We start from the raw sequence: 71,647 nt of genomic DNA, 5'->3' as shown, positions 1-71,647 counted from the left end.
GTTTGTAGTAGGCTTTACCACTATGGGGTAGTTTATAGTAGGCTTTACCACTATGGGGTAGTTTGTAGTAGGCTTTACCACTATGGGGTAGTTTATAGTAGGCTTTACCACTATGGGTTAGTTTATAGTAGGCTTTACCACTGTGGGGTAGTTTGTAGTAGGCTTTACCACTATGGGGTAGTTTATAGTAGGCTTTACCACTATGGGTTAGTTTATAGTAGGCTTTACCACTACGGGGTAGTTTATAGTAGGCTTTACCACTATGGGTTAGTTTATAGTAGGCGTTTACCACTATGGGGTAGTTTGTAGTAGGCAAACCACTATGGGTTAGTTTATAGTAGGCTTTACCACTATGGGGTAGTTTATAGTAGGCTTTACCACTATGGGGTAGTTTGTAGTAGGCTTTACCACTATGGGGTAGTTTGTAGTAGGCTTTACCACTATGGGTTAGTTTATAGTAGGCTTTACCACTATGGGTTAGTTTGTAGTAGGCTTTACCACTATGGGGTAGTTTGTAGTAGGCTTTACCACTATGGGGTAGTTTGTAGTAGGCTTTACCACTATGGGTTAGTTTGTAGTAGGCTTTACCACTGGGTTAGTTTGTAGTAGGCTTTACCACTATGGGGTAGTTTGTAGTAGGCTTTACCACTATGGGGTAGTTTGTAGTAGGCTTTACCAATATGGGGTAGTAGGCTTTACCAATATGGGGTAGTAGGCTTTACCACTATGGGGTAGTAGGCTTTACCACTATGGGTTAGTTTGTAGTAGGCTTTACCACTATGGGGTAGTTTATAGTAGGCTTTACCACTATGGGGTAGTTTATAGTAGGCTTTACCACTATGGGTTAGTTTATAGTAGGCTTTACCACTATGGGGTAGTTTGTAGTAGGCTTTACCACTATGGGTTAGTTTGTAGTAGGCTTTACCACTATGGGGTAGTTTATAGTAGGCTTTACCACTATGGGGTAGTTTGTAGTAGGCTTTACCACTATGGGGTAGTTTATAGTAGGCTTTACCACTATGGGTTAGTTTATAGTAGGCTTTACCACTGTGGGGTAGTTTGTAGTAGGCTTTACCACTATGGGGTAGTTTATAGTAGGCTTTACCACTATGGGTTAGTTTATAGTAGGCTTTACCACTACGGGGTAGTTTATAGTAGGCTTTACCACTATGGGTTAGTTTATAGTAGGCGTTTACCACTATGGGGTAGTTTGTAGTAGGCAAACCACTATGGGTTAGTTTATAGTAGGCTTTACCACTATGGGGTAGTTTATAGTAGGCTTTACCACTATGGGGTATTTTGTAGTAGGCTTTACCACTATGGGGTAGTTTGTAGTAGGCTTTACCACTATGGGTTAGTTTATAGTAGGCTTTACCACTATGGGTTAGTTTGTAGTAGGCTTTACCACTATGGGGTAGTTTGTAGTAGGCTTTACCACTATGGGGTAGTTTGTAGTAGGCTTTACCACTATGGGTTAGTTTGTAGTAGGCTTTACCACTGGGTTAGTTTGTAGTAGGCTTTACCACTATGGGGTAGTTTGTAGTAGGCTTTACCACTATGGGGTAGTTTGTAGTAGGCTTTACCAATATGGGGTAGTAGGCTTTACCAATATGGGGTAGTAGGCTTTACCACTATGGGGTAGTAGGCTTTACCACTATGGGTTAGTTTGTAGTAGGCTTTACCACTATGGGGTAGTAGGCTTTACCACTATGGGTTAGTTTGTAGTAGGCTTTACCACTATGGGGTAGTAGGCTTTACCACTATGGGGTAGTTTATAGTAGGCGTTTACCACTATGGGGTAGTTTGTAGTGGGCTTTACCACTATGGGGTAGTTTGTAGTGGGCTTTACCACTATGGGGTAGTTTGTAGTAGGCTTTACCACTATGGGTTAGTTTATAGTAGGCTTTACCACTATGGGTTAGTTTATAGTAGGCTTTACCACTATGGGTTAGTTTATAGTAGGCTTTACCACTATGGGTTAGTTTATAGTAGGCTTTACCACTATGGGGTAGTTTGTAGTAGGCTTTACCACTATGGGTTAGTTTATAGTAGGCTTTACCACTATGGGGTAGTTTATAGTAGGCTTTACCACTATGGGGTAGTTTGTAGTAGGCTTTACCACTATGGGGTAGTTTATAGTAGGCTTTACCACTATGGGGTAGTTTATAGTAGGCTTTACCACTATGGGGTAGTTTGTAGTAGGCTTTACCACTATGGGGTAGTTTATAGTAGGCTTTACCACTATGGGGTAGTTTATAGTAGGCTTTACCACTATGGGGTAGTTTATAGTAGGCTTTACCACTATGGGTTAGTTTATAGTAGGCGTTTACCACTATGGGGTAGTTTGTAGTAGGCGTTTACCACTATGGGGTAGTTTGTAGTAGGCTTTACCACTATGGGGTAGTTTATAGTAGGCTTTACCACTATGGGGTAGTTTATAGTAGGCTTTACCACTATGGGGTAGTTTGTAGTAGGCTTTACCACTATGGGGTAGTTTGTAGTAGGCTTTACCACTATGGGTTAGTTTATAGTAGGCTTTACCACTATGGGGTAGTTTGTAGTAGGCTTTACCACTATGGGTTAGTTTGTAGTAGGCTTTACCACTATGGGGTAGTTTATAGTAGGCTTTACCACTATGGGGTAGTTTGTAGTAGGCTTTACCACTATGGGGTAGTTTATAGTAGGCTTTACCACTATGGGTTAGTTTATAGTAGGCTTTACCACTATGGGGTAGTTTGTAGTAGGCTTTACCACTATGGGGTAGTTTATAGTAGGCTTTACCACTATGGGGTAGTTTATAGTAGGCTTTACCACTATGGGGTAGTTTATAGTAGGCTTTACCACTATGGGTTAGTTTATAGTAGGCTTTACCACTATGGGGTAGTTTGTAGTAGGCTTTACCACTATGGGTTAGTTTGTAGTAGGCTTTACCACTATGGGGTAGTTTATAGTAGGCTTTACCACTATGGGGTAGTTTGTAGTAGGCTTTACCACTATGGGGTAGTTTATAGTAGGCTTTACCACTATGGGTTAGTTTATAGTAGGCTTTACCACTGTGGGGTAGTTTGTAGTAGGCTTTACCACTATGGGGTAGTTTATAGTAGGCTTTACCACTATGGGTTAGTTTATAGTAGGCTTTACCACTACGGGGTAGTTTATAGTAGGCTTTACCACTATGGGTTAGTTTATAGTAGGCGTTTACCACTATGGGGTAGTTTGTAGTAGGCAAACCACTATGGGTTAGTTTATAGTAGGCTTTACCACTATGGGGTAGTTTATAGTAGGCTTTACCACTATGGGGTAGTTTGTAGTAGGCTTTACCACTATGGGGTAGTTTGTAGTAGGCTTTACCACTATGGGTTAGTTTATAGTAGGCTTTACCACTATGGGTTAGTTTGTAGTAGGCTTTACCACTATGGGGTAGTTTGTAGTAGGCTTTACCACTATGGGGTAGTTTGTAGTAGGCTTTACCACTATGGGTTAGTTTGTAGTAGGCTTTACCACTGGGTTAGTTTGTAGTAGGCTTTACCACTATGGGGTAGTTTGTAGTAGGCTTTACCACTATGGGGTAGTTTGTAGTAGGCTTTACCAATATGGGGTAGTAGGCTTTACCAATATGGGGTAGTAGGCTTTACCACTATGGGGTAGTAGGCTTTACCACTATGGGTTAGTTTGTAGTAGGCTTTACCACTATGGGGTAGTTTATAGTAGGCTTTACCACTATGGGGTAGTTTATAGTAGGCTTTACCACTATGGGTTAGTTTATAGTAGGCTTTACCACTATGGGGTAGTTTGTAGTAGGCTTTACCACTATGGGTTAGTTTGTAGTAGGCTTTACCACTATGGGGTAGTTTATAGTAGGCTTTACCACTATGGGGTAGTTTGTAGTAGGCTTTACCACTATGGGGTAGTTTATAGTAGGCTTTACCACTATGGGTTAGTTTATAGTAGGCTTTACCACTATGGGTTAGTTTATAGTAGGCTTTACCACTGTGGGGTAGTTTGTAGTAGGCTTTACCACTATGGGGTAGTTTATAGTAGGCTTTACCACTATGGGTTAGTTTATAGTAGGCTTTACCACTACGGGGTAGTTTATAGTAGGCTTTACCACTATGGGTTAGTTTATAGTAGGCTTTTACCACTATGGGGTAGTTTGTAGTAGGCAAACCACTATGGGTTAGTTTATAGTAGGCTTTACCACTATGGGGTAGTTTATAGTAGGCTTTACCACTATGGGGTAGTTTGTAGTAGGCTTTACCACTATGGGGTAGTTTGTAGTAGGCTTTACCACTATGGGTTAGTTTATAGTAGGCTTTACCACTATGGGTTAGTTTGTAGTAGGCTTTACCACTATGGGGTAGTTTGTAGTAGGCTTTACCACTATGGGGTAGTTTGTAGTAGGCTTTACCACTATGGGTTAGTTTGTAGTAGGCTTTACCACTGGGTTAGTTTGTAGTAGGCTTTACCACTATGGGGTAGTTTGTAGTAGGCTTTACCACTATGGGGTAGTTTGTAGTAGGCTTTACCAATATGGGGTAGTAGGCTTTACCAATATGGGGTAGTAGGCTTTACCACTATGGGGTAGTAGGCTTTACCACTATGGGTTAGTTTGTAGTAGGCTTTACCACTATGGGGTAGTAGGCTTTACCACTATGGGTTAGTTTGTAGTAGGCTTTACCACTATGGGGTAGTAGGCTTTACCACTATGGGGTAGTTTATAGTAGGCGTTTACCACTATGGGGTAGTTTGTAGTGGGCTTTACCACTATGGGGTAGTTTGTAGTGGGCTTTACCACTATGGGGTAGTTTGTAGTAGGCTTTACCACTATGGGTTAGTTTATAGTAGGCTTTACCACTATGGGTTAGTTTATAGTAGGCTTTACCACTATGGGTTAGTTTATAGTAGGCTTTACCACTATGGGGTAGTTTGTAGTGGGCTTTACCACTATGGGGTAGTTTGTAGTGGGCTTTACCACTATGGGGTAGTAGGCTTTACCACTATGGGGTAGTTTATAGTAGGCTTTACCACTATGGGGTAGTTTGTAGTAGGCTTTACCACTATGGGGTAGTTTATAGTAGGCTTTACCACTATGGGTTAGTTTATAGTAGGCTTTACCACTGTGGGGTAGTTTGTAGTAGGCTTTACCACTATGGGGTAGTTTATAGTAGGCTTTACCACTACGGGGTAGTTTATAGTAGGCTTTACCACTATGGGTTAGTTTATAGTAGGCGTTTACCACTATGGGGTAGTTTGTAGTAGGCAAACCACTATGGGTTAGTTTATAGTAGGCTTTACCACTATGGGGTAGTTTGTAGTAGGCTTTACCACTATGGGGTAGTTTGTAGTGGGCTTTACCACTATGGGGTAGTTTGTAGTAGGCTTTACCACTATGGGGTAGTAGGCTTTACCACTATGGGTTAGTTTGTAGTGGGCTTTACCACTATGGGGTAGTAGGCTTTACCACTATGGGGTAGTTTGTAGTAGGCTTTACCACTATGGGGTAGTTTGTAGTGGGCTTTACCACTATGGGGTAGTAGGCTTTACCACTATGGGGTAGTTTGTAGTGGGCTTTACCACTATGGGGTAGTTTGTAGTGGGCTTTACCACTATGGGGTAGTTTGTAGTGGGCTTTACCACTATGGGGTAGTAAGCTTTACCACTATGGGGTAGTTTGTAGTAGGCTTTACCACTATGGGGTAGTTTGTAGTAGGCTTTACCACTATGGGGTAGTTTGTAGTGGGCTTTACCACTATGGGGTAGTTTGTAGTAGGCTTTACCACTATGGGTTAGTTTGTAGTAGGCTTTACCATTATGGGGTAGTTTGTAGTGGGCTTTACCACTATGGGGTAGTTTGTAGTGGGCTTTACCACTATGGGGTAGTTTGTAGTAGGCTTTACCACTATGGGGTAGTTTATAGTAGGCTTTACCACTATGGGTTAGTTTATAGTAGGCTTTACCACTATGGGGTAGTTTATAGTAGGCTTTACCACTATGGGGTAGTGTGTAGTAGGCTTTACCACTATGGGTTAGTTTGTAGTGGGCTTTAACACTATGGGGTAGTTTATAGTAGGCTTTACCACTATGGGTTAGTGTGTAGTAGGCTTTACCACTATGGGTTAGTTTATAGTAGGCTTTACCACTATGGGTTAGTTTATAGTAGGCTTTACCACTATGGGTTAGTTTATAGTAGGCTTTACCACTATGGGGTAGTTTGTAGTAGGCTTTACCACTATGGGTTAGTTTGTAGTAGGCTTTACCACTATGGGGTAGTTTATAGTAGGCTTTACCACTATGGGGTAGTTTGTAGTAGGCTTTACCACTATGGGGTAGTTTATAGTAGGCTTTACCACTATGGGTTAGTTTATAGTAGGCTTTACCACTATGGGGTAGTTTGTAGTAGGCTTTACCACTATGGGGTAGTTTATAGTAGGCTTTACCACTATGGGGTAGTTTATAGTAGGCTTTACCACTATGGGGTAGTTTATAGTAGGCTTTACCACTATGGGTTAGTTTATAGTAGGCTTTACCACTATGGGGTAGTTTGTAGTAGGCTTTACCACTATGGGTTAGTTTGTAGTAGGCTTTACCACTATGGGGTAGTTTATAGTAGGCTTTACCACTATGGGGTAGTTTGTAGTAGGCTTTACCACTATGGGGTAGTTTATAGTAGGCTTTACCACTATGGGTTAGTTTATAGTAGGCTTTACCACTGTGGGGTAGTTTGTAGTAGGCTTTACCACTATGGGGTAGTTTATAGTAGGCTTTACCACTATGGGTTAGTTTATAGTAGGCTTTACCACTACGGGGTAGTTTATAGTAGGCTTTACCACTATGGGTTAGTTTATAGTAGGCGTTTACCACTATGGGGTAGTTTGTAGTAGGCAAACCACTATGGGTTAGTTTATAGTAGGCTTTACCACTATGGGGTAGTTTATAGTAGGCTTTACCACTATGGGGTAGTTTGTAGTAGGCTTTACCACTATGGGGTAGTTTGTAGTAGGCTTTACCACTATGGGTTAGTTTATAGTAGGCTTTACCACTATGGGTTAGTTTGTAGTAGGCTTTACCACTATGGGGTAGTTTGTAGTAGGCTTTACCACTATGGGGTAGTTTGTAGTAGGCTTTACCACTATGGGTTAGTTTGTAGTAGGCTTTACCACTGGGTTAGTTTGTAGTAGGCTTTACCACTATGGGGTAGTTTGTAGTAGGCTTTACCACTATGGGGTAGTTTGTAGTAGGCTTTACCAATATGGGGTAGTAGGCTTTACCAATATGGGGTAGTAGGCTTTACCACTATGGGGTAGTAGGCTTTACCACTATGGGTTAGTTTGTAGTAGGCTTTACCACTATGGGGTAGTTTATAGTAGGCTTTACCACTATGGGGTAGTTTATAGTAGGCTTTACCACTATGGGTTAGTTTATAGTAGGCTTTACCACTATGGGGTAGTTTGTAGTAGGCTTTACCACTATGGGTTAGTTTGTAGTAGGCTTTACCACTATGGGGTAGTTTATAGTAGGCTTTACCACTATGGGGTAGTTTGTAGTAGGCTTTACCACTATGGGGTAGTTTATAGTAGGCTTTACCACTATGGGTTAGTTTATAGTAGGCTTTACCACTGTGGGGTAGTTTGTAGTAGGCTTTACCACTATGGGGTAGTTTATAGTAGGCTTTACCACTATGGGTTAGTTTATAGTAGGCTTTACCACTACGGGGTAGTTTATAGTAGGCTTTACCACTATGGGTTAGTTTATAGTAGGCGTTTACCACTATGGGGTAGTTTGTAGTAGGCAAACCACTATGGGTTAGTTTATAGTAGGCTTTACCACTATGGGGTAGTTTATAGTAGGCTTTACCACTATGGGGTATTTTGTAGTAGGCTTTACCACTATGGGGTAGTTTGTAGTAGGCTTTACCACTATGGGTTAGTTTATAGTAGGCTTTACCACTATGGGTTAGTTTGTAGTAGGCTTTACCACTATGGGGTAGTTTGTAGTAGGCTTTACCACTATGGGGTAGTTTGTAGTAGGCTTTACCACTATGGGTTAGTTTGTAGTAGGCTTTACCACTGGGTTAGTTTGTAGTAGGCTTTACCACTATGGGGTAGTTTGTAGTAGGCTTTACCACTATGGGGTAGTTTGTAGTAGGCTTTACCAATATGGGGTAGTAGGCTTTACCAATATGGGGTAGTAGGCTTTACCACTATGGGGTAGTAGGCTTTACCACTATGGGTTAGTTTGTAGTAGGCTTTACCACTATGGGGTAGTAGGCTTTACCACTATGGGTTAGTTTGTAGTAGGCTTTACCACTATGGGGTAGTAGGCTTTACCACTATGGGGTAGTTTATAGTAGGCGTTTACCACTATGGGGTAGTTTGTAGTGGGCTTTACCACTATGGGGTAGTTTGTAGTGGGCTTTACCACTATGGGGTAGTTTGTAGTAGGCTTTACCACTATGGGTTAGTTTATAGTAGGCTTTACCACTATGGGTTAGTTTATAGTAGGCTTTACCACTATGGGTTAGTTTATAGTAGGCTTTACCACTATGGGTTAGTTTATAGTAGGCTTTACCACTATGGGGTAGTTTGTAGTAGGCTTTACCACTATGGGTTAGTTTATAGTAGGCTTTACCACTATGGGGTAGTTTATAGTAGGCTTTACCACTATGGGGTAGTTTGTAGTAGGCTTTACCACTATGGGGTAGTTTATAGTAGGCTTTACCACTATGGGGTAGTTTATAGTAGGCTTTACCACTATGGGGTAGTTTGTAGTAGGCTTTACCACTATGGGGTAGTTTATAGTAGGCTTTACCACTATGGGGTAGTTTATAGTAGGCTTTACCACTATGGGGTAGTTTATAGTAGGCTTTACCACTATGGGTTAGTTTATAGTAGGCGTTTACCACTATGGGGTAGTTTGTAGTAGGCGTTTACCACTATGGGGTAGTTTGTAGTAGGCTTTACCACTATGGGGTAGTTTATAGTAGGCTTTACCACTATGGGGTAGTTTATAGTAGGCTTTACCACTATGGGGTAGTTTGTAGTAGTCTTTACCACTATGGGGTAGTTTGTAGTAGGCTTTACCACTATGGGGTAGTTTGTAGTAGGCTTTACCACTATGGGGTAGTTTGTAGTAGGCTTTACCACTATGGGGTAGTTTGTAGTAGGCTTTACCACTATGGGGTAGTTTGTAGTAGGCTTTACCACTATGGGGTAGTTTGTAGTAGGCTTTACCACTATGGGGTAGTTTGTAGTAGGCTTTACCACTATGGGGTAGTTTGTAGTAGGCTTTACTACTATGGGGTAGTTTGTAGTAGGCTTTACCACTATGGGGTAGTAGGCTTTACCACTATGGGGTAGTTTGTAGTAGGCTTTACCACTATGGGGTAGTTTGTAGTAGGCTTTACCACTATGGGGTAGTTTGTAGTAGGCTTTACCACTATGGGGTAGTTTGTAGTAGGCTTTACCACTATGGGGTAGTTTGTAGTAGGCTTTACCACTATGGGGTAGTTTGTAGTAGGCTTTACTACTATGGGGTAGTTTGTAGTAGGCTTTACCACTATGGGGTAGTAGGCTTTACCACTATGGGTTAGTTTGTAGTAGGCTTTACCACTATGGGGTAGTTTGTAGTGGGCTTTACCACTATGGGGTAGTAGGCTTTACCACTATGGGGTAGTTTGTAGTAGGCTTTACCACTATGGGGTAGTTTGTAGTGGGCTTTACCAATATGGGGTAGTAGGCTTTACCACTATGGGGTAGTTTGTAGTGGGCTTTACCACTGTGGGGTAGTTTGTAGTGGGCTTTACCACTATGGGGTAGTTTGTAGTGGGCTTTACCACTATGGGGTAGTAGGCTTTACCACTATGGGGTAGTTTATAGTAGGCTTTACCACTATGGGGTAGTTTGTAGTAGGCTTTACCACTATGGGGTAGTTTATAGTAGGCTTTACCACTATGAGTTAGTTTATAGTAGGCTTTACCACTGTGGGGTAGTTTGTAGTAGGCTTTACCACTATGGGGTAGTTTATAGTAGGCTTTACCACTACGGGGTAGTTTATAGTAGGCTTTACCACTATGGGTTAGTTTATAGTAGGCGTTTACCACTATGGGGTAGTTTGTAGTAGGCAAACCACTATGGGTTAGTTTATAGTAGGCTTTACCACTATGGGGTAGTTTGTAGTAGGCTTTACCACTATGGGGTAGTTTGTAGTAGGCTTTACCACTATGGGGTAGTTTGTAGTAGGCTTTACCACTATGGGGTAGTAGGCTTTACCACTATGGGTTAGTTTGTAGTGGGCTTTACCACTATGGGGTAGTAGGCTTTACCACTATGGGGTAGTTTGTAGTAGGCTTTACCACTATGGGGTAGTTTGTAGTGGGCTTTACCACTATGGGGTAGTAGGCTTTACCACTATGGGGTAGTTTGTAGTGGGCTTTACCACTATGGGGTAGTTTGTAGTGGGCTTTACCACTATGGGGTAGTTTGTAGTGGGCTTTACCACTATGGGGTAGTAAGCTTTACCACTATGGGGTAGTTTGTAGTAGGCTTTACCACTATGGGGTAGTTTGTAGTAGGCTTTACCACTATGGGGTAGTTTGTAGTGGGCTTTACCACTATGGGGTAGTTTGTAGTAGGCTTTACCACTATGGGTTAGTTTGTAGTAGGCTTTACCATTATGGGGTAGTTTGTAGTGGGCTTTACCACTATGGGGTAGTTTGTAGTGGGCTTTACCACTATGGGGTAGTTTGTAGTAGGCTTTACCACTATGGGGTAGTTTATAGTAGGCTTTACCACTATGGGTTAGTTTATAGTAGGCTTTACCACTATGGGGTAGTTTATAGTAGGCTTTACCACTATGGGGTAGTGTGTAGTAGGCTTTACCACTATGGGTTAGTTTGTAGTGGGCTTTAACACTATGGGGTAGTTTATAGTAGTCTTTACCACTATGGGTTAGTGTGTAGTAGGCTTTACCACTATGGGTTAGTTTATAGTAGGCTTTACCACTATGGGGTAGTTTGTAGTAGGCTTTACCACTATGGGTTAGTTTGTAGTAGGCTTTACCACTGGGTTAGTTTGTAGTAGGCTTTACCACTATGGGGTAGTTTGTAGTAGGCTTTACCACTATGGGGTAGTTTGTAGTAGGCTTTACCAATATGGGGTAGTAGGCTTTACCAATATGGGGTAGTAGGCTTTACCACTATGGGGTAGTAGGCTTTACCACTATGGGTTAGTTTGTAGTAGGCTTTACCACTATGGGGTAGTTTATAGTAGGCTTTACCACTATGGGGTAGTTTATAGTAGGCGTTTACCACTATGGGGTAGTTTGTAGTAGGCAAACCACTATGGGTTAGTTTATAGTAGGCTTTACCACTATGGGGTAGTTTATAGTAGGCTTTACCACTATGGGGTAGTTTGTAGTAGGCTTTACCACTATGGGGTAGTTTGTAGTAGGCTTTACCACTATGGGTTAGTTTATAGTAGGCTTTACCACTATGGGTTAGTTTGTAGTAGGCTTTACCACTATGGGGTAGTTTGTAGTAGGCTTTACCACTATGGGGTAGTTTGTAGTAGGCTTTACCACTATGGGTTAGTTTGTAGTAGGCTTTACCACTGGGTTAGTTTGTAGTAGGCTTTACCACTATGGGGTAGTTTGTAGTAGGCTTTACCACTATGGGGTAGTTTGTAGTAGGCTTTACCAATATGGGGTAGTAGGCTTTACCAATATGGGGTAGTAGGCTTTACCACTATGGGGTAGTAGGCTTTACCACTATGGGTTAGTTTGTAGTAGGCTTTACCACTATGGGGTAGTTTATAGTAGGCTTTACCACTATGGGGTAGTTTATAGTAGGCTTTACCACTATGGGTTAGTTTATAGTAGGCTTTACCACTATGGGGTAGTTTGTAGTAGGCTTTACCACTATGGGTTAGTTTGTAGTAGGCTTTACCACTATGGGGTAGTTTATAGTAGGCTTTACCACTATGGGGTAGTTTGTAGTAGGCTTTACCACTATGGGGTAGTTTATAGTAGGCTTTACCACTATGGGTTAGTTTATAGTAGGCTTTACCACTGTGGGGTAGTTTGTAGTAGGCTTTACCACTATGGGGTAGTTTATAGTAGGCTTTACCACTATGGGTTAGTTTATAGTAGGCTTTACCACTACGGGGTAGTTTATAGTAGGCTTTACCACTATGGGTTAGTTTATAGTAGGCGTTTACCACTATGGGGTAGTTTGTAGTAGGCAAACCACTATGGGTTAGTTTATAGTAGGCTTTACCACTATGGGGTAGTTTATAGTAGGCTTTACCACTATGGGGTATTTTGTAGTAGGCTTTACCACTATGGGGTAGTTTGTAGTAGGCTTTACCACTATGGGTTAGTTTATAGTAGGCTTTACCACTATGGGTTAGTTTGTAGTAGGCTTTACCACTATGGGGTAGTTTGTAGTAGGCTTTACCACTATGGGGTAGTTTGTAGTAGGCTTTACCACTATGGGTTAGTTTGTAGTAGGCTTTACCACTGGGTTAGTTTGTAGTAGGCTTTACCACTATGGGGTAGTTTGTAGTAGGCTTTACCACTATGGGGTAGTTTGTAGTAGGCTTTACCAATATGGGGTAGTAGGCTTTACCAATATGGGGTAGTAGGCTTTACCACTATGGGGTAGTAGGCTTTACCACTATGGGTTAGTTTGTAGTAGGCTTTACCACTATGGGGTAGTAGGCTTTACCACTATGGGTTAGTTTGTAGTAGGCTTTACCACTATGGGGTAGTAGGCTTTACCACTATGGGGTAGTTTATAGTAGGCGTTTACCACTATGGGGTAGTTTGTAGTGGGCTTTACCACTATGGGGTAGTTTGTAGTGGGCTTTACCACTATGGGGTAGTTTGTAGTAGGCTTTACCACTATGGGTTAGTTTATAGTAGGCTTTACCACTATGGGTTAGTTTATAGTAGGCTTTACCACTATGGGTTAGTTTATAGTAGGCTTTACCACTATGGGTTAGTTTATAGTAGGCTTTACCACTATGGGGTAGTTTGTAGTAGGCTTTACCACTATGGGTTAGTTTATAGTAGGCTTTACCACTATGGGGTAGTTTATAGTAGGCTTTACCACTATGGGGTAGTTTGTAGTAGGCTTTACCACTATGGGGTAGTTTATAGTAGGCTTTACCACTATGGGGTAGTTTATAGTAGGCTTTACCACTATGGGGTAGTTTGTAGTAGGCTTTACCACTATGGGGTAGTTTATAGTAGGCTTTACCACTATGGGGTAGTTTATAGTAGGCTTTACCACTATGGGGTAGTTTATAGTAGGCTTTACCACTATGGGTTAGTTTATAGTAGGCGTTTACCACTATGGGGTAGTTTGTAGTAGGCGTTTACCACTATGGGGTAGTTTGTAGTAGGCTTTACCACTATGGGGTAGTTTATAGTAGGCTTTACCACTATGGGGTAGTTTATAGTAGGCTTTACCACTATGGGGTAGTTTGTAGTAGTCTTTACCACTATGGGGTAGTTTGTAGTAGGCTTTACCACTATGGGGTAGTTTGTAGTAGGCTTTACCACTATGGGGTAGTTTGTAGTAGGCTTTACCACTATGGGGTAGTTTGTAGTAGGCTTTACCACTATGGGGTAGTTTGTAGTAGGCTTTACCACTATGGGGTAGTTTGTAGTAGGCTTTACCACTATGGGGTAGTTTGTAGTAGGCTTTACCACTATGGGGTAGTTTGTAGTAGGCTTTACTACTATGGGGTAGTTTGTAGTAGGCTTTACCACTATGGGGTAGTAGGCTTTACCACTATGGGGTAGTTTGTAGTAGGCTTTACCACTATGGGGTAGTTTGTAGTAGGCTTTACCACTATGGGGTAGTTTGTAGTAGGCTTTACCACTATGGGGTAGTTTGTAGTAGGCTTTACCACTATGGGGTAGTTTGTAGTAGGCTTTACCACTATGGGGTAGTTTGTAGTAGGCTTTACTACTATGGGGTAGTTTGTAGTAGGCTTTACCACTATGGGGTAGTAGGCTTTACCACTATGGGTTAGTTTGTAGTAGGCTTTACCACTATGGGGTAGTTTGTAGTGGGCTTTACCACTATGGGGTAGTAGGCTTTACCACTATGGGGTAGTTTGTAGTAGGCTTTACCACTATGGGGTAGTTTGTAGTGGGCTTTACCAATATGGGGTAGTAGGCTTTACCACTATGGGGTAGTTTGTAGTGGGCTTTACCACTGTGGGGTAGTTTGTAGTGGGCTTTACCACTATGGGGTAGTTTGTAGTGGGCTTTACCACTATGGGGTAGTAGGCTTTACCACTATGGGGTAGTTTATAGTAGGCTTTACCACTATGGGGTAGTTTGTAGTAGGCTTTACCACTATGGGGTAGTTTATAGTAGGCTTTACCACTATGAGTTAGTTTATAGTAGGCTTTACCACTGTGGGGTAGTTTGTAGTAGGCTTTACCACTATGGGGTAGTTTATAGTAGGCTTTACCACTACGGGGTAGTTTATAGTAGGCTTTACCACTATGGGTTAGTTTATAGTAGGCGTTTACCACTATGGGGTAGTTTGTAGTAGGCAAACCACTATGGGTTAGTTTATAGTAGGCTTTACCACTATGGGGTAGTTTGTAGTAGGCTTTACCACTATGGGGTAGTTTGTAGTAGGCTTTACCACTATGGGGTAGTTTGTAGTAGGCTTTACCACTATGGGGTAGTAGGCTTTACCACTATGGGTTAGTTTGTAGTGGGCTTTACCACTATGGGGTAGTAGGCTTTACCACTATGGGGTAGTTTGTAGTAGGCTTTACCACTATGGGGTAGTTTGTAGTGGGCTTTACCACTATGGGGTAGTAGGCTTTACCACTATGGGGTAGTTTGTAGTAGGCTTTACCACTATGGGGTAGTTTGTAGTAGGCTTTACCACTATGGGGTAGTTTGTAGTGGGCTTTACCACTATGGGGTAGTTTGTAGTAGGCTTTACCACTATGGGTTAGTTTGTAGTAGGCTTTACCATTATGGGGTAGTTTGTAGTGGGCTTTACCACTATGGGGTAGTTTGTAGTGGGCTTTACCACTATGGGGTAGTTTGTAGTAGGCTTTACCACTATGGGGTAGTTTATAGTAGGCTTTACCACTATGGGTTAGTTTATAGTAGGCTTTACCACTATGGGGTAGTTTATAGTAGGCTTTACCACTATGGGGTAGTGTGTAGTAGGCTTTACCACTATGGGTTAGTTTGTAGTGGGCTTTAACACTATGGGGTAGTTTATAGTAGTCTTTACCACTATGGGTTAGTGTGTAGTAGGCTTTACCACTATGGGTTAGTTTATAGTAGGCTTTACCACTATGGGTTAGTTTATAGTAGGCTTTACCACTATGGGTTAGTTTATAGTAGGCTTTACCACTATGGGGTAGTTTGTAGTAGGCTTTACCACTATGGGTTAGTTTGTAGTAGGCTTTACCACTATGGGGTAGTTTATAGTAGGCTTTACCACTATGGGGTAGTTTGTAGTAGGCTTTACCACTATGGGGTAGTTTATAGTAGGCTTTACCACTATGGGTTAGTTTATAGTAGGCTTTACCACTATGGGGTAGTTTGTAGTAGGCTTTACCACTATGGGGTAGTTTATAGTAGGCTTTACCACTATGGGGTAGTTTATAGTAGGCTTTACCACTATGGGTTAGTTTATAGTAGGCTTTACCACTATGGGTTAGTTTATAGTAGGCGTTTACCACTATGGGGTAGTTTGTAGTAGGCAAACCACTATGGGTTAGTTTATAGTAGGCTTTACCACTATGGGGTAGTTTATAGTAGGCTTTACCACTATGGGTTAGTTTGTAGTAGGCTTTACCACTATGGGGTAGTTTGTAGTAGGCTTTACCACTATGGGGTAGTTTGTAGTAGGCTTTACCACTATGGGTTAGTTTATAGTAGGCTTTACCACTATGGGTTAGTTTGTAGTAGGCTTTACCACTATGGGGTAGTTTGTAGTAGGCTTTACCACTATGGGGTAGTAGGCTTTACCACTATGGGTTAGTTTGTAGTGGGCTTTACCACTATGGGGTAGTAGGCTTTACCACTATGGGGTAGTTTGTAGTAGGCTTTACCACTATGGGGTAGTTTGTAGTGGGCTTTACCACTATGGGGTAGTAGGCTTTACCACTATGGGGTAGTTTATAGTGGGCTTTACCACTATGGGGTAGTTTGTAGTGGACTTTACCACTATGGGGTAGTTTGTAGTGGGCTTTACCACTATGGGGTAGTAAGCTTTCCCACTATGGGGTAGTTTGTAGTAGGCTTTACCACTATGGGGTAGTTTGTAGTAGGCTTTACCACTATGGGGTAGTTTGTAGTGGGCTTTACCACTATGGGGTAGTAGGCTTTACCACTATGGGGTAGTTTGTAGTGGGCTTTACCACTATGGGGTAGTTTGTAGTGGGCTTTACCACTATGGGGTAGTTTGTAGTGGGCTTTACCACTATGGGGTAGTAAGCTTTACCACTATGGGGTAGTTTGTAGTAGGCTTTACCACTATGGGGTAGTTTGTAGTAGGCTTTACCACTATGGGGTAGTTTGTAGTGGGCTTTACCACTATGGGGTAGTTTGTAGTAGGCTTTACCACTATGGGTTAGTTTGTAGTAGGCTTTACCATTATGGGGTAGTTTGTAGTGGGCTTTACCACTATGGGGTAGTTTGTAGTGGGCTTTACCACTATGGGGTAGTTTGTAGTAGGCTTTACCACTATGGGGTAGTTTATAGTAGGCTTTACCACTATGGGTTAGTTTATAGTAGGCTTTACCACTATGGGGTAGTTTATAGTAGGCTTTACCACTATGGGGTAGTGTGTAGTAGGCTTTACCACTATGGGTTAGTTTGTAGTGGGCTTTAACACTATGGGGTAGTTTATAGTAGGCTTTACCACTATGGGTTAGTGTGTAGTAGGCTTTACCACTATGGGTTAGTTTATAGTAGGCTTTACCACTATGGGTTAGTTTATAGTAGGCTTTACCACTATGGGTTAGTTTATAGTAGGCTTTACCACTATGGGGTAGTTTGTAGTAGGCTTTACCACTATGGGTTAGTTTGTAGTAGGCTTTACCACTATGGGGTAGTTTATAGTAGGCTTTACCACTATGGGGTAGTTTGTAGTAGGCTTTACCACTATGGGGTAGTTTATAGTAGGCTTTACCACTATGGGTTAGTTTATAGTAGGCTTTACCACTATGGGGTAGTTTGTAGTAGGCTTTACCACTATGGGGTAGTTTATAGTAGGCTTTACCACTATGGGGTAGTTTATAGTAGGCTTTACCACTATGGGGTAGTTTATAGTAGGCTTTACCACTATGGGTTAGTTTATAGTAGGCTTTACCACTATGGGGTAGTTTGTAGTAGGCTTTACCACTATGGGTTAGTTTGTAGTAGGCTTTACCACTATGGGGTAGTTTATAGTAGGCTTTACCACTATGGGGTAGTTTGTAGTAGGCTTTACCACTATGGGGTAGTTTATAGTAGGCTTTACCACTATGGGTTAGTTTATAGTAGGCTTTACCACTGTGGGGTAGTTTGTAGTAGGCTTTACCACTATGGGGTAGTTTATAGTAGGCTTTACCACTATGGGTTAGTTTATAGTAGGCTTTACCACTACGGGGTAGTTTATAGTAGGCTTTACCACTATGGGTTAGTTTATAGTAGGCGTTTACCACTATGGGGTAGTTTGTAGTAGGCAAACCACTATGGGTTAGTTTATAGTAGGCTTTACCACTATGGGGTAGTTTATAGTAGGCTTTACCACTATGGGGTAGTTTGTAGTAGGCTTTACCACTATGGGGTAGTTTGTAGTAGGCTTTACCACTATGGGTTAGTTTATAGTAGGCTTTACCACTATGGGTTAGTTTGTAGTAGGCTTTACCACTATGGGGTAGTTTGTAGTAGGCTTTACCACTATGGGGTAGTTTGTAGTAGGCTTTACCACTATGGGTTAGTTTGTAGTAGGCTTTACCACTGGGTTAGTTTGTAGTAGGCTTTACCACTATGGGGTAGTTTGTAGTAGGCTTTACCACTATGGGGTAGTTTGTAGTAGGCTTTACCAATATGGGGTAGTAGGCTTTACCAATATGGGGTAGTAGGCTTTACCACTATGGGGTAGTAGGCTTTACCACTATGGGTTAGTTTGTAGTAGGCTTTACCACTATGGGGTAGTTTATAGTAGGCTTTACCACTATGGGGTAGTTTATAGTAGGCTTTACCACTATGGGTTAGTTTATAGTAGGCTTTACCACTATGGGGTAGTTTGTAGTAGGCTTTACCACTATGGGTTAGTTTGTAGTAGGCTTTACCACTATGGGGTAGTTTATAGTAGGCTTTACCACTATGGGGTAGTTTGTAGTAGGCTTTACCACTATGGGGTAGTTTATAGTAGGCTTTACCACTATGGGTTAGTTTATAGTAGGCTTTACCACTGTGGGGTAGTTTGTAGTAGGCTTTACCACTATGGGGTAGTTTATAGTAGGCTTTACCACTATGGGTTAGTTTATAGTAGGCTTTACCACTACGGGGTAGTTTATAGTAGGCTTTACCACTATGGGTTAGTTTATAGTAGGCGTTTACCACTATGGGGTAGTTTGTAGTAGGCAAACCACTATGGGTTAGTTTATAGTAGGCTTTACCACTATGGGGTAGTTTATAGTAGGCTTTACCACTATGGGGTATTTTGTAGTAGGCTTTACCACTATGGGGTAGTTTGTAGTAGGCTTTACCACTATGGGTTAGTTTATAGTAGGCTTTACCACTATGGGTTAGTTTGTAGTAGGCTTTACCACTATGGGGTAGTTTGTAGTAGGCTTTACCACTATGGGGTAGTTTGTAGTAGGCTTTACCACTATGGGTTAGTTTGTAGTAGGCTTTACCACTGGGTTAGTTTGTAGTAGGCTTTACCACTATGGGGTAGTTTGTAGTAGGCTTTACCACTATGGGGTAGTTTGTAGTAGGCTTTACCAATATGGGGTAGTAGGCTTTACCAATATGGGGTAGTAGGCTTTACCACTATGGGGTAGTAGGCTTTACCACTATGGGTTAGTTTGTAGTAGGCTTTACCACTATGGGGTAGTAGGCTTTACCACTATGGGTTAGTTTGTAGTAGGCTTTACCACTATGGGGTAGTAGGCTTTACCACTATGGGGTAGTTTATAGTAGGCGTTTACCACTATGGGGTAGTTTGTAGTGGGCTTTACCACTATGGGGTAGTTTGTAGTGGGCTTTACCACTATGGGGTAGTTTGTAGTAGGCTTTACCACTATGGGTTAGTTTATAGTAGGCTTTACCACTATGGGTTAGTTTATAGTAGGCTTTACCACTATGGGTTAGTTTATAGTAGGCTTTACCACTATGGGTTAGTTTATAGTAGGCTTTACCACTATGGGGTAGTTTGTAGTAGGCTTTACCACTATGGGTTAGTTTATAGTAGGCTTTACCACTATGGGGTAGTTTATAGTAGGCTTTACCACTATGGGGTAGTTTGTAGTAGGCTTTACCACTATGGGGTAGTTTATAGTAGGCTTTACCACTATGGGGTAGTTTATAGTAGGCTTTACCACTATGGGGTAGTTTGTAGTAGGCTTTACCACTATGGGGTAGTTTATAGTAGGCTTTACCACTATGGGGTAGTTTATAGTAGGCTTTACCACTATGGGGTAGTTTATAGTAGGCTTTACCACTATGGGTTAGTTTATAGTAGGCGTTTACCACTATGGGGTAGTTTGTAGTAGGCGTTTACCACTATGGGGTAGTTTGTAGTAGGCTTTACCACTATGGGGTAGTTTATAGTAGGCTTTACCACTATGGGGTAGTTTATAGTAGGCTTTACCACTATGGGGTAGTTTGTAGTAGTCTTTACCACTATGGGGTAGTTTGTAGTAGGCTTTACCACTATGGGGTAGTTTGTAGTAGGCTTTACCACTATGGGGTAGTTTGTAGTAGGCTTTACCACTATGGGGTAGTTTGTAGTAGGCTTTACCACTATGGGGTAGTTTGTAGTAGGCTTTACCACTATGGGGTAGTTTGTAGTAGGCTTTACCACTATGGGGTAGTTTGTAGTAGGCTTTACCACTATGGGGTAGTTTGTAGTAGGCTTTACTACTATGGGGTAGTTTGTAGTAGGCTTTACCACTATGGGGTAGTAGGCTTTACCACTATGGGGTAGTTTGTAGTAGGCTTTACCACTATGGGGTAGTTTGTAGTAGGCTTTACCACTATGGGGTAGTTTGTAGTAGGCTTTACCACTATGGGGTAGTTTGTAGTAGGCTTTACCACTATGGGGTAGTTTGTAGTAGGCTTTACCACTATGGGGTAGTTTGTAGTAGGCTTTACTACTATGGGGTAGTTTGTAGTAGGCTTTACCACTATGGGGTAGTAGGCTTTACCACTATGGGTTAGTTTGTAGTAGGCTTTACCACTATGGGGTAGTTTGTAGTGGGCTTTACCACTATGGGGTAGTAGGCTTTACCACTATGGGGTAGTTTGTAGTAGGCTTTACCACTATGGGGTAGTTTGTAGTGGGCTTTACCACTATGGGGTAGTAGGCTTTACCACTATGGGGTAGTTTGTAGTGGGCTTTACCACTGTGGGGTAGTTTGTAGTGGGCTTTACCACTATGGGGTAGTTTGTAGTGGGCTTTACCACTATGGGGTAGTAGGCTTTACCACTATGGGGTAGTTTATAGTAGGCTTTACCACTATGGGGTAGTTTGTAGTAGGCTTTACCACTATGGGGTAGTTTATAGTAGGCTTTACCACTATGGGTTAGTTTATAGTAGGCTTTACCACTGTGGGGTAGTTTGTAGTAGGCTTTACCACTATGGGGTAGTTTATAGTAGGCTTTACCACTACGGGGTAGTTTATAGTAGGCTTTACCACTATGGGTTAGTTTATAGTAGGCGTTTACCACTATGGGGTAGTTTGTAGTAGGCAAACCACTATGGGTTAGTTTATAGTAGGCTTTACCACTATGGGGTAGTTTGTAGTAGGCTTTACCACTATGGGGTAGTTTGTAGTAGGCTTTACCACTATGGGGTAGTTTGTAGTAGGCTTTACCACTATGGGGTAGTAGGCTTTACCACTATGGGTTAGTTTGTAGTGGGCTTTACCACTATGGGGTAGTAGGCTTTACCACTATGGGGTAGTTTGTAGTAGGCTTTACCACTATGGGGTAGTTTGTAGTGGGCTTTACCACTATGGGGTAGTAGGCTTTACCACTATGGGGTAGTTTGTAGTGGGCTTTACCACTATGGGGTAGTTTGTAGTGGGCTTTACCACTATGGGGTAGTTTGTAGTGGGCTTTACCACTATGGGGTAGTAAGCTTTACCACTATGGGGTAGTTTGTAGTAGGCTTTACCACTATGGGGTAGTTTGTAGTAGGCTTTACCACTATGGGGTAGTTTGTAGTGGGCTTTACCACTATGGGGTAGTTTGTAGTAGGCTTTACCACTATGGGTTAGTTTGTAGTAGGCTTTACCATTATGGGGTAGTTTGTAGTGGGCTTTACCACTATGGGGTAGTTTGTAGTGGGCTTTACCACTATGGGGTAGTTTGTAGTAGGCTTTACCACTATGGGGTAGTTTATAGTAGGCTTTACCACTATGGGTTAGTTTATAGTAGGCTTTACCACTATGGGGTAGTTTATAGTAGGCTTTACCACTATGGGGTAGTGTGTAGTAGGCTTTACCACTATGGGTTAGTTTGTAGTGGGCTTTAACACTATGGGGTAGTTTATAGTAGGCTTTACCACTATGGGTTAGTGTGTAGTAGGCTTTACCACTATGGGTTAGTTTATAGTAGGCTTTACCACTATGGGTTAGTTTATAGTAGGCTTTACCACTATGGGTTAGTTTATAGTAGGCTTTACCACTATGGGGTAGTTTGTAGTAGGCTTTACCACTATGGGTTAGTTTGTAGTAGGCTTTACCACTATGGGGTAGTTTATAGTAGGCTTTACCACTATGGGGTAGTTTGTAGTAGGCTTTACCACTATGGGGTAGTTTATAGTAGGCTTTACCACTATGGGTTAGTTTATAGTAGGCTTTACCACTATGGGGTAGTTTGTAGTAGGCTTTACCACTATGGGGTAGTTTATAGTAGGCTTTACCACTATGGGGTAGTTTATAGTAGGCTTTACCACTATGGGGTAGTTTATAGTAGGCTTTACCACTATGGGGTAGTTTATAGTAGGCTTTACCACTATGGGTTAGTTTATAGTAGGCTTTACCACTATGGGGTAGTTTGTAGTAGGCTTTACCACTATGGGTTAGTTTGTAGTAGGCTTTACCACTATGGGGTAGTTTATAGTAGGCTTTACCACTATGGGGTAGTTTGTAGTAGGCTTTACCACTATGGGGTAGTTTATAGTAGGCTTTACCACTATGGGTTAGTTTATAGTAGGCTTTACCACTGTGGGGTAGTTTGTAGTAGGCTTTACCACTATGGGGTAGTTTATAGTAGGCTTTACCACTATGGGTTAGTTTATAGTAGGCTTTACCACTACGGGGTAGTTTATAGTAGGCTTTACCACTATGGGTTAGTTTATAGTAGGCGTTTACCACTATGGGGTAGTTTGTAGTAGGCAAACCACTATGGGTTAGTTTATAGTAGGCTTTACCACTATGGGGTAGTTTATAGTAGGCTTTACCACTATGGGGTAGTTTGTAGTAGGCTTTACCACTATGGGGTAGTTTGTAGTAGGCTTTACCACTATGGGTTAGTTTATAGTAGGCTTTACCACTATGGGTTAGTTTGTAGTAGGCTTTACCACTATGGGGTAGTTTGTAGTAGGCTTTACCACTATGGGGTAGTTTGTAGTAGGCTTTACCACTATGGGTTAGTTTGTAGTAGGCTTTACCACTGGGTTAGTTTGTAGTAGGCTTTACCACTATGGGGTAGTTTGTAGTAGGCTTTACCACTATGGGGTAGTTTGTAGTAGGCTTTACCAATATGGGGTAGTAGGCTTTACCAATATGGGGTAGTAGGCTTTACCACTATGGGGTAGTAGGCTTTACCACTATGGGTTAGTTTGTAGTAGGCTTTACCACTATGGGGTAGTTTATAGTAGGCTTTACCACTATGGGGTAGTTTATAGTAGGCTTTACCACTATGGGTTAGTTTATAGTAGGCTTTACCACTATGGGGTAGTTTGTAGTAGGCTTTACCACTATGGGTTAGTTTGTAGTAGGCTTTACCACTATGGGGTAGTTTATAGTAGGCTTTACCACTATGGGGTAGTTTGTAGTAGGCTTTACCACTATGGGGTAGTTTATAGTAGGCTTTACCACTATGGGTTAGTTTATAGTAGGCTTTACCACTGTGGGGTAGTTTGTAGTAGGCTTTACCACTATGGGGTAGTTTATAGTAGGCTTTACCACTATGGGTTAGTTTATAGTAGGCTTTACCACTACGGGGTAGTTTATAGTAGGCTTTACCACTATGGGTTAGTTTATAGTAGGCGTTTACCACTATGGGGTAGTTTGTAGTAGGCAAACCACTATGGGTTAGTTTATAGTAGGCTTTACCACTATGGGGTAGTTTATAGTAGGCTTTACCACTATGGGGTATTTTGTAGTAGGCTTTACCACTATGGGGTAGTTTGTAGTAGGCTTTACCACTATGGGTTAGTTTATAGTAGGCTTTACCACTATGGGTTAGTTTGTAGTAGGCTTTACCACTATGGGGTAGTTTGTAGTAGGCTTTACCACTATGGGGTAGTTTGTAGTAGGCTTTACCACTATGGGTTAGTTTGTAGTAGGCTTTACCACTGGGTTAGTTTGTAGTAGGCTTTACCACTATGGGGTAGTTTGTAGTAGGCTTTACCACTATGGGGTAGTTTGTAGTAGGCTTTACCAATATGGGGTAGTAGGCTTTACCAATATGGGGTAGTAGGCTTTACCACTATGGGGTAGTAGGCTTTACCACTATGGGTTAGTTTGTAGTAGGCTTTACCACTATGGGGTAGTAGGCTTTACCACTATGGGTTAGTTTGTAGTAGGCTTTACCACTATGGGGTAGTAGGCTTTACCACTATGGGGTAGTTTATAGTAGGCGTTTACCACTATGGGGTAGTTTGTAGTGGGCTTTACCACTATGGGGTAGTTTGTAGTGGGCTTTACCACTATGGGGTAGTTTGTAGTAGGCTTTACCACTATGGGTTAGTTTATAGTAGGCTTTACCACTATGGGTTAGTTTATAGTAGGCTTTACCACTATGGGTTAGTTTATAGTAGGCTTTACCACTATGGGTTAGTTTATAGTAGGCTTTACCACTATGGGGTAGTTTGTAGTAGGCTTTACCACTATGGGTTAGTTTATAGTAGGCTTTACCACTATGGGGTAGTTTATAGTAGGCTTTACCACTATGGGGTAGTTTGTAGTAGGCTTTACCACTATGGGGTAGTTTATAGTAGGCTTTACCACTATGGGGTAGTTTATAGTAGGCTTTACCACTATGGGGTAGTTTGTAGTAGGCTTTACCACTATGGGGTAGTTTATAGTAGGCTTTACCACTATGGGGTAGTTTATAGTAGGCTTTACCACTATGGGGTAGTTTATAGTAGGCTTTACCACTATGGGTTAGTTTATAGTAGGCGTTTACCACTATGGGGTAGTTTGTAGTAGGCGTTTACCACTATGGGGTAGTTTGTAGTAGGCTTTACCACTATGGGGTAGTTTATAGTAGGCTTTACCACTATGGGGTAGTTTATAGTAGGCTTTACCACTATGGGGTAGTTTGTAGTAGGCTTTACCACTATGGGGTAGTTTGTAGTAGGCTTTACCACTATGGGTTAGTTTATAGTAGGCTTTACCACTATGGGGTAGTTTGTAGTAGGCTTTACCACTATGGGTTAGTTTGTAGTAGGCTTTACCACTATGGGGTAGTTTATAGTAGGCTTTACCACTATGGGGTAGTTTGTAGTAGGCTTTACCACTATGGGGTAGTTTATAGTAGGCTTTACCACTATGGGTTAGTTTATAGTAGGCTTTACCACTATGGGGTAGTTTGTAGTAGGCTTTACCACTATGGGGTAGTTTATAGTAGGCTTTACCACTATGGGGTAGTTTATAGTAGGCTTTACCACTATGGGGTAGTTTATAGTAGGCTTTACCACTATGGGTTAGTTTATAGTAGGCTTTACCACTATGGGGTAGTTTGTAGTAGGCTTTACCACTATGGGTTAGTTTGTAGTAGGCTTTACCACTATGGGGTAGTTTATAGTAGGCTTTACCACTATGGGGTAGTTTGTAGTAGGCTTTACCACTATGGGGTAGTTTATAGTAGGCTTTACCACTATGGGTTAGTTTATAGTAGGCTTTACCACTGTGGGGTAGTTTGTAGTAGGCTTTACCACTATGGGGTAGTTTATAGTAGGCTTTACCACTATGGGTTAGTTTATAGTAGGCTTTACCACTACGGGGTAGTTTATAGTAGGCTTTACCACTATGGGTTAGTTTATAGTAGGCGTTTACCACTATGGGGTAGTTTGTAGTAGGCAAACCACTATGGGTTAGTTTATAGTAGGCTTTACCACTATGGGGTAGTTTATAGTAGGCTTTACCACTATGGGGTAGTTTGTAGTAGGCTTTACCACTATGGGGTAGTTTGTAGTAGGCTTTACCACTATGGGTTAGTTTATAGTAGGCTTTACCACTATGGGTTAGTTTGTAGTAGGCTTTACCACTATGGGGTAGTTTGTAGTAGGCTTTACCACTATGGGGTAGTTTGTAGTAGGCTTTACCACTATGGGTTAGTTTGTAGTAGGCTTTACCACTGGGTTAGTTTGTAGTAGGCTTTACCACTATGGGGTAGTTTGTAGTAGGCTTTACCACTATGGGGTAGTTTGTAGTAGGCTTTACCAATATGGGGTAGTAGGCTTTACCAATATGGGGTAGTAGGCTTTACCACTATGGGGTAGTAGGCTTTACCACTATGGGTTAGTTTGTAGTAGGCTTTACCACTATGGGGTAGTTTATAGTAGGCTTTACCACTATGGGGTAGTTTATAGTAGGCTTTACCACTATGGGTTAGTTTATAGTAGGCTTTACCACTATGGGGTAGTTTGTAGTAGGCTTTACCACTATGGGTTAGTTTGTAGTAGGCTTTACCACTATGGGGTAGTTTATAGTAGGCTTTACCACTATGGGGTAGTTTGTAGTAGGCTTTACCACTATGGGGTAGTTTATAGTAGGCTTTACCACTATGGGTTAGTTTATAGTAGGCTTTACCACTATGGGTTAGTTTATAGTAGGCTTTACCACTGTGGGGTAGTTTGTAGTAGGCTTTACCACTATGGGGTAGTTTATAGTAGGCTTTACCACTATGGGTTAGTTTATAGTAGGCTTTACCACTACGGGGTAGTTTATAGTAGGCTTTACCACTATGGGTTAGTTTATAGTAGGCTTTTACCACTATGGGGTAGTTTGTAGTAGGCAAACCACTATGGGTTAGTTTATAGTAGGCTTTACCACTATGGGGTAGTTTATAGTAGGCTTTACCACTATGGGGTAGTTTGTAGTAGGCTTTACCACTATGGGGTAGTTTGTAGTAGGCTTTACCACTATGGGTTAGTTTATAGTAGGCTTTACCACTATGGGTTAGTTTGTAGTAGGCTTTACCACTATGGGGTAGTTTGTAGTAGGCTTTACCACTATGGGGTAGTTTGTAGTAGGCTTTACCACTATGGGTTAGTTTGTAGTAGGCTTTACCACTGGGTTAGTTTGTAGTAGGCTTTACCACTATGGGGTAGTTTGTAGTAGGCTTTACCACTATGGGGTAGTTTGTAGTAGGCTTTACCAATATGGGGTAGTAGGCTTTACCAATATGGGGTAGTAGGCTTTACCACTATGGGGTAGTAGGCTTTACCACTATGGGTTAGTTTGTAGTAGGCTTTACCACTATGGGGTAGTAGGCTTTACCACTATGGGTTAGTTTGTAGTAGGCTTTACCACTATGGGGTAGTAGGCTTTACCACTATGGGGTAGTTTATAGTAGGCGTTTACCACTATGGGGTAGTTTGTAGTGGGCTTTACCACTATGGGGTAGTTTGTAGTGGGCTTTACCACTATGGGGTAGTTTGTAGTAGGCTTTACCACTATGGGTTAGTTTATAGTAGGCTTTACCACTATGGGTTAGTTTATAGTAGGCTTTACCACTATGGGTTAGTTTATAGTAGGCTTTACCACTATGGGGTAGTTTGTAGTAGGCTTTACCACTATGGGTTAGTTTATAGTAGGCTTTACCACTATGGGGTAGTTTATAGTAGGCTTTACCACTATGGGGTAGTTTGTAGTAGGCTTTACCACTATGGGGTAGTTTATAGTAGGCTTTACCACTATGGGGTAGTTTATAGTAGGCTTTACCACTATGGGGTAGTTTGTAGTAGGCTTTACCACTATGGGGTAGTTTATAGTAGGCTTTACCACTATGGGGTAGTTTATAGTAGGCTTTACCACTATGGGGTAGTTTATAGTAGGCTTTACCACTATGGGTTAGTTTATAGTAGGCGTTTACCACTATGGGGTAGTTTGTAGTAGGCGTTTACCACTATGGGGTAGTTTGTAGTAGGCTTTACCACTATGGGGTAGTTTATAGTAGGCTTTACCACTATGGGGTAGTTTATAGTAGGCTTTACCACTATGGGGTAGTTTATAGTAGGCTTTACCACTATGGGGTAGTTTGTAGTAGGCTTTACCACTATGGGTTAGTTTATAGTAGGCTTTACCACTATGGGGTAGTTTGTAGTAGGCTTTACCACTATGGGGTAGTTTGTAGTAGGCTTTACCACTATGGGTTAGTTTATAGTAGGCTTTACCACTATGGGTTAGTTTGTAGTAGGCTTTACCACTATGGGGTAGTTTGTAGTAGGCTTTACCACTATGGGGTAGTTTGTAGTAGGCTTTACCACTATGGGTTAGTTTGTAGTAGGCTTTACCACTATGGGGTAGTTTATAGTAGGCTTTACCACTATGGGGTAGTTTGTAGTAGGCTTTACCACTATGGGGTAGTTTATAGTAGGCTTTACCACTATGGGTTAGTTTATAGTAGGCTTTACCACTGTGGGGTAGTTTGTAGTAGGCTTTACCACTATGGGGTAGTTTATAGTAGGCTTTACCACTATGGGTTAGTTTATAGTAGGCTTTACCACTACGGGGTAGTTTATAGTAGGCTTTACCACTATGGGTTAGTTTATAGTAGGCGTTTACCACTATGGGGTAGTTTGTAGTAGGCAAACCACTATGGGTTAGTTTATAGTAGGCTTTACCACTATGGGGTAGTTTATAGTAGGCTTTACCACTATGGGGTAGTTTGTAGTAGGCTTTACCACTATGGGGTAGTTTGTAGTAGGCTTTACCACTATGGGTTAGTTTATAGTAGGCTTTACCACTATGGGTTAGTTTGTAGTAGGCTTTACCACTATGGGGTAGTTTGTAGTAGGCTTTACCACTATGGGGTAGTTTGTAGTAGGCTTTACCACTATGGGTTAGTTTGTAGTAGGCTTTACCACTGGGTTAGTTTGTAGTAGGCTTTACCACTATGGGGTAGTTTGTAGTAGGCTTTACCACTATGGGGTAGTTTGTAGTAGGCTTTACCACTATGGGGTAGTTTGTAGTAGGCTTTACCACTATGGGTTAGTTTATAGTAGGCTTTACCACTATGGGTTAGTTTGTAGTAGGCTTTACCACTATGGGGTAGTTTGTAGTAGGCTTTACCACTATGGGGTAGTTTGTAGTAGGCTTTACCACTATGGGTTAGTTTGTAGTAGGCTTTACCACTGGGTTAGTTTGTAGTAGGCTTTACCACTATGGGGTAGTTTGTAGTAGGCTTTACCACTATGGGGTAGTTTGTAGTAGGCTTTACCAATATGGGGTAGTAGGCTTTACCAATATGGGGTAGTAGGCTTTACCACTATGGGGTAGTAGGCTTTACCACTATGGGTTAGTTTGTAGTAGGCTTTACCACTATGGGGTAGTTTATAGTAGGCTTTACCACTATGGGGTAGTTTATAGTAGGCTTTACCACTATGGGTTAGTTTATAGTAGGCTTTACCACTATGGGGTAGTTTGTAGTAGGCTTTACCACTATGGGTTAGTTTGTAGTAGGCTTTACCACTATGGGGTAGTTTATAGTAGGCTTTACCACTATGGGGTAGTTTGTAGTAGGCTTTACCACTATGGGGTAGTTTATAGTAGGCTTTACCACTATGGGTTAGTTTATAGTAGGCTTTACCACTATGGGTTAGTTTATAGTAGGCTTTACCACTGTGGGGTAGTTTGTAGTAGGCTTTACCACTATGGGGTAGTTTATAGTAGGCTTTACCACTATGGGTTAGTTTATAGTAGGCTTTACCACTACGGGGTAGTTTATAGTAGGCTTTACCACTATGGGTTAGTTTATAGTAGGCGTTTACCACTATGGGGTAGTTTGTAGTAGGCAAACCACTATGGGTTAGTTTATAGTAGGCTTTACCACTATGGGGTAGTTTATAGTAGGCTTTACCACTATGGGGTAGTTTGTAGTAGGCTTTACCACTATGGGGTAGTTTGTAGTAGGCTTTACCACTATGGGTTAGTTTATAGTAGGCTTTACCACTATGGGTTAGTTTGTAGTAGGCTTTACCACTATGGGGTAGTTTGTAGTAGGCTTTACCACTATGGGGTAGTTTGTAGTAGGCTTTACCACTATGGGTTAGTTTGTAGTAGGCTTTACCACTGGGTTAGTTTGTAGTAGGCTTTACCACTATGGGGTAGTTTGTAGTAGGCTTTACCACTATGGGGTAGTTTGTAGTAGGCTTTACCAATATGGGGTAGTAGGCTTTACCAATATGGGGTAGTAGGCTTTACCACTATGGGGTAGTAGGCTTTACCACTATGGGTTAGTTTGTAGTAGGCTTTACCACTATGGGGTAGTAGGCTTTACCACTATGGGTTAGTTTGTAGTAGGCTTTACCACTATGGGGTAGTAGGCTTTACCACTATGGGGTAGTTTATAGTAGGCGTTTACCACTATGGGGTAGTTTGTAGTGGGCTTTACCACTATGGGGTAGTTTGTAGTGGGCTTTACCACTATGGGGTAGTTTGTAGTAGGCTTTACCACTATGGGTTAGTTTATAGTAGGCTTTACCACTATGGGTTAGTTTATAGTAGGCTTTACCACTATGGGTTAGTTTATAGTAGGCTTTACCACTATGGGGTAGTTTGTAGTAGGCTTTACCACTATGGGTTAGTTTATAGTAGGCTTTACCACTATGGGGTAGTTTATAGTAGGCTTTACCACTATGGGGTAGTTTGTAGTAGGCTTTACCACTATGGGGTAGTTTATAGTAGGCTTTACCACTATGGGGTAGTTTATAGTAGGCTTTACCACTATGGGGTAGTTTGTAGTAGGCTTTACCACTATGGGGTAGTTTATAGTAGGCTTTACCACTATGGGGTAGTTTATAGTAGGCTTTACCACTATGGGGTAGTTTATAGTAGGCTTTACCACTATGGGTTAGTTTATAGTAGGCGTTTACCACTATGGGGTAGTTTGTAGTAGGCGTTTACCACTATGGGGTAGTTTGTAGTAGGCTTTACCACTATGGGGTAGTTTATAGTAGGCTTTACCACTATGGGGTAGTTTATAGTAGGCTTTACCACTATGGGGTAGTTTATAGTAGGCTTTACCACTATGGGGTAGTTTGTAGTAGGCTTTACCACTATGGGTTAGTTTATAGTAGGCTTTACCACTATGGGGTAGTTTGTAGTAGGCTTTACCACTATGGGGTAGTTTGTAGTAGGCTTTACCACTATGGGTTAGTTTATAGTAGGCTTTACCACTATGGGTTAGTTTGTAGTAGGCTTTACCACTATGGGGTAGTTTGTAGTAGGCTTTACCACTATGGGGTAGTTTGTAGTAGGCTTTACCACTATGGGTTAGTTTGTAGTAGGCTTTACCACTATGGGGTAGTTTATAGTAGGCTTTACCACTATGGGGTAGTTTGTAGTAGGCTTTACCACTATGGGGTAGTTTATAGTAGGCTTTACCACTATGGGTTAGTTTATAGTAGGCTTTACCACTGTGGGGTAGTTTGTAGTAGGCTTTACCACTATGGGGTAGTTTATAGTAGGCTTTACCACTATGGGTTAGTTTATAGTAGGCTTTACCACTACGGGGTAGTTTATAGTAGGCTTTACCACTATGGGTTAGTTTATAGTAGGCGTTTACCACTATGGGGTAGTTTGTAGTAGGCAAACCACTATGGGTTAGTTTATAGTAGGCTTTACCACTATGGGGTAGTTTATAGTAGGCTTTACCACTATGGGGTAGTTTGTAGTAGGCTTTACCACTATGGGGTAGTTTGTAGTAGGCTTTACCACTATGGGTTAGTTTATAGTAGGCTTTACCACTATGGGTTAGTTTGTAGTAGGCTTTACCACTATGGGGTAGTTTGTAGTAGGCTTTACCACTATGGGGTAGTTTGTAGTAGGCTTTACCACTATGGGTTAGTTTGTAGTAGGCTTTACCACTGGGTTAGTTTGTAGTAGGCTTTACCACTATGGGGTAGTTTGTAGTAGGCTTTACCACTATGGGGTAGTTTGTAGTAGGCTTTACCAATATGGGGTAGTAGGCTTTACCAATATGGGGTAGTAGGCTTTACCACTATGGGGTAGTAGGCTTTACCACTATGGGTTAGTTTGTAGTAGGCTTTACCACTATGGGGTAGTTTATAGTAGGCTTTACCACTATGGGGTAGTTTATAGTAGGCTTTACCACTATGGGTTAGTTTATAGTAGGCTTTACCACTATGGGGTAGTTTGTAGTAGGCTTTACCACTATGGGTTAGTTTGTAGTAGGCTTTACCACTATGGGGTAGTTTATAGTAGGCTTTACCACTATGGGGTAGTTTGTAGTAGGCTTTACCACTATGGGGTAGTTTATAGTAGGCTTTACCACTATGGGTTAGTTTATAGTAGGCTTTACCACTATGGGTTAGTTTATAGTAGGCTTTACCACTGTGGGGTAGTTTGTAGTAGGCTTTACCACTATGGGGTAGTTTATAGTAGGCTTTACCACTATGGGTTAGTTTATAGTAGGCTTTACCACTACGGGGTAGTTTATAGTAGGCTTTACCACTATGGGTTAGTTTATAGTAGGCGTTTACCACTATGGGGTAGTTTGTAGTAGGCAAACCACTATGGGTTAGTTTATAGTAGGCTTTACCACTATGGGGTAGTTTGTAGTAGGCTTTACCACTATGGGGTAGTTTGTAGTAGGCTTTACCACTATGGGTTAGTTTATAGTAGGCTTTACCACTATGGGTTAGTTTGTAGTAGGCTTTACCACTATGGGGTAGTTTGTAGTAGGCTTTACCACTATGGGGTAGTTTGTAGTAGGCTTTACCACTATGGGTTAGTTTGTAGTAGGCTTTACCACTGGGTTAGTTTGTAGTAGGCTTTACCACTATGGGGTAGTTTGTAGTAGGCTTTACCACTATGGGGTAGTTTGTAGTAGGCTTTACCAATATGGGGTAGTAGGCTTTACCAATATGGGGTAGTAGGCTTTACCACTATGGGGTAGTAGGCTTTACCACTATGGGTTAGTTTGTAGTAGGCTTTACCACTATGGGGTAGTAGGCTTTACCACTATGGGTTAGTTTGTAGTAGGCTTTACCACTATGGGGTAGTAGGCTTTACCACTATGGGGTAGTTTATAGTAGGCGTTTACCACTATGGGGTAGTTTGTAGTGGGCTTTACCACTATGGGGTAGTTTGTAGTGGGCTTTACCACTATGGGGTAGTTTGTAGTAGGCTTTACCACTATGGGTTAGTTTATAGTAGGCTTTACCACTATGGGTTAGTTTATAGTAGGCTTTACCACTATGGGTTAGTTTATAGTAGGCTTTACCACTATGGGGTAGTTTGTAGTAGGCTTTACCACTATGGGTTAGTTTATAGTAGGCTTTACCACTATGGGGTAGTTTATAGTAGGCTTTACCACTATGGGGTAGTTTGTAGTAGGCTTTACCACTATGGGGTAGTTTATAGTAGGCTTTACCACTATGGGGTAGTTTATAGTAGGCTTTACCACTATGGGGTAGTTTGTAGTAGGCTTTACCACTATGGGGTAGTTTATAGTAGGCTTTACCACTATGGGGTAGTTTATAGTAGGCTTTACCACTATGGGGTAGTTTATAGTAGGCTTTACCACTATGGGTTAGTTTATAGTAGGCGTTTACCACTATGGGGTAGTTTGTAGTAGGCGTTTACCACTATGGGGTAGTTTGTAGTAGGCTTTACCACTATGGGGTAGTTTATAGTAGGCTTTACCACTATGGGGTAGTTTATAGTAGGCTTTACCACTATGGGGTAGTTTGTAGTAGGCTTTACCACTATGGGGTAGTTTGTAGTAGGCTTTACCACTATGGGGTAGTTTATAGTAGGCTTTACCACTATGGGGTAGTTTATAGTAGGCGTTTACCACTATGGGGTAGTTTATAGTAGGCTTTACCACTATGGGTTAGTTTATAGTAGGGGTTTACCACTATGGGGTAGTTTGTAGTAGGCGTTTACCACTATGGGGTAGTTTGTAGTAGGCTTTACCACTATGGGGTAGTTTATAGTAGGCTTTACCACTATGGGGTAGTTTATAGTAGGCTTTACCACTATGGGGTAGTTTATAGTAGGCTTTACCACTATGGGGTAGTTTGTAGTAGGCTTTACCACTATGGGTTAGTTTATAGTAGGCTTTACCACTATGGGGTAGTTTGTAGTAGGCTTTACCACTATGGGGTAGTTTGTAGTAGGCTTTACAACTATGGGTTAGTTTATAGTAGGCTTTACCACTATGGGTTAGTTTGTAGTAGGCTTTACCACTATGGGGTAGTTTGTAGTAGGCTTTACCACTATGGGGTAGTTTGTAGTAGGCTTTACCACTATGGGTTAGTTTGTAGTAGGCTTTACCACTATGGGGTAGTTTATAGTAGGCTTTACCACTATGGGGTAGTTTGTAGTAGGCTTTACCACTATGGGGTAGTTTATAGTAGGCTTTACCACTATGGGTTAGTTTATAGTAGGCTTTACCACTGTGGGGTAGTTTGTAGTAGGCTTTACCACTATGGGGTAGTTTATAGTAGGCTTTACCACTATGGGTTAGTTTATAGTAGGCTTTACCACTACGGGGTAGTTTATAGTAGGCTTTACCACTATGGGTTAGTTTATAGTAGGCGTTTACCACTATGGGGTAGTTTGTAGTAGGCAAACCACTATGGGTTAGTTTATAGTAGGCTTTACCACTATGGGGTAGTTTATAGTAGGCTTTACCACTATGGGGTAGTTTGTAGTAGGCTTTACCACTATGGGGTAGTTTGTAGTAGGCTTTACCACTATGGGTTAGTTTATAGTAGGCTTTACCACTATGGGTTAGTTTGTAGTAGGCTTTACCACTATGGGGTAGTTTGTAGTAGGCTTTACCACTATGGGGTAGTTTGTAGTAGGCTTTACCACTATGGGTTAGTTTGTAGTAGGCTTTACCACTGGGTTAGTTTGTAGTAGGCTTTACCACTATGGGGTAGTTTGTAGTAGGCTTTACCACTATGGGGTAGTTTGTAGTAGGCTTTACCAATATGGGGTAGTAGGCTTTACCAATATGGGGTAGTAGGCTTTACCACTATGGGGTAGTAGGCTTTACCACTATGGGTTAGTTTGTAGTAGGCTTTACCACTATGGGGTAGTTTATAGTAGGCTTTACCACTATGGGGTAGTTTATAGTAGGCTTTACCACTATGGGTTAGTTTATAGTAGGCTTTACCACTATGGGGTAGTTTGTAGTAGGCTTTACCACTATGGGTTAGTTTGTAGTAGGCTTTACCACTATGGGGTAGTTTATAGTAGGCTTTACCACTATGGGGTAGTTTGTAGTAGGCTTTACCACTATGGGGTAGTTTATAGTAGGCTTTACCACTATGGGTTAGTTTATAGTAGGCTTTACCACTATGGGTTAGTTTATAGTAGGCTTTACCACTGTGGGGTAGTTTGTAGTAGGCTTTACCACTATGGGGTAGTTTATAGTAGGCTTTACCACTATGGGTTAGTTTATAGTAGGCTTTACCACTACGGGGTAGTTTATAGTAGGCTTTACCACTATGGGTTAGTTTATAGTAGGCGTTTACCACTATGGGGTAGTTTGTAGTAGGCAAACCACTATGGGTTAGTTTATAGTAGGCTTTACCACTATGGGGTAGTTTATAGTAGGCTTTACCACTATGGGGTAGTTTGTAGTAGGCTTTACCACTATGGGGTAGTTTGTAGTAGGCTTTACCACTATGGGTTAGTTTATAGTAGGCTTTACCACTATGGGTTAGTTTGTAGTAGGCTTTACCACTATGGGGTAGTTTGTAGTAGGCTTTACCACTATGGGGTAGTTTGTAGTAGGCTTTACCACTATGGGTTAGTTTGTAGTAGGCTTTACCACTGGGTTAGTTTGTAGTAGGCGTTTACCACTATGGGGTAGTTTGTAGTAGGCTTTACCACTATGGGGTAGTTTGTAGTAGGCTTTACCAATATGGGGTAGTAGGCTTTACCAATATGGGGTAGTAGGCTTTACCACTATGGGGTAGTAGGCTTTACCACTATGGGTTAGTTTGTAGTAGGCTTTACCACTATGGGGTAGTAGGCTTTACCACTATGGGTTAGTTTGTAGTAGGCTTTACCACTATGGGGTAGTTTATAGTAGGCTTTACCACTATGGGGTAGTTTGTAGTAGGCTTTACCACTATGGGGTAGTTTATAGTAGGCTTTACCACTATGGGTTAGTTTATAGTAGGCTTTACCACTATGGGTTAGTTTATAGTAGGCTTTACCACTGTGGGGTAGTTTGTAGTAGGCTTTACCACTATGGGGTAGTTTATAGTAGGCTTTACCACTATGGGTTAGTTTATAGTAGGCTTTACCACTACGGGGTAGTTTATAGTAGGCTTTACCACTATGGGTTAGTTTATAGTAGGCGTTTACCACTATGGGGTAGTTTGTAGTAGGCAAACCACTATGGGTTAGTTTATAGTAGGCTTTACCACTATGGGGTAGTTTATAGTAGGCTTTACCACTATGGGGTAGTTTGTAGTAGGCTTTACCACTATGGGGTAGTTTGTAGTAGGCTTTACCACTATGGGTTAGTTTATAGTAGGCTTTACCACTATGGGTTAGTTTGTAGTAGGCTTTACCACTATGGGGTAGTTTGTAGTAGGCTTTACCACTATGGGGTAGTTTGTAGTAGGCTTTACCACTATGGGTTAGTTTGTAGTAGGCTTTACCACTGGGTTAGTTTGTAGTAGGCTTTACCACTATGGGGTAGTTTGTAGTAGGCTTTACCACTATGGGGTAGTTTGTAGTAGGCTTTACCAATATGGGGTAGTAGGCTTTACCAATATGGGGTAGTAGGCTTTACCACTATGGGGTAGTAGGCTTTACCACTATGGGTTAGTTTGTAGTAGGCTTTACCACTATGGGGTAGTAGGCTTTACCACTATGGGTTAGTTTGTAGTAGGCTTTACCACTATGGGGTAGTAGGCTTTACCACTATGGGGTAGTTTATAGTAGGCGTTTACCACTATGGGGTAGTTTGTAGTGGGCTTTACCACTATGGGGTAGTTTGTAGTGGGCTTTACCACTATGGGGTAGTTTGTAGTAGGCTTTACCACTATGGGTTAGTTTATAGTAGGCTTTACCACTATGGGTTAGTTTATAGTAGGCTTTACCACTATGGGTTAGTTTATAGTAGGCTTTACCACTATGGGGTAGTTTGTAGTAGGCTTTACCACTATGGGTTAGTTTATAGTAGGCTTTACCACTATGGGGTAGTTTATAGTAGGCTTTACCACTATGGGGTAGTTTGTAGTAGGCTTTACCACTATGGGGTAGTTTATAGTAGGCTTTACCACTATGGGGTAGTTTATAGTAGGCTTTACCACTATGGGGTAGTTTGTAGTAGGCTTTACCACTATGGGGTAGTTTATAGTAGGCTTTACCACTATGGGGTAGTTTATAGTAGGCTTTACCACTATGGGGTAGTTTATAGTAGGCTTTACCACTATGGGTTAGTTTATAGTAGGCGTTTACCACTATGGGGTAGTTTGTAGTAGGCGTTTACCACTATGGGGTAGTTTGTAGTAGGCTTTACCACTATGGGGTAGTTTATAGTAGGCTTTACCACTATGGGGTAGTTTATAGTAGGCTTTACCACTATGGGGTAGTTTGTAGTAGGCTTTACCACTATGGGTTAGTTTATAGTAGGCTTTACCACTATGGGGTAGTTTGTAGTAGGCTTTACCACTATGGGGTAGTTTGTAGTAGGCTTTACCACTATGGGTTAGTTTATAGTAGGCTTTACCACTATGGGTTAGTTTGTAGTAGGCTTTACCACTATGGGGTAGTTTGTAGTAGGCTTTACCACTATGGGGTAGTTTGTAGTAGGCTTTACCACTATGGGTTAGTTTATAGTAGGCTTTACCACTATGGGTTAGTTTGTAGTAGGCTTTACCACTATGGGGTAGTTTGTAGTAGGCTTTACCACTATGGGGTAGTAGGCTTTACCACTATGGGTTAGTTTGTAGTGGGCTTTACCACTATGGGGTAGTAGGCTTTACCACTATGGGGTAGTTTGTAGTAGGCTTTACCACTATGGGGTAGTTTGTAGTGGGCTTTACCACTATGGGGTAGTAGGCTTTACCACTATGGGGTAGTTTGTAGTGGGCTTTACCACTATGGGGTAGTTTGTAGTGGACTTTACCACTATGGGGTAGTTTGTAGTGGGCTTTACCACTATGGGGTAGTAAGCTTTACCACTATGGGGTAGTTTGTAGTAGGCTTTACCACTATGGGGTAGTTTGTAGTAGGCTTTACCACTATGGGGTAGTTTGTAGTGGGCTTTACCACTATGGGTTAGTTTGTAGTAGGCTTTACCACTATGGGGTAGTAGGCTTTACCACTATGGGGTAGTTTATAGTAGGCGTTTACCACTATGGGGTAGTTTGTAGTGGGCTTTACCACTATGGGGTAGTTTGTAGTGGGCTTTACCACTATGGGGTAGTTTGTAGTAGTCTTTACCACTATGGGGTAGTTTGTAGTAGGCTTTACCACTATGGGGTAGTTTGTAGTAGGCTTTACCACTATGGGGTAGTTTGTAGTAGGCTTTACCACTATGGGGTAGTTTGTAGTAGGCTTTACCACTATGGGGTAGTTTGTAGTAGGCTTTACCACTATGGGGTAGTTTGTAGTAGGCTTTACCACTATGGGGTAGTTTGTAGTAGGCTTTACCACTATGGGGTAGTTTGTAGTAGGCTTTACTACTATGGGGTAGTTTGTAGTAGGCTTTACCACTATGGGGTAGTAGGCTTTACCACTATGGGTTAGTTTGTAGTAGGCTTTACCACTATGGGGTAGTTTGTAGTGGGCTTTACCACTATGGGGTAGTAGGCTTTACCACTATGGGGTAGTTTGTAGTAGGCTTTACCACTATTGGGTAGTTTGTAGTGGGCTTTACCACTATGGGGTAGTAGGCTTTACCACTATGGGGTAGTTTGTAGTGGGCTTTACCACTATGGGGTAGTTTGTAGTAGGCTTTACCACTATGGGGTAGTTTGTAGTAGGCTTTACCACTATGGGGTAGTTTGTAGTAGGCTTTACCACTATGGGGTAGTTTGTAGTGGGCTTTACCACTATGGGGTAGTTTGTAGTAGGCTTTACCACTATGGGGTAGTTTGTAGTAGGCTTTACCACTATGGGGTAGTTTGTAGTGGGCTTTACCACTATGGGTTAGTTTAAAGTAGGCTTTACCACTATGGGTTAGTTTGTAGTAGGCTTTACCACTATGGGGTAGTTTGTAGTAGGCTTTACCACTATGGGGTAGTAGGCTTTACCACTATGGGTTAGTTTGTAGTGGGCTTTACCACTATGGGGTAGTAGGCTTTACCACTATGGGGTAGTTTGTAGTAGGCTTTACCACTATGGGGTAGTTTGTAGTGGGCTTTACCACTATGGGGTAGTAGGCTTTACCACTATGGGGTAGTTTGTAGTGGGCTTTACCACTATGGGGTAGTTTGTAGTGGACTTTACCACTATGGGGTAGTTTGTAGTGGGCTTTACCACTATGGGGTAGTAAGCTTTACCACTATGGGGTAGTTTGTAGTAGGCTTTACCACTATGGGGTAGTTTGTAGTAGGCTTTACCACTATGGGGTAGTTTGTAGTGGGCTTTACCACTATGGGTTAGTTTGTAGTAGGCTTTACCACTATGGGGTAGTAGGCTTTACCACTATGGGGTAGTTTATAGTAGGCGTTTACCACTATGGGGTAGTTTGTAGTGGGCTTTACCACTATGGGGTAGTTTGTAGTGGGCTTTACCACTATGGGGTAGTTTGTAGTAGGCTTTACCACTATGGGGTAGTTTGTAGTAGGCTTTACCACTATGGGGTAGTTTGTAGTAGGCTTTACCACTATGGGGTAGTTTGTAGTAGGCTTTACCACTATGGGGTAGTTTGTAGTAGGCTTTACCACTATGGGGTAGTTTGTAGTAGGCTTTACCACTATGGGGTAGTTTGTAGTAGGCTTTACTACTATGGGGTAGTTTGTAGTAGGCTTTACCACTATGGGGTAGTAGGCTTTACCACTATGGGTTAGTTTGTAGTAGGCTTTACCACTATGGGGTAGTTTGTAGTGGGCTTTACCACTATGGGGTAGTAGGCTTTACCACTATGGGGTAGTTTGTAGTAGGCTTTACCACTATGGGGTAGTTTGTAGTGGGCTTTACCACTATGGGGTAGTAGGCTTTACCACTATGGGGTAGTTTGTAGTGGGCTTTACCACTGTGGGGTAGTTTGTAGTGGGCTTTACCACTATGGGGTAGTTTGTAGTGGGCTTTACCACTATGGGGTAGTAGGCTTTACCACTATGGGGTAGTTTATAGTAGGCTTTACCACTATGGGGTAGTTTGTAGTAGGCTTTACCACTATGGGGTAGTTTGTAGTGGGCTTTACCACTATGGGGTAGTTTGTAGTAGGCTTTACCACTATGGGGTAGTAGGCTTTACCACTATGGGTTAGTTTGTAGTAGGCTTTACCACTATGGGGTAGTTTGTAGTGGGCTTTACCACTATGGGGTAGTAGGCTTTACCACTATGGGGTAGTTTGTAGTAGGCTTTACCACTATGGGGTAGTTTGTAGTGGGCTTTACCACTATGGGGTAGTAGGCTTTACCACTATGGGGTAGTTTGTAGTGGGCTTTACCACTGTGGGGTAGTTTGTAGTGGGCTTTACCACTATGGGGTAGTTTGTAGTGGGCTTTACCACTATGGGGTAGTAGGCTTTACCACTATGGGGTAGTTTATAGTAGGCTTTACCACTATGGGGTAGTTTGTAGTAGGCTTTACCACTATGGGGTAGTTTGTAGTGGGCTTTACCACTATGGGGTAGTTTGTAGTAGGCTTTACCACTATGGGTTAGTTTGTAGTAGGCTTTACCATTATGGGGTAGTTTGTAGTGGGCTTTACCACTATGGGGTAGTTTGTAGTGGGCTTTACCACTATGGGGTAGTTTGTAGTAGGCTTTACCACTATGGGGTAGTTTGTAGTAGGCTTTACCACTATGGGGTAGTTTGTAGTAGGCTTTACCACTATGGGGTAGTTTGTAGTGGGCTTTACCACTATGGGGTAGTTTGTAGTAGGCTTTACCACTATGGGGTAGTTTGTAGTAGGCTTTACCACTATGGGGTAGTTTGTAGTGGGCTTTACCAAAATTTGTTGTCACCCGATTCTTTATGCACATATTTAAGAGTTTTTGGAAAACATGAACACACTGAGGGGGATTTTACCAAAATTCTGTTACCAAACTTTGCATCTTCACAGTTCTTCCAGTAAATGTGTTTTTGTAAAATGTTCAGTGTAAATTGTTAAAAGTAGTTATTGTGCATAGAGTTGTATGGCTTTTTAAACTTTGAAATCAACGATTTTTGTTTTGGCATACATTTTGAGTGGAAAATCTGAATCTGTTGAAATTCCATAGCAACGGAATTGCACTAAGTAATTGTGGGCTGCCTATCCTTTAACCCTACAGTGTTTTTGAGGGGACTTTATCATGAATAATTGGGATGGAGGGACACTGCAATACCATACAGGAGAATTGGGATGGAGGGACAATTCAATACCATACAGGAGAATTGGGATGGCGGGACACTGCAATATCATACAGGAGAATTGGGATGGCGGGACACTGCAATATCATACAGGAGAATTGGGATGGCGGGACACTGCAATATCATACAGGAGAATTGGGATGGAGGGACACTGCAATACCATACAGGAGAATTGGGATGGAGGGACAATGCAATACCATACAGGAGAATTGGGATGGAGGGACAATGCAATACCATACAGGAGAATTGGGATGGAGGGACACTGCAATACCATACAGGAGAATTGGGATGGAGGGACACTGCAATAACATACAGGAGAATTGGGATGGAGGGACACTGCAATACCATACAGGAGAATTGAGATGGAGGGACACTGCAATACCATGCAGGAGAATTGGGATGGAGGGACACTGCAATACCATACAGGAGAATTGGGATGGAGGGACACTGCAATACCATACAGGAGAATTGGGATGGAGTGACACTGCAATACCATACAGGAGAATTGGGATGGAGGGACACTGCAATACCATACAGGAGAATTGGGATGGAGGGACACTGCAATACCATACAGGAGAATTGGGATGGAGGGACAATGCAATACCATACAGGAGAATTGAGATGGAGGGACACTGCAATACCATACAGGAGAATTGGGATGGAGGGACACTGCAATACCATACAGGAGAATTGGGATGGAGGGACACTGCAATACCATACAGGAGAATTGGGATGGAGGGACACTGCAATACCATACAGGAGAATTGGGATGGAGGGACAATGCAATACCATACAGGAGAATTGAGATGGAGGGACACTGCAATACCATACAGGAGAATTGGGATGGAGGGACACTGCAATACCATACAGGAGAATTGAGATGGAGGGACACTGCAATACCATACAGGAGAATTGAGATGGAGGGACACTGCAATACCATACAGGAGAATTGGGATGGAGGGACACTGCAATACCATACAGGAGAATTGAGATGGAGGGACACTGCAATACCATACAGGAGAATTGGGATGGAGGGACACTGCAATACCATACTTCATCTGCTGGAGAGGCACTGTGAACAAGTATACATGGCTTCTATTATCTTAGTTGGAGAAAGGCACAGCACTATAGCATTCCTTCATGTTTTTTTGATTTCCCAAGCACAACTCCTGTTAAGATATAACTTAACCTATACATTACATTTCCTTGTAGTTTTTAATACTTTTTTTTGTTGTTGTCCGGCATTTCCGCCAGATATTTAAATGTCTCAGACGTCCGATATTGATTTGGTTTGTCTTCATCTGTAATCTAATACGTGAAGTGATTTGTAGGCCCAGTCATTCAGTGTGGTTTCAGAGGCTACAGTTCAGATTGTTAGCCTGCCTGGTCCCGGATCTGTTTGTGCTGTCATGTCAACAACTCCTTGCCATGCCAAACAGGATAGCACAAACAGGTCTGGGACCAGGCTAAAACATTGTAGCTAAAGATTTGTTCTACGGTATATAGACCTACGTCTAGCCATATACAATGTATAACTGTGGTGTAAGTGAATTACTTCTCATGTTGTTTCGGTGAGCATTCATTGCTTTTCATTATATACTCAGGTCTCATTGGAAAAGGAGTGCTCATCTCAATATGATCTCCTGAATAAATGAAGGATAAATACAATGGCATACCTTCTCCTTATGGTATGTGTGTTGTTGTAAACCTGATGATCAATACAGGACATTTAATTGAACAACTTCCTACATATATCCAGTAGATGGTGGTATAGACTCTATGCTTGTTCTGTGTAATGATGGGAGTAGCAGGCATGCTGCACAACACAGTTCAGACAAAGACCAACACAACACACAAGTAACTATTGAGGACTATATATTTCAAATATATATATTGTAGGAATGTACAACAACATATTGGACATGGAAGAACATTAAACACCCAAACTACTGTATCCATGTCAACATCTAAAAAAACAATACAAATGTTAATCTCTTATCTTTCATTAATCCCCTCAGAACTGTTCCCCCTCAGAACTGTTCCGGTCCCAGAGTTCCGTAGTTCTAATACCTGCGCATCCATGGAAACCGAGGCCACGACGCACGGCCCCTGTTCCACAATGACACTGCCTTCTTTGCAGCATCAGACGCTTTCTGGTCCTTCTCCTCCTCTTTGGCTTCCAGACTGGTGGTGGTGGAGGGTAGGGCCTTGCTGGGAGAACGTGCAGTCCCACGTCGGCTCTCTCCTGTGGGTTCCTCAAGCACGGCGGTGGGGGTGGTACTCACAATAACCCCTTCTCTGGTACGGTTGGTGGGGGTCAGAGTAGTGGTGATGTCACCGTAGTCAGATAGAACAATGACTGTGGGGTTACCATGGACAGAGCTGACCGGGCTTTCAGCAGAGGGTACCATGGAGATGCTGCTGCTGTTTTCCCGACCAATCCTACTAACTTCAGTTGGGACTTCAATGTCTGCTGTGCTGTTACCCTGGTTACCTGTCGTACTGACTTCAGCCGAGCCCCAATCATAGTCAGTGTTGTCAATGGTGGTGGTGGGATGGTGACTGGCACTGGCGGTGGTGTTACCATAGCTACAGCTGCTACAGTTGTTCTCTCCACTCCTATTCTCCTCCTCTTCCTCCAACCCAGAGCCTAGTACCGCTAGTTCAGCATCATCATCAGATTGGAGGTGGTCACTGTCAGGTTCAAGAGGAGAGGAGGAGGATGAAGAGTGGGCAGCTTTTTCACTGCTGGCTACATTCACATAGTGGTTAGAGTAACTAGGTTCAGAGTCAATATAGTCAATATAGTTCAGCACAACAGTTGACTTTGTGGTGCTTTCATCAGAATCCTCAGACTCCACAGAAGGATAGCCAATCATAGGAGCCGCAATAGGAAGCACTTTCTGGTTCTCATTCACGCCACTCCGCTCCACGCTGGTACTAGTAACCGTGGGTGATGTTGTTCCTTCGTCTCCGCTGGTAACAGTACTCTGGTAGTCATTGGTCGCTTCGATGGAATCTTCATATTCAGTGTAGCCAATGGCGGAAGAGGAAAGGGTAACGGCTTCCTGACTTTCATTGTGAGCATTTGCTTCTTCTCTTATTAAGTACAATTTGTTGCTGAAGCCACTAATAGCAACTGAGGACGAGTAGTTGGCCTCAGCGCTAACATTATAGTCACGTGTTATCACAGAGCTATTAGCCTCAGCGCTAACATTATAGTGACCTGTTATCACAGAGCTGTTAGCCTCAGCGCTAACATTATAGTCCACTGTTATCACAGAGCCATTAGCCTCAGCGCTAACATTATAGTCACCTGTTATCAAAAAGCCATTAGCCTCAGCACTAACATTATAGTCACCTGTTATCACAGAGCTATTAGCCTCAGCGCTAACATTATAGTCTACTGTTATCACAGAGCTATTAGCCTCAGCGCTAACATTATAGTCACGTGTTATCACAGAGCCATTAGCCTCAGCGCTAACATTATAGTCACCTGTTATCACAGAGCTATTAGCCTCAGCGCTAACATTATAGTCACCTGTTATCACAGAGCCATTAGCCTCAGCGCTAACATTATAGTCACCTGTTATCACAGAGCTATTAGCCTCAGCGCTAACATTATAGTCACCTGTTATCACAGAGCCATTAGCCTCAGCGCTAACATTATAGTCACCTGTTGAGTCATAAGCCTGATTAATATCGTCGATCAGGGGGTCTGAGAGTGAAGCATCCTGAGTAGTATTAAGATGGCCACTGGTTTCCTCCTCCTCTTCTTCTTCCCGCTCTTCCTCCTCCTCCAGGCCCAGCATTACGTCTGTGGTCGGTTCAGCCTGCGCTGCCGTCTCAGTAACAACTGCACTAGTATCTACTGTGACAGTAACGTTAGTGTTGTTACGATGTAAACTAAGACTAGTGTTTGCAAGGTCATCGGTGACGGAGACAGAATCTGTCCGATGAGTGTAGAAGTCAATGACATCAGGGGCTGACATAGGATCAACGTTTAGATCAGCTAACGGATCACTTGTTTCCAGTACCACCACAGATCCATTCGGATGAGGACAGTCCTCCAAAGTCACAGAGAGATCTTCAGTGTGGCCACTAGCGTTGATCTGGCTAGCGTTGATTCCATCATAAGAGTTGTTTAGGTCGGAATAAGAAATAGCAGAAGAAGAGGAAGGTGTAACATCACTGCTGTTATTACAACCACTAGCGGTCGCCATTTTAGTTTCGTTGTCTATCTGTTGAGTGTAGCCAATATCGTGAGCTGATGATGATGATGCTTGATCATTGATAAGTTGACTGGCATTCCGGCTGGCATTGAATTTGAGACCACCACTTGGAGAAGTTGTGGATATTGAGTCAAAGTGGTCAGTATCGCCAATGGTTGAAAATCCAGATAGATCAATAATATCTTGATGGGATGGTGTGTTACGCTGGTCTTTGGATGCTGCTGTTGGATTGTGGTGAGTTTGGGTCAGAAGATGTGATGGGGAAGGAGTGAGGACATCTTGGCTTGTTGAGAGGTCTCCCTGTGGCTCCAAGGTGTAGGCAGCAGGGATGAGGGGTGCTGCTGGGAATGGGATGTACCTCAGGGACCCTACAGGAGAGGAGGGGAGAAACAATGACTGTACTGTAGTGGGCTGGTTTGGATGTGACTGAGAATCATAATCTTGAGCCATACTCTGACTAGGCAAGAATACAGAATATCTGGCTAAGTAGTGGCTAAGTATGGCTAAATGCTTAGCTACTACAACACTTTTTATTTAACCTTTATTTAACTAGGCAAGTCAGTTTTAAGAACAAATTCTTATTTACAATGACTGCCTACCAAAAGTCAAAAGGCCTCCTGCGGGGACGGGCCTGGGATTAATAATCAAAATAATTAAAAAAAAAAGAAACATAAATGACAACATCTAATATAGTAGACAACGTTAACGTTACATCATTGACACAACATAGGCTATTGCTTGTGACTGTTGACACAATATATTATTAGCTATATTGTGTTTGAGTGATAATAGAGCGGTGTTTGTGTAATATTTTATGGCCAGTTGAAGCATCATCATTTCCACACAGTTCAATTGCAATAATAACTGGTATTTTCTTCGAGCTAATCTGACAGCTTTCTTTTTCAAACAATCACAGCTAACGTTACGCGTTAGTCTTGCAAGCCTGAGTGTGACACTTAGCTAGCTATCAAAAACCTTTAGCTATGCTAACTTTACGTTAGCAAATGTTGCTAGCCAATTAATTATTAACAAAGTTATTTACCTTCATCAAATAGCAATAAGAGGATGCAGAGTATCAAATGACGACGGCAACTCATCATCGCCGGTCAAATCAACAGAGATATTATTAGCAGAATTTGTAAAAGTATCAACTGAAACAGTTTAGCTACTGCATCATTTTCTCGATGGAAAATACTTTTTTATTTGAATGTGCCAATGAAGTCAAAGAAATATAACATTGTGCATTTTTATTGGTTACTTAAATACTGTAGTAACAGTCGCTAGGCGCTGTCGATAAACGTTCTATCGTGTCGCGACATGGCTGGTACACTGGCTGGCTTCATTTATTTCATTTGGCATCTTTGATATCGTTATACTGCCCTACCAAGCAAAAAGGCAGTAACTGCTATTTTGGTCGAAAATTAGTTAATGACACTTAATTGTGTGGACAAGTATCCTGCCTCTAGTGTATTGTGTTTTGGAGAAAATGGGGGTTCATATTAGCAGTAACCGCAAAAGGTTACTGTGAAACTAAGGTAAATTGCTGTAACATAACATACTGCATTATAACTTGGTTTTAACCGGCCCTTGGCTGCAGTTAATGCCTTTTACCTTGATATCATATTATTTTATTCTGATAGTGATACAATCAAATTTGTATGACACTGACTGACAGCTACACACACGTACATTGCTAATCTAGGGATACAACATCATGGCCACAGCATTCCCGGGTGGAAAGGATGGTTGAATTTGCTCTGAAACGCCGACATCCAGACACTGGTAAGAACTAGCTAGCTAAGTAGATCTGAGAACATAATTAATTAGCTAGCGAGCATAGACTAACAATGCTACCAGCTCCCATAAGATATCTGCAATTGATACTAACTTCAATATATTAGCCCAATAATGAATTATATTCTGAAATTTCATCTGATGGTTTCTTTGAACCAGTACACCACACACACACAGCCAGTGACAGCCATCTAGCTAGAGCTGACCAAAATGTAAAAAACCTACCTAAATTAGCACGAAGCAATATATTTGTGCCACCTGCTCCAATAAAAAGCGATAATACATTTATACTAGCTTCAATCTATTACCCCTATAATGAATATAATCCCTATAATTTTATTCAGACATTCAATGTGTTATTTGAATCAGTAACGTTACACCACACGATCGATAGCCAGCTGACAAGTCAGTTAGACGTGCATCCCAAATTCACCCTGGCGTGCCAGAGGCTAAAGCTAATGAGCATTTACTGCCTTTTGCCTTTGTAGGGCAGTATACAGCTGACCAAAAACGTTATTTTCTTAGGAGGATGAAGAACAAAATATATTTGAGAAATGATCTTATTGTAAAGCATATTTTATTTTAGGACAAAGGCTACAAGATGGCAAAATTAAATCAAAGCATTGATTTTTAAACAAATATCATAACAATTTAGTCATTCACATACAATATAGACATTTTTTTCCCTCCACTAGCTCAGTATAGCTCTCATATGATTCTGAGCTTGACTTCAATGCTGCAAGAGAGAGATTGGATGTTGCCATTTAAGCCAATAATTAACAATAAATAAACTCTTTGGTAAGATATTATTGAGAGAGATTCCACAGAAAAGTGTGAAAAGTGATCATATAGTAAATAAATTAATATTAATAAATAATGTATTAAATGTGTTTGTGTGCGCAACCTCCTTTTAGACAAAGTCAGAGGACCAAAGTCTGAGACTGTTATTTCGTACCCTCATGTCCCCCATAGTTAGTTAATTTCATAGTATGAAAACGTTCTCCTTTTATGAAACAAACAACACACTTGGGCTACGTTCAATAGGCACATGGATAGTGAAACATACGTTATCAGGTCTCATCTTGGGCTACGTTCAATAGGCACATGGATAGTGAAACATACGTTATCAGATCTCATCTTGGGCTACGTTCAATAGGCACATGGATAGTGAAACATACGTTATCAGGTCTCATCTTGGGCTACGTTCAATAGGCACATGGATAGTGAAACATACGTTATCAGGTCTCATCTTGGGCTACGTTCAATAGGCACATGGATAGTGAAACATACGTTATCAGATCTCATCTTGGGCTACGTTCAATAGGCACATGGATAGTGAAACATACGTTATCAGGTCTCATCTTGGGCTACGTTCAATAGGCACATGGATAGTGAAACATACGTTATCAGGTCTCATCTTGGGCTACGTTCAATAGGCACATGGATAGTGAAACATCCCTCAGGTTGCACAACACTGAAACCACCATACAGACGGTCCTCCAGAGAGGTTGAACCTCACCCTGTGAGGAAGTATTAAACCCATTCCCTATTTAGTGCATTTGTACAATAGTGTGCTATTTGGAATTCAGAATAGGAATGAGTTAAACTTTGTGTACTTCCTGGTGTTAATCGTGTGCTGTTCATATTGATCATTGATAAACCAGTATGTACTAGATCAATATCACTGATTGATTAATCAACTGAACCATACATTGAGGTGAACACAGGTCATTTGCGTTGAGAACACAAACGGAACACTCTGTCCAAGCCAGCCTCAATCTCAAATTACAATATGGGCGTTACATAACCTGATTGGAACAATTGCAGTTTACAGATTAGATGAACAGGTTTGTGAATCCTATCTGTATTCTGCTAATGCTGAGGAATGGTGCATTTCCCTTGATGGTGGTGGTGGTGATGAGTCAGGTGTCAGCGTCACGCTGTACAGGTTAGTGACGAAGGTCTCCCACCCTCGACGGAACACTCGGTCGAAAGTCTGAAGGGGATAGAATGAATAATCAATACAGGTGACCAGAAAACATTGTTTGATTGATATTGATAAAAACATTGTTAACAAAATGTATTCACAAAAGAAAACATTTCAATTGGAACATAATCCAGTCAAGACCAGAACAAGATAACTTGGGACGTCCCAGTTTATGTGTTCAGGGTGGATGTGTATCATTATTCATTTGATGTAGTTATATGTTGTGTTCATCCTGGTCTCTTTCTTATGACATGACCCCCTGACCTCTGTGTAATCAGGAAGGAATATTGGCCTGGTGGTTTCTGGGTAGGAGCGAGGGATGATCACTAGTGCTCTCAAACAACGATCTGTGGTCAGATAGTAAGGCACAGGAATGACACCTGTGTGTGTGTGTGTGTGTGTGTGTGTGTGTGTGTGTGTGTGTGTGTGTGTGTGTGTGTGTGTGTGTGTGTGTGTGTGTGTGTGTGTGTGTGTGTGTGTGTGTGTGTGTGTGTGTGTGTGTGTGTGTGTTCTCCCCGCTGATGGAGAAGAAAGAGAAAGACAGACAGGGGGAGGAGAAAGGCCCAGGGTTGTCCCTAAATTATGTGTGAGGAGACGTGAAGGAAGGGGGATGAGAGGGAGAAGAGTGGGAGGAGAGGAGGAAGGCAGATGATAAAGAGAGCGACAGATCAACAGGGAGGGAGGGAGGGAACATTTCCCAATGTGGAGGAGAGGAAAGGGGGATGGATTCATAAAGCAAACAGACAATATGTTAGGGTTAGGGAGGGGAAGGGAAGAGAGGAGAGGGTCGCAGGTGGGGAGAACAGGTGTGTCACCTGATACTAGCTAAGGAGTTGTCCTGGGACTATTACTATAGCGATAATGTTACTATAGCTACGTATAATATTACTATAGCGATAATGTTACTATAGCTATAATATTACTATAGCTATAATATTACTATAGCGATAATGTTACTATAGCTATAATATTACTATAGCGATAATGTTACTATAGCGATAATGTTACTATAGCGATAATGTTACTATAGCGATAATGTTACTATAGCTATAATATCTGTCTTTGTTTTTGGCACATTAGACCTAACTGTCTATCAACTGAATAAAATAAGAAATAGATTTTAAAATGGCCTTCAGAGTTAATTTATCATTTGAGCTCATGGGGTGGGTGACGTACACAGATCAGTCATTGGACTCTGACCAGACCGTTAATAATATGGGCATAGAGGGTCATATAAATGTTTCCATAACTGACTAATTACTGGCTGCTGTTCTTGGCATGTAACTGTGGAACGTGGAACTTTAACACATTGTTCCTCCCTCTGGGAGAATTCCACAGGGGGGGGGGGGGAGAATGTGTTAAGTAATCCGTGTCCTGTCCTCTGTTAAAATGGAACTAGGTAGGAAGGGTAAACCTGGATTCTGCTGCTGCTGTTACAACAATAACAAGTGGAGGTTTTCCAAGTGTACCTGGAAGGCAAAACGCACACTACCATCCTCTCTCGTTCTCTCACCTTGCGGTAGTTCTTCAGCGTGCTTCTCTTCCTCATCACCTTCATTTCCTCCTGTCCCTTCATCTCCTCCTCCTTCTCTTCTTCCCTCCCTCTCTTCTTGTCCTTTATCAGAACCTGGTCATCCGCTTCTTCTCGGCTCGCAAAGTGGACCAGCGTCCTCTCCTCTTCTGTTCTCCTCTCTTTCTCCCTCTGTCCTTCTTCAGTCTCTACCCTCACCTCCACCTCCAGGACAGGGGTCTGCGTCTCCATCTCCGTACCCAGGATCGGGCCCTCCTCCCTGGGGGAGACCGTCTGGGGCTCGGCCCCCTGTTTCTTCCCGGTGCTCCTCCCCCAGCGGCTCCTTCTCACTTCCACCGCGGTGACCTCCAGGACAGGGGCCTCCATCTCCGTACCCAGAATCTGGTCCCCCTGCCTAGGGGAGATCGCCTGGGGTTTGGCCTTCCTGGAGCTTCTTCTCCAGCGGGAGCTGAGCCGGCTGGGTTTCCTTCGGAGGAGAGTGGTGTCGTCATCTCCCATCATTCCCTGGTTGAAGTCAAACACCCCAGGCTCTCCCTGGTCCGTCTCTCCCCCCTTAGAGAGCTCTGTGGCTGGGTACGATCCCCCCCAGTCCTCCTCTCTCCCCCTCTCCTCCTCCTCTCCTCCCATCTCGGGCTCATCCAGGCGACCGTAGAACCCAGAACTCTTGTCCAGGTACTTTGGAGACCTGACGGAACCGTTTCTGGGACTCTTTCCGATCGCCATCTTTTATTTTTTTTATTCTCTCCTTCTCTTCTCTTTCTTTTGTCTCTCTCCTTCTCTTCTCCTTCGCGATGCAACGTATCTCTCTGTTGTTGTTTTTATGTCTTTAAAGCTGGGTGAGAGAAAGGGGGGGGGAGAGAAAAGGGGGAGAGAGAAAGGGATTCATGTCTTTATGTAGTTCTTCCAGATAGATGCTCTGTACTAGAGAATTCCATAGACAGTTTATACACACACACACACACACACACACACACACACACACACACACACACACACACACACACACACACACACCAGAGATTGTGGATGGGGTGGTTTTTGATTCAGTATGAAATAAGACAAAAAGAAGCATTGTGCTGGATGAGATACAACAGTAATGTGTCAGATAATATTTATCTGTGTGTTTATCTGTCACTCCATCTCTCTCTGTCACATCATCTCATCTGGGTGACAGAGAGTTCACTGTGTGTGTCTGTGTGCCGCCTCTGTGTGTTCAATTTATGACGGAGATAACAGAGACTCCTGGTTCCAGACTCACTCAGACTTTGACTCTTTGCTCTCTAGTTGGAGCCTCAAACACTGCCAGCTTCCACGCATCATATTCCCTAGGTAGTGCACTACTTTTAATGGGCCCTGCTCAAAAATAATGCACTAAATAGGGAATAGGGTGCCATTGGAACGTAGACCTATGAGTCACATCATGACTATCTCCATGACAAAAACAGGTCATAACTGTATGTCTGTCTGTATATGTCTGTCCGTAGATATGTCTGTATATATCTGTCTGTATATCTATGTCAATGTTAATTAACTCAGACTGTTGTCAAACCATTTCATATGAAAACTCATAGATATGTAAAACAGTATCTATACGTTTCCTTCTGTTTCACTAACTATAACATGTGAACCATTTGATTGGTAATTAACATTGACATATATATATATATATATATATATACGTACAGATATATACAGATAGATATTCATATGAAAACTCATAAATCTGTAAAACAGTTGTCTAAACGTTACCTTCTGTTTCACTAACTGTAACATGTGAACCATGTGATTGGTTAGAGATGTACAAATGCTTGTCTGGTTCGAAAATCTTCTGTGGATTTTTGTCAAGTTCGCTAATATTGGTTTAACATGGAGGTAAATCAGAACTCCCAACACATTACTCAGTCAGTACAACGTAACGGCATTTATAAATAACTAACATGCTTTAGTGAATACTGGAAAGTACAGAGTGAGAGAGATGAAAGAGAGAAGGAGAGATGAGAGAGCGCTCTCTTACCTGCCGTGTCTCTGTGCCTCTGTGTTCCTGGGTGATCTTCTCTATGTGTTCTGAGTGCCTGTTGCTTTGGGAACTCTTCTCATATCTTCTCCTCCGTCACACACCCTGCCTGAACTTGCTGTCACCAGAGGAAGAAAAAAAAAACACCCACACTATCTCTCTGACACTCACAAGCCTGATGGAGGACTGGTTGACGTACACACGGACACAAACACAGATAGATAGGGAATAGAAGAGATAATTACATTAGGGCCCTCTGGTCAAAAGTAATGCACTGTGTAGGAATGTATCCACCGACACACATAAATACCCAGTACTGTAGTTAGTTCTGAACAATCATGACGATCATACTAACTGTTGCACGGAACATCCTGAGTAGATGTCTTACATAATCAACATGTTCTCTTTAGATATATAGTACACACATAACTAGATTGATGGTATAGCAACTGTTGTTACATTGCACTAATTGGTATATCTAACTACTCGTGTGCGTGTGGTAATCTCAGCACTCAGAACTAAAATCAGGCACATTAGACTATTGTATACACATAAACAGATTAAGATGTATAGCAACTAGAAATCTGTTTGGTCTTTTGTGACAGTTAGTTTGGTCTGTTGTGACGGTTAGTTTGGTCTGTTGTGAGGGTCAGTTTGGTCTGTTGTGAGGGTCAGTTTGGTCTGTTGTGAGGGTCAGTTTGGTCTGTTGTGACGGTTAGTTTGGTCTGTTGTGAGGGTCAGTTGTGATGGTTAGTTTGGTCTGTTGTGAGGGTCAGTTGTGACGGTTAGTTTGGTCTGTTGTGAGGGTCAGTTTGGTTTGTTGTGGGGGTCAGTTTGGTTTGTGTGAGGATCAGTTTGGTCTGTTGTGACGGTCAGTTTGGTCTGTTGTGAGGGTCAGTTTGGTTTGTGTGAGGGTCAGTTTGGTCTGTTGTGAGGGTCAGTTTGGTCTGTTGTGAGGGTCAGTTTGGTTTGTGTGAGGGTTAGTTTGGTCTGTTGTGAGGGTCAGTTTGGTCTGTTGTGAGGGTCAGTTGTGACGGTTAGTTTGGTCTGTTGTGAGGGTCAGTTTGGTTTGTTGTGGGGGTCAGTTTGGTTTGTGTGAGGATCAGTTTGGTCTGTTGTGACGGTCAGTTTGGTCTGTTGTGAGGGTCAGTTTGGTTTGTGTGAGGGTCAGTTTGGTCTGTTGTGAGGGTCAGTTTGGTCTGTTGTGAGGGTCAGTTTGGTTTGTGTGAGGGTCAGTTTGGTCTGTGTAACACAGCATCTAGTGTGTGAATCACAGGATCAAACCGTACAATACAAACTTGTAATTTAATATACAAGAGTTATTTGAATAGTACTCGTGTCGCTCCTTTGGTATCCAGAGGAATGTGGTATGTGTGTTTGGGATGTAAACAAGGGTGTGAGCACTGAGTTTTTCTTCATCCCAGGTTTTTTACCACTCAGATAATTACCCTATCCCTTTGTCTCTACCACATCTAACACACACACACACACACACACACACACACACACACACACACACACACACACGAGGCAGCACGGTCTTGCTCTGTTAGGATGTGGTGTGCCACTGACTGTGATCCAACATGTAGTGTGTGAATCACAGGATCAAACCGTGTGTGTGTCATCTGATTCATGGCCACTAGGCTGATTACTCACCTGACAACGCACCCACACCTCAGGGGAAGTAGGAGAGAGAGAGAGGATTTGAAATTCCATATATGGTCATAATCACTACACACTCCCACCGGAGTGGGCGGAACAGCTGTCAATCAAAGACCCAGCTGTGAGGTAGTGTTCAGAAGCTATAGGAAAATTAGGGTTCCGGAACACAGGAAGAGACTAAGTCACCAGTTAGAGTTTATGTTCCAAATGGCAACCTGTTCCCTACATAGTGCACTACTTTTGAACCAGAACCCTATGGGCCCATTACAGCTCCATTTGTTGTTTTGGGTCTGTATTCCAGCACTGAAATAATACATTGACTATGAGGGTAAGGTGCAGACTGTCAGCTTTAATTTGTGGGTATTTTAATCGTTATCGGGTGAACCGTTTAGAAATTACAGCACTTTTTGTACATAGCGCCTCCCCTCCCCTTTAGGGGACCTAAAGTATTATTAATATAACTATTTTGGGGGGGGGGATCAGCTTCAACATAGCAAATAGATTGCGGCTTCCATCAATGTCATTGTCTGCATCATTTCCAATCCCCCATATATATATTATACATATATTATTTTCAATATAATATATATAATTTGTTTTCAATATATTTTCCTTTATTATTTTCCCCTAACCCTCCCTAACTGGACTAAACTAACACTTAGGCTTCTATTTCCAGCTTATACATACTACATACATTTTTACAGACACAGTATATTTTACAATAGTTATCTTGTTTTTACTCCCATCCTTCAGCTACCCTCAACCCCTACCATCTATCTCTGAAGACCATACAGTTTTGATTTCTATTTTCCATATACACTCAATGACTACTTCAAGTTTGTGATTCTACACATTTTTGGGGGTCTATTTTCTGTTTGTTTTGGTTGTGTTTCAGATTATTTTGTGCCCAATTGAAATGAAAGGTAAATAATGTATTGTAACATTTTGGAGTCACTTTTATTGTAAATAAGAATATAATGTTTCTAAACACTACCATGATTATGGATAATCCTGAATGAATTGTGAATAATGATGAGTGAGAAAGTTTGACGCACAAATATCATACTAGGCCTGGGCGGTACACCGTATATACAGGGGTATTTGGAAAAAGCCATGGGATCAATTTTCAATACCGTCAAAACTATTTCTCTCTAGTTTTTCAATACATTTCAATATTTGTAGCTACTTTTTAAGTGCAATACAGTACCTTAGGACAGGGCTCTCCAGCCCTGTTCCTGGAGAGCTACCGTCCTGTAGGTTTTCGCTCCAACCCTAATCTAGCTCACCTGATTCTAATAATTAGCTGGTTGGTACACTGAATCACGTTAGTTACAACTGGAGTTGGAGCGAAAACCTACAGGAGGGTAGCTCTCCAGGAATCAGGGTTGGAGAGGACTGCCTTAGGAGAGAAAGCAGGTCGCGTTTTCATTTGACCTGTCACAGTATTTCAAAATATGAAGAGTACCGTAGCTCCCCAGAACAGTTGAGCCAGTCAGGTGTTTGTAAACAGCACGACGGGAGAAAGTGAGAGCTGGTGAATCCATAGCGTTCTATTGGTCAGTCTCTGTTGTGCGATGCACGTGAGGTGATGAAGTTACACTTGTATGCAACCCCCCGTTATTGTAATGGTGAGAGGTTAGCATGTCTTGGGGGTATGCTAACCCCCCCTGTTATTGTAACGGTGAGAGGTTAGCATGTCTTGGGGGTATGCTAACCCCCCTGTTATTGTAATGGCGAGAGGTTAGCATGTCTTGGGGGTATGCTAACCCCCCTGTTATTGTAATGGTGAGAGGTTAGCATGTCTTGGGGGTATGATATTTGTGCGTCTAACTTTCTCACTCATCACTACTCACTAAAATACCCTCAGATGAAAACTGACAGTCTACACTTTAACCTCATAGTCATTGTATCATTTCAAATTCAAAAGTGCTGGAGTATAGAGCCAAACCAACAACAAATGTGTGTCACAGTCCCAATAACTTTGGAGCTCACTGTATATAGTAAATAGGGGGCCATCATTTGGGACTCAATGAACAGGGTTTACCATCATGGTCATACAGAGTGTGACTACTGGGTGTTAAAGATAGGTCCTTACTATGCAAAAGACAGAGGAAGAGAGACAAGCAGGGTAATGAAGGCAGTCAGATAGAGACAAGGAAGAAAGAGGGAGTGGACACACAGTCGAGGAAAGTTGCCCTCCAGCAGACAGCTCGTCGCCACAGTGACGGCTCACCGCCAAAATAAACAAGATTTTTTTTAAACGAAAGACAAAAGTTAAGACTGTAGATTCTCTCACTGGCTTCTTCAATGTGACAGCTCGTCTTCACCACCACAGTGACAGCTCATCGTTGTCACTACCTAGTCTTTATTCTCTATAAATGGGAGTCACACAGAGAACAAGTGGGTTAGTGGTCTTTCACAGTCGCTGACACTAGCCTAATAAAAATGCCTCCGTTCAGTGAAACTGGACAAAAGCCAGACATGGTCATTTACTGAAATTCCTCTGAAGAAGACAAAAAACGTCAAGAAAAATTTCACAAACAACAAGATGTTTATTTTCCTGATTAAATAATGTATTTATTTTCAAGGCAGGGACAATTAAGACAACGGCCACATAATACTGAGAACGCTTCCCAAATGACAACCTATATATTGTATATAGTGCACTACTTTGGAGTGCCCTATAGACCATGGTCAAACGTAGTGCACTATAAAGGGGAATAGGATGCCATTTGGGACGCACTTAATAACGTTCTTACAGACAGATTCAACAGGCACCACAATACACTCAACCACTTAGTATCATTATCTACTGCCAAGTACTCTACTAATATACACACACACGGTGGCTAAACTACGGTTTTCCAGAAAATCCTGGTTGGAAGATTCCAGATTTCATGCTTGTTCCCGACTCATGCTCCGTTATCTTCCAACTGGCACTTCTAGAAAACCTGGGGATTTGGGGAAAGTTCCCAGAATTCTGCTACCCTAGTCCTAACACACACACACCACTCGGTATACATACAGTACCAGTTAAAAGCTTGGACACACCTACTCATTCAAGGGTTTTTCTTTATTTTTACTATTTTCTACATTGTAGAATAATAGTGAAGACATCAACACTATGAAATAATACATATGGAATCATGTAGTAACCAAAAAAAGTGTTAAACAAATCAAAATATTATATATTTCAGATTCTTCAAAGTAACCGCCCTTTGCCTTTGACAGCTTTGCACACTCTTGGAATTCCCTCAACCAGTTTCACCTGGAATGGTTTTCCAACAGTCTTGAAGGAGTTCCCACATATGCTGCTTTTCTTTCACTCTGCAGTCCGTCCAACTCATCCCAAACCATCTCAATTGGGTTGAGGTCAGGTGATTGTGGAGGTCAGGTCATCTGATGCAGCACTCCCTCACTCTCCTTCTTGGTAAAATAGCCCTTATACAGCCTGGAGGTGTGTTGGGTCATTGTCCTGTTGAAAAACAAATGATAGTCCCACTAAGCGCAAACCAGATGCGATGGCATATCGCTACAGAATGCTGTGGTAGCCATGCCGGTTAAGTGTGCCTTGAATTCTAAATAAATCACTGACCGTGTCACCAGAAAAAGCACCCCGACACCTTAACACATCCTCCTCCAAGCTTCATGGTGGGAACCACACATGCAGAGATCCGTTCACCTACTCTGCGTCTGACAAAGACATGGTGGTTGGAACCAAAAATCTAAAATGTGGACTCAGACCAAAGGACAGATTTCCACCGGTCTAATGTCCATTGCTCATGTCTCTTCTTATCGTTGGTGTCCTTTAGTAGTGGTTTCTTTGCAGTAATTCAACCATGAAGACCTGATTCACACAGTCTCCTCTGAACAGTTAATGTTGATGTGTCTGTTACTTGAACTCTGAAGCATTTATTTGGGCTGCAATTTCTGAGGCTGGTAACTCTAATGAACTTATCCTCTGCAGCAGAGGTAACTCTGGGTCTTCCTTTCCTGTGGTGGTCCTCATGAGAGCCAGTTTCATCATAGCGCTTGATGGTCTTTGCGACTGCACTTCAAAAAACCTTCAAAGTTCTTGAAATTTTCCGGATTGACTGACCTTCATGTCTTAAAAAATAATGATTGACTATCGTTTCGCTTTGCTTATTTGAGCTGTTCTTGCCATAATATGGACATGGTCTTTTACCAAATAGGGCTATCTTCTGTACATCACCCCTACCTTGTCAGAACACAACTGATTGGCTCAAACACTTTAAGGAAAGAAATTCCACAGATTAACTTTTAACAAGACACACCTGTCAATTGAAATGCATTCCAGGTGACTACCTCATGAAGCTGGTTGAGAGAATGCCGAGAGTGTGCAAAGCTGTCATCAAGGCAAAGGGTGGCTACTTTGAAGAATCTAAAATATATTTAGAATTATTTAATTTTTTTTGGCTTACTACATGATTCCATTTGTGTTATTTCGTAGTTTTGATGTCTTCGCTATTATTCTACAATGTAGAAAAGTGTAAATAAAAAAAATAAAAAACCTTGAATGAGTAGGTGTGTCCAAACGTTTGACTGGTACTACATACACAAACAAAACACATTCACAGTTACGACAAATTTAAATAGGTTGACTGGTCTTAAAAACAGTCTTGAGATAATATCTTACAATATGTACATTGTGTCTGCATCCTAAATGCCACCCTATTCCGTAAACACATATAGAGGATAGTGTACCACTAAGAATATCTTGTTAGTTCCATATACAGCATCAGCATAGTACAGCTAGCTGGAACAGGGTTTCCCAACCCCCCTTCCCTGGGTGCACCTTTTGGTTTTTGCCCTAACATCTACACAGCTGATTCAAATAACCAAAGCTTAGTGATGAGTTGGTTATTTAAAAATCAGTTGTGTAGTGCTAGGGCAAAATCCTAAACGTGGGGGGGGGGGGTTTGGGAAACCCTTACAGCTCGAGAGACCGGTCCCCTGCGGGACGGTTGAGCTAACATAGGCTAATCGCATTAGTCTATGTAACAAGAACATTTCCCAGGACATAGACATATCTGATATTGGCAAAAAGCTTAAATTCTTGTTAATCTAACTGCACTGTCCAATTTACAGTAGCTATAACAGTGAAATAATACCATGCTATTGTTTTGAGGAGAGTGCACAGTTTTGAACATGAAAAGTTATTAATAACAAATTAGGCACATTTGGGCAGTCTTGATACAAAAAATTGAACAGAAATGCAATCAGACTTAAACTTTGCACATACACTGCTGCCATCTAGTGGCCATTATCTAAACTGCACCTGTGCTGGAATAATACATTATGGCCTTTCTCTTGCAATTCAAAGATGATGGTACAAAAAAACCTTTTTTTCCCCTTCTTTGTATTATCTTTTACCAGATCTAATGTGTTATATTCTCCTACATTCCTACAAACTTCAAAGTGTTTCCTTTCAAATGGTACCAAGAAAATGCATATCCTTGCTTCAGGGCCTGAGCTACAGGCAGTTAGATTTGGGTATGTCATTTTAGGTGAAAATTGAAAAAAAGGGGCCAATCCTTAAGTGAACCCTTACAGCTAGAGAGACCCATTAAGTGAACCGTTACAGCTAGAGAGACCCATTAAGTGAACCCTTACAGCTAGAGAGACCCATTAAGTGAACCCTTACAGCTAGAGAGACCCATTAAGTGAACCCTTACAGCTAGAGAGACCCATTAAGTGAACCCTTACAGCTAGAGAGACCCATTAAGTGAACCCTTACAGCTAGAGAGACCCATTAAGTGAACCCTTACAGCTAGAGAGACCCATTAAGTGAACCCTTACAGCTAGAGAGACCCATTAAGTGAACCCTTACAGCTAGAGAGACCCATAGGGCTCTGGACAAAAGTATTGCACTATACATGGAGCCTTTTTCAGACGCATGGAAAGTTTTAAAGCAGATGTAGTGGGTGTGTTTAGTTGTAGGTGTGTGTTTAGTTGTAGGTGTGTGTGTTTGTGTGTGCAGTTGGTGTGTGTGCAGTTGTATGTGTTGTCCGGTCCTCACACCTCTACAGCAGTATCAGAACCCAGGCCTTGTTTCTGAAGCGCTTCCTCTCGCTTCATCTTGGGCTTCTCTGTCCGCGTGTGCCACACCAACACCTGTCAATCACACACGTGACGTTTAAACATCCCCCCCTACACCACCAACATGCCCCCCTACACCACCAACAACCCGCCTACTCCATCAACATCCCCCCTACTCCATCAACATCCCCCCCACTCCATCAACATCCCCCCTACTCCATCAACATCCCCCCTACTCCATCAACATCCCCCCTACTCCATCAACATCCCCCCTACACCACCAACATCCCCCCTACTCCATCAACATCCCCCCTACACCACCAACATGCCCCCCTACTCCATCAACATCCCCCCCTACTCCATCAACATCCCCCCTACTCCATCAACATCCCCCCTACACCACCAACATCCCCCCCTACACTAAAAACATCACCGGTTCAACACCACTATTCTATTATATCTTTAGCAACCACTCTCTCTCCCCCCCTCCTTACCCCCACCCACCCCCACACACACCTTAGTACAATTCTCCGCCTTAGGTTCCAGTTCGTCCATGGTAACCAATCCCTGCAGGAAGCTGCTTTCCAAGAACCCCATCGGTGCGTCGCCGTCGAAACATGCGTCCTGATTGGCTATCACCAGCTTGAGCGACACGGCGAAGCCAGCCATGTCCAATGGGAAGGGGCGGCTGGGGCGCCAGCCAGTATGGAAGCGTACAACCTTCCCCCCCTCGACCACAGGTCTCTCATATCTCATCCCTCCCACCAGGCCGACTGGCCACACAGAGACACGCTGGGTACCACGCATCTAGAGAGAGAGGTTACAGAGAAACGCTGGGTACCACACATCTAGAGAGATGTTACAGAGACACGCTGGGTACCACACATCTAGAGAGAGAGGTTACAGAGACACGCTGGGTACCACGCATCTAGAGAGAGAGGTTACAGAGAAACGCTGGGTACCACACATCTAGAGAGAAATGTTACAGAGACACGCTGGGTACCACACATCTAGAGAGAGGTTACAGAGACACGCTGGGTACCACACATCTAGAGAGAGATGTTACAGAGACACGCTGGGTACCACACATCTAGAGAGAGATGTTACAGAGACACGCTGGGTACCACACATCTAGAGAGAGATGTTACAGAGACACGCTGGGTACCACACATCTAGAGAGAGATGTTACAGAGACACGCTGGGTACCACACATCTAGAGAGAGGTTACAGAGACACGCTGGGTACCACACATCTAGAGAGAGATGTTACAGAGACACGCTGGGTACCACACATCTAGAGAGAGATGTTACAGAGACACGCTGGGTACCACACATCTAGAGAGAGATGTTACAGAGACACGCTGGGTACCACACATCTAGAGAGAGGTTACAGAGACACGCTGGGTACCACACATCTAGAGAGAGGTTACAGAGACACGCTGGGTACCACACATCTAGAGAGAGAGGTTACAGAGACACGCTGGGTACCACACATCTAGAGAGATGTTACAGAGACACGCTGGGTACCACACATCTAGAGAGAGAGGTTACAGAGACACGCTGGGTACCACACATCTAGAGAGAGATGTTACAGAGACACGCTGGGTACCACACATCTAGAGAGAGATGTTACAGAGACACGCTGGGTACCACGCATCTAGAGAGAGAGGTTACAGAGACACGCTGGGTACCACACATCTAGAGAGAGATGTTACAGAGACACGCTGGGTACCACACATCTAGAGAGAGATGTTACAGAGACACGCTGGGTACCACACATCTAGAGAGATGTTACAGAGACACGCTGGGTACCACACATCTAGAGAGAGATGTTACAGAGACACGCTGGGTACCACACATCTAGAGAGAGATGTTGACTAGTTTAAAAATTGACTGTAACAAGAATGCAACACACCAGTGGGTGATATAACAGTTAGATATAGCTCTTAATTTTGTGCTTCATGGCATCCCGAGTGGCCACTAGAAATCCTGGTTCGAGTCCAGGCTCTGTCGCAGCCGGCCGCGACCGGGAGACCCATGGGGCGGTGCACAATTGGCCCAGCATTGTCCGGGTTAAGGGAGGGTTGGGCCGGCAGGGATGTTCTTGTCCCATTGCGACTCCTGTGGTGGGCGCCGTACACACTGACACGGTCGGCAGGTGTACGTTGTTTCCTCCGACACATTGGTGTGGCTTTCTTCCGGGTTAAGCGGGAATTGTGTCAAGAAGCAGTGCGGCTTGGTTGGGTTGTGTTTCGGAGGAAGCAGGGCTCTCGACCTTCGCCTCTCTCGAGCCCGTACGAGAGTTTCAGCGATGAGACAAGACTGTAACTACTACCAATTGGATACCACATTCATTTTGAAAGCTAAACTTCAATATGTCTTGTTGGTTGTCAAGTCAATTATACCATACCAAGTCTATTTCTTGAAAAGAAGAAGTTAAATCAGAATATTTTGGACAATTAGCTGGCACAGGCCCCAGGGTTGAAGAGCTAGAAGACTCCAGATCCTGTGTGTCTGACTCCTACCTCCTCAAAGAGCTGTAGGCTGTATGTGTTGTCGTCGTCAGCAAAGTAGACCACCCCCAGCTGTGTGTCTGCTCCAGGCTGCCCCCTCCTGTCCTCTCTCAGCCACCGTAGCCCCTCGTTCCTCTGCTCCGCCCCGCGGGGCTTCAACCAGCTAGGGTCACCCTGGGGGAATAACCAATCAATAAATCAAATGATAAATCCATCAATCAATATGGTAATTTTATTCATTCTTTGTTTTAATTTAAATGTAGACCCTGTAGGAGTTTGTAAGTGAGTAAATAAGGATGTGCATCAGATTTCTTTATATAATGCAGTTAGCTATCTAGGCATTGTGAGATCTGGCAGACGACTGACATGCAAAATAGTGTGCCTGGTCAGCGACCGGATCTGAACCCACCTCCTGTAGTTTGCGGTCGCGTGGCGTGGGCGTGTGGAGGTGTGTGTAGGCCAGGCCGCTGGAGGCCAGGAACCCTGAGACCAGAGGGGTTTTATGGGGAGAATCTTCCACCAGGATCCAGTGGAGCTGAGGGACATGGAGGAACGTCTGGGCAAGCCGGGTTAACTCTGCTTTCTGGACAAACCTAGTGAAAGGGATGGAGAGAATGTTAGAGATGGTGCAAGGAAAGAAAGAGTGAAGAGACAACAGGCGGTAGTGTGTCTCTCTCTGTCCATCTTCCTACCTGGTGTAGGTTGGTGTGATGACGTAGATGGTGGGTTGGGCCGGTTTCACTGCTAGTTTCTGGGGGGGTTTGGTGGGCTCAGCTTTCCTCATCTGCTCCTGCAGCCGATGCAGTTCCCCCCGCAGACGAGAGATAGTACGGTCCTTGGGCATGTCATGCTCTGCACAGTCACAGCGCTGGCCTGGGGACAGAAACAGGTTATATAGTCAGTTAAGGTGTCAATTGAAATGCAGCCCAATTCCTGTCTCCCATTCAGTCAATTGAAATGCAGCCCAATTCCTGTCTCCTATTCAGTGCACTACTTTTGACCTGGGACAATATCTCATGGAAGTAAAGGCTAGTTAGGACCAAAGCCATATATTTATATATCTTATTTGTAAAGGTATGGCTCTGGTTAGGACTATGTTCACCAAACAACGATTGTCTCAATAACGATTTGTGATACATTCCTGTGAGACTGCTGATCTAAGAGGACTTCATAGGACTGTCAGTGATAACAAAGGAGAGGAGACACGGGGAAAGGAACCAAGAGAGATGTGGACAGGATACAAGTAAAGGTGACGAGGAAAGAGAAGACAAGGAAAGGAGAGATAGACAGTCTTACCAAGCTGCATGAGAGCGTAGATGAGGCCCATAAGTGAGACCATGAAGTAGAGGACAAACACAGTCTTCAGTTTTAACTTCATCCTAGTAGCCATGGCAACCCGCCGGCTACACACACACACACAACATTGGACAGAAAACCAATTGGTCAGAAGAAATACACAAGGTAACCACTAGACACGCAAACCAATTACTAGTTTGTTTCTGCTTAGCCAATTGCTTTGTTGTCATGAGTAAACTGGCCACTGACTCATGAGACGGCGAAATAAGCGAAAGGTAGCTATGATGTCTCGCTGTGTTATTAGCTAGCTAACGTTACATTATCGGTTAGCTAGCTAGCTACTATCTATGTATTCTTGTTTGCTGGAAAGCCAGGGAGCTATTGCTAACCAGCTACCTAGCCCGTTAGCCAGGTTTAGAGGTAGTTAGCCACCATCGTTAGCCATCTATAGGCACTTACCGGGAATAACGTCGTTACTAGTATTAGGTCTTGTGAGGCACCAATTTCTTCATTTATGACTTTTTGGGGAAGGCATTAGTTATAAATGCACCCCAATTAGATGGGCGATAAATCATCCATTCAGTTAGTTAGCTACGTATGAAATATTTCATGGATACCAACAACTTCCGGCTTGAGGGTACGGCACAAAGAAAATCCCCCGGAATAAAGTAGGCATGAAGAAGGTTTCCGGATCAACTACATTTCACAGAACGCCGCAAGAAATTCGAATGAATCCATACATCTATAGGAGCCTCCATCCTACTAAACTACACTGTAGCAGTTACAGATCCATACAGCTATAGAGCCTCCATCCTACTAAACTGTAGCAGTAACAGATCCATACAGCTATAGGAGCCTCCATCCTACTAAACTACACTGTAGTAGTTACAGATCCATACAGCTATAGAGCCTCCATCCTACTAAACTACACTGTAGCAGTTACAGATCCATACAGCTATAGCAGCCTCCATCCTACTAAACTACACTGTAGTAGTTACAGATCCATACAGCTATAGGAGCCTCCATCCTACTAAACTGTAGCAGTAACAGATCCATACAGCTATAGGAGCCTCCATTCTACTAAACTACACTGTAGCAGTTACAGATCCATACAGCTATGTAGCCTCCATCCTACTAAACTACACTGTAGCAGTTACAGATCCATACAGCTATAGAGCCTCCATCCTACTAAACTACACTGTAGCAGTAACAGATCCATACAGCTATAGGAGCCTCCATTCTACTAAACTACACTGTAGCAGTTACAGATCCATACAGCTATGGAGCCTCCATCCTACTAAACTACACTGTAGCAGTTACAGATCCATACAGCTATGGAGCCTCCATCCTACTAAACTACACTGTAGCAGTTACAGATCCATACAGCTATAGAGCCTCCATCCTACTAAACTACACTGTAGCAGTTACAGATCCATACAGCTATAGAGCCTCCATCCTACTAAACTGTTGCAGTAACAGATCCATACAGCTATAGGAGCCTCCATCCTACTAAACTACACTGTAGTAGTTACAGATCCATACAGCTATAGGAGCCTCCATCCTACTAAACTACACTGTTGCAGTAACAGATCCATACAGCTATAGAGCCTCCATCCTACTAAACTACACTGTAGTAGTTACAGATCCATACAGCTATAGAGCCTCCATCCTACTAAACTACACTTCCACTATCAAGGGGCTGGTCCGAATCAAGGTGTCATTAAGAAAATCCAGCCCCCTCCCCAACATAAAAAAATATTTTCACATGACCCTCCCCTTGTACTGTAATATACATGGAACACCCTCCCCCACTTAGATAATTAACTCAAAACAATGTGTATGACCACAAATAACAGTAACTGTAGCTACCCTGTGTTCATGTGACACAGCGGTCTAAGGCACTGCATCTCAGTGCTATAGGCGTCACTACAGACCTGGTTTGATTCCAGGCTGTATCACAACCCGGCCGTGCTTGGGAGTTTCATAGGGTGGCGCACAATTGGGACAGCGTTGTCTGGTTTAGGGCTTGGCCGGGGTAGGCTGTCATTGTAAACAATAATTTGTTCTTAACAGACTTGCCTAGTTATATCAACTTAGCCCATAGATGACTAATGACGTTGGCTAACGAGCATGCTTTTGTGGCACAGTCGATGCCACTCAGGGCTATGGGCCAGAAGGTTGAGGGTTTCCACTATAGATGAGATCACTCCCCCTTCCTGTTTCATTACTTCACCATCAGAGCCGCCTGCAGACAATGATCAGCTAGGGGGAAATAAGATTTTCAACATTTTGATGCCACATTTATAATTATATAAAATATATGCAACAAATTTTCCACCAACAGGTTTCTGTGCCAATGCACCACACAACCAATAAACAAAACATACCGACTTTGTGCAGTTCAATATCATGGTTTGCATTTTTCAACACCACAATAAATAAGGCTATGTCAATCACGACAAACTGAAAACACATCCCTCCCTATTTCAGGCTTACCCAGTACAGAAGGCTTGGCTTGACAATCTCCGAATGTCATTTAAACGTTTTTATTGTTTTGTAACAGCTGTCTCTTCCCATTCATCAAATGCCCACTGCACAAGTTTAGATTGATTGATTTTATTTGTCAGTAAAAAATATATATATATATAAACACAAATAATTTTTAAAAGTGACAGGGATTGCACAGTAAAGTCAATGGCTTATTTCCATTATGGTCCCTACATTTGCTGCAGCATATGCTACAGTAATATAAGGTCTGAATGCACATCTAATTTACATATCTCCATCTGGCTTTCAGGGGGTTACCTTATTTTTTACCTGTAAAGATTATTTGTTATTTATTTCAGCTGAAGAGTTTTAAGGAGAGAGGCCAGCAGAGTGCATTTTGCATATTGTGCAAGAGACCGAGGCTATAAAATCTAAGCTTATTATTATTGTTTATATTTGTAATATTTTATTATTGAATATTAAAACATACAATCTACCTGCTGTGAAGTCGCTCAACATTTACATTATATTCAGTCAACTAGCAGACTCCCATCCAGAGAGACCTTCAGACTCCCATCCAGAGAGACCCTCAGACTCCCATCCAGAGAGACCTTCAGACTCCCATCCGGAGAGACCTTCAGACTCCCATCCAGAGAGACCTTCAGACTCCCATCCGGAGAGACCCTCAGACTCCCATCCAGAGAGACCCTCAGACTCCCATCCAGAGAGACCTTCAGACTCCCATCCAGAGAGACCCTCAGACTCCCATCCAGAGAGACCTTCAGACTCCCATCCGGAGAGACCTTCAGACTCCCATCCGGAGAGACCCACAGACTCCCATCCAGAGAGACCCACAGACTCCCATCCAGAGAGACCTTCAGACTCCCATCCAGAGAGACCTTCAGACTCCCATCCAGAGAGACCTTCAGACTCCCATCCAGAGAGACCCTCAGACTCCCATCCAGAGAGACCTTCAGACTCCCATCCGGAGAGACCCTCAGACTCCCATCCAGAGAGACCCTCAGACTCCCATCCAGAGAGACCCTCAGACTCCCATCCAGAGAGACCCTCAGACTCCCATCCAGAGAGACCCACAGACTCCCATCCAGAGAGACCCTCAGACTCCCATCCAGAGAGACCTTCAGACTCCCATCCAGAGAGACCTTCAGACTCCCATCCAGAGAGACCCTCAGACTCCCATCCAGAGAGACCTTCAGACTCCCATCCAGAGAGACCCTCAGACTCCCATCCAGAGAGACCCACAGACTCCCATCCGGAGAGACCTTCAGACTCCCATCCGGAGAGACCTTCAGACTCCCATCCAGAGAGACCCTCAGACTCCCATCCAGAGAGACCCACAGACTCCCATCCGGAGAGACCTTCAGACTCCCATCCAGAGAGACCCTCAGACTCCCATCCAGAGAGACCCACAGACTCCCATCCGGAGAGACCCACAGACTCCCGTCCAGAGAGACCCACAGACTCCCATCCAGAGAGACCCACAGACTCCCGTCCAGAGAGACCCACAGACTCCCATCTAGAGAGATCCACAGACTCCCATCTAGAGAGACCCACAGACTCCCATCTAGAGAGACCCTCAGACTCCCATCCAGAGAGGCCCACAGACTCCCGTCCAGAGAGACCCACAGACTCCCATCCAGAGAGACCCACAGACTCCCGTCCAGAGAGACCCACAGACTCCCATCTAGAGAGATCCACAGACTCCCATCTAGAGAGACCCACAGACTCCCATCTAGAGAGACCCTCAGACTCCCATCCAGAGAGGCCCACAGACTCCCATCCAGAGAGACCCTCAGACTCCCATCCAGAGAGACACACAGACTCCCATCCAGAGAGACCCTCAGACTCCCATCCAGAGAGACCCACAGACTCCCATCCAGAGAGACCCTCAGACTCCCATCTAGAGAGACCCACAGACTCCCATCTAGAGCGACCCACAGACTCCCATCAAGGAGGAGCACTGCCAGAGCCCTGCAAAATGACCTCCAGCAGGCCACAAATGTGCATGTGTCTGCTCAAACGGTCAGAAACAGACTCCATGAGGGTGGTATGAGGGCCCGACGTCCACAGGTGGGGGTTGTGCTTACAGCCCAACACCGTGCAGGACGTTTGGCATTTGCCAGAGAACACCAAGATTGGCAAATTTGCCACTGGCGCCCTGGGCTCTTCACAGATGAAAGCAGGTTCACACTGAGCACATGAGCACATGTGACAGACGTGACCGAGTCTGGAGACGCCGTGGAGAACATTCTGCTGCCTGTAACATCCTCCAGCATGACCGGTTTGGCGGTGGGTCAGTCATGGTGTGGGGTGGCATTTCTTTGTGGGGCCGCACAGCCCTCCATGTGCTCGCCAGAGGTAGCCTGACTGCCATTAGGTACCGAGATGAGATCCTCAGACCCCTTGTGAGACCATATGCTGACACATGCACATTTGTGGCCTGCTGGAGGGCTCTGGCAGTGCTCCTTCTTGCACAAAGGCGGAGGTAGCGGTCCTGCTGCTGGGTTGTTGCCCTCCTACGGCCTCCTCCACGTCTCCTGGTACTGGCCTGTCTCCTGGTAGCGCCTCCATGCTCTGGACACTACGCTGACAGACACAGCAAACCTTCTTGCCACAGCTCGCATTGATGTGCCATCCTGGATGAGCTGCACTACCTGAGCCACTTGTGTGGGTTGTAGACTCCGTCTCATGCTACCACTAGAGTGAAAGCACCGCCAGCATTCAAAAGTGACCAAAACATCAGCCAGGAAGCATAGGAACTGAGAAGTGGTCTGTGGTCACCACCTGCAGAACCACTCCTTTATTGGGGGTGTCTTGCTAATTGCCTATAATTTCCACTTTTTGTCTATTCCATTTGCACAACAGCATGTGAAATTTATTGTCAATCAGTGTTGCTTCCTAAGTGGACAGTTTGATTTCACAGAAGTGTGATTGACTTGGAGTTACATTGTGTTGTTTAAGTGTTCCCTTTATTTTTTTGAGCAGTGTATATATTTATTTATTTTATTTTTTATTTTATTTATTTAACTAGGCAAGTCAGTTCAGAACAAATTCTTATTTACACAATTACAGCCTAGGAATGATGGTCTTTTCATCATTGTATAACTGCCTTGTTCAGGGGCAGAACAACAGATGATTTTTACCTTGTCAGCTCGGGGATTCGATCTTGCAACATTTTGGTTACTGGCCACTAGGCTACCTGCCGTCCCAATGTCCATTTTGTTTATGGGGAGTCAATTAAGGAAGACATCCTCTTCTGCAAACCACTGGAAACCAGGACAACAGGAGAGGATATTTTTAAAGTACTGGACAGCTTTGTGACATCAAATGGACTTTGGTGGTTAAGATGTGTTGGTATCTGTACTGATGTCGCAAAAGCCATGACAGGGAGACATAATGGAGTGGTAACGCGTGCAAGCAGTTGCTCCCGATGCCACTTGGGTACACTGCAGCATCCACCGAGAGGCTGTTGCTGCCAAGGGAATGCCTGACAGCTTGAAAGACATTTTGGACACTACAGTGAAAATTGTTAACTTTGTTAAAGCAAGGCTCCTGAACTCTCGTGTATTTTCTGCACTATGTAATGATATGGGCAGGGACCATGATACGCTTTTACAACATACAGAAGTGTGCTGGTTATCAAGGGGCAAAGTATTGACATGTTTTTTTAAATTGAGAGACGAGCTTAAAGTTTTCTTTACTGACCGTAATTTTCACTTGTCTGACCGCTTGCATGATGACGAAATTCTCACACGATTGGCCTATCTGGGTGATGTTTTTTCTCGCCTGAATTATCTGAATCTAGGATTACAGGGACTCTCTACAACTATATTCAATGTGCGGTACAAAATCCAGGCTGTGATTAAGAAGTTGGAGCTCTTCTCTGTCTGCATTAACAAGGACAACACAAAGGTCTTTCCATCATTGTATAATTGTTTGTATGCAAATGAACTCAAGCTTACGGACAATGTCAAATGTGATATAGCGAAGCACTTGAGTGAGTTGGTCGCGCAATTACTCAGGTACTTTCCCCAAAACGGATGACACAAACAACTGGATTTGTTATCCCTTTCGTGCCCTGCCTCCAGTCCACTTACCGATATCTGAACAAGAGAGCCTCATCCAAATTGCAACAAGCGGTTCTGTGAAAATTGAATTTAATCAGAAGCCACTGCCAGATTTCTGGATTGGGCTGTGCTCAGAGTATCCTGCCTTGGCAAATCGCGCTGATAAGACACATGCCCTTTGGAACCACATACCTACGTGAGAGTGGATTCTCAGCCCTCACTAGCATGAAAACTAAATAGAGGCACAGACTATGTGGGAAATTATTTAAGACTGAGACTCTCTCCAATACAACCCAACATTGCAGAGTTATGTGTATCCTTTCAAGCACACCCTTCTCATTAACCTGTGGTGAGTTATTCACAAAGGACAGACACTTCAAAACCTTATTCTTTATTTTTTGACTGTCTGGTACTTTCATGCCACGTATGAATGTGTTATTCAATGTGTTTCTATGGGCGATGGTAGTAAAGGCCAAATTCAATATTTGATGATACCTACAGCGGTCCTAAAATTCTATATCAAATAGCTAAATGATCCATGGTATGAGCATCTCGCAAAAGGTATTTTTCTATGCACTATGTCAGCACACACAGCCTTTTATCCGCAGAAGTAAATTTGAAACGAAACACATCTTTGGTGGGGAAATGCTTTCATGCAGAAATTAGCATATTCACATGAAAATCTGTCGCCAATTACATGGAAACATAGCTAATGATGGCCTGGAGTTTCTTGTTGAAATAAAGTCTTTGCGCGCGCGAGCGTGCGTGCGTGCGTGTGTGTGTGTGTGTGTGTCCTAGCCAA

General features: G+C 42.9%; 3 protein-coding genes across 4 annotated transcripts; all 3 read right to left on the bottom strand.

The window, feature by feature from the left end:
• Positions 1 to 43,040: 43,040 nt before the first annotated feature.
• LOC139561429 (uncharacterized) lies at positions 43,041 to 46,722 on the bottom strand. Its single transcript, XM_071378507.1, has 2 exons — positions 46,457 to 46,722; positions 43,041 to 45,782 (listed from the first exon to the last, which is right to left on the bottom strand). Exons 1-2 carry the CDS (start codon positions 46,512 to 46,514, stop codon positions 43,246 to 43,248), a joined length of 2,595 nt encoding a protein of 864 aa, XP_071234608.1. The 5' UTR covers positions 46,515 to 46,722; the 3' UTR covers positions 43,041 to 43,245.
• Positions 46,723 to 47,766: 1,044 nt separating this feature from the next.
• Positions 47,767 to 53,493, bottom strand: LOC139561461 (WD repeat-containing protein 87). The gene is made up of 3 exons (XM_071378587.1): positions 52,741 to 53,493; positions 50,709 to 51,558; positions 47,767 to 49,204 (listed from the first exon to the last, which is right to left on the bottom strand). The coding sequence occupies exons 2-3, from the start codon at positions 51,447 to 51,449 to the stop codon at positions 49,067 to 49,069; spliced, it is 879 nt and encodes a 292-aa protein (XP_071234688.1). The 5' UTR covers positions 51,450 to 51,558; positions 52,741 to 53,493; the 3' UTR covers positions 47,767 to 49,066.
• Positions 53,494 to 56,953: 3,460 nt separating this feature from the next.
• b3gat3 (beta-1,3-glucuronyltransferase 3 (glucuronosyltransferase I)) lies at positions 56,954 to 64,920 on the bottom strand. Of its 2 annotated transcripts, XM_071378578.1 has the most exons (7): positions 64,730 to 64,920; positions 64,271 to 64,377; positions 63,667 to 63,847; positions 63,384 to 63,567; positions 62,987 to 63,148; positions 60,979 to 61,269; positions 56,954 to 60,537 (listed from the first exon to the last, which is right to left on the bottom strand). In XM_071378578.1, exons 2-7 carry the CDS (start codon positions 64,362 to 64,364, stop codon positions 60,439 to 60,441), a joined length of 1,011 nt encoding a protein of 336 aa, XP_071234679.1. In that variant the 5' UTR covers positions 64,365 to 64,377; positions 64,730 to 64,920; the 3' UTR covers positions 56,954 to 60,438. The 2 variants fall into 2 exon arrangements, with proteins under 2 accessions (XP_071234679.1, XP_071234680.1); XM_071378579.1 differs by lacking the exon at positions 64,271 to 64,377.
• Positions 64,921 to 71,647: the final 6,727 nt, after the last annotated feature.

This window comes from Salvelinus alpinus, chromosome 31 (assembly GCF_045679555.1).
Source record: "Salvelinus alpinus chromosome 31, SLU_Salpinus.1, whole genome shotgun sequence".
NCBI lineage: Eukaryota > Metazoa > Chordata > Actinopteri > Salmoniformes > Salmonidae > Salvelinus > Salvelinus alpinus.
This window is presented reverse-complemented; position numbering and strand designations above follow the sequence as displayed.

What these genes read in the sequence shown, in the direction of transcription:
- LOC139561429 (XM_071378507.1), bottom strand. Translation starts at nt 46,514, where the DNA reads ATGATGAGTTGCCGTCGTCATTTGATACTCTGCATCCTCTTATTGCTA. An exon ending in CTTATTGCTATTTGATGAAG is followed by an intron (nt 45,783 to 46,456) that starts GTAAATAACTTT and finishes CCTCTCCTGTAG; the next exon opens with GGTCCCTGAGGTACATCCCA.
- LOC139561461 (XM_071378587.1), bottom strand. Translation starts at nt 51,449, where the DNA reads ATGGCGATCGGAAAGAGTCCCAGAAACGGTTCCGTCAGGTCTCCAAAG. An exon ending in CGCTGAAGAACTACCGCAAG is followed by an intron (nt 49,205 to 50,708) that starts GTGAGAGAACGA and finishes TATCCCCTTCAG; the next exon opens with ACTTTCGACCGAGTGTTCCG.
- b3gat3 (XM_071378578.1), bottom strand. Translation starts at nt 64,364, where the DNA reads ATGGCTACTAGGATGAAGTTAAAACTGAAGACTGTGTTTGTCCTCTAC. An exon ending in CTACGCTCTCATGCAGCTTG is followed by an intron (nt 63,848 to 64,270) that starts GTAAGACTGTCT and finishes TTCTGTCCCCAG; the next exon opens with GCCAGCGCTGTGACTGTGCA. An exon ending in GCGACCGCAAACTACAGGAG is followed by an intron (nt 63,149 to 63,383) that starts GTGGGTTCAGAT and finishes TTATTCCCCCAG; the next exon opens with GGTGACCCTAGCTGGTTGAA.